Here is a 72,089-nt window from a genome sequence, read left to right on the forward strand (position 1 = left end):
AGATTCCTGACCCCTTCGCATAATGATAAGAAAATTCAGATAAATGCTTAGTCCATTTTTCAAAATGTTTTTTTTAGATTCTTTACAGACAGTGTACCCCCTTGGTCTGCCCAGATTGAACTGCCTGCCCACCCTCCAGTGATATGCCACTGGATAAAAATAAAAAACTTGAAATTACAGGGAGCTAGTTCTTCTACTTTCTAATAATTCAGGATTATTAGGTCTCCACTAGCTGATTGTGTGGACTAGCAATAATAATTATATATATATATTAATTTTTATATATGTATTAATTTTTATATATTCAATCAACAGAATTTTATTAAATATGACCACAACTTCTCTTCAACTAGTCTTACTAAGACTTCAGATAATGAGGGTCTACTAGCATTTTTATTCATTGAAAAAAAATCTTGTATATTTTCTTCATTCAAATTTTAAGGTGTATCATGTATTGTGACAAAACAGTAAATGTTGTTTTATCCCCAGTTGAAACCGAATCATTACTCCTTGGCTGCAAGCCTTTTTCTGGTGATGCACACAGATGGCCAAAGCACTGTTTCTGGGCTTAGCAAGATGAGACTGTCTTGTGAGATGGAATCGGAAGCCTGCCAGTCAGCCTTCAGACAAAACAAAATTGGCTGAGGTAATGAGTTAATTAACGTGGCTATCCAGGAATTTTCAATGTTTTTATTTACTTCCTCTAGCTTCCTCTCAAAGAAGGTTTCAAGAGAAAGCTACTCATCATCAACCTGTAGAAGCATATGATCACGCATGGCTCACTTGCTTGCACGTATTTTGCAGAATGGTAGAAACGTTTTCCTCAAGCTAGTAACTGGTGGGTAGAGTAATGAAGAGAAAGATGACCTCCTGAAGTACATGCAAAAATAAAATGCCTGTTGTCAAGCAGCCTTTATTAAGGATGTGAAAAATATATTCATTGCACTTCAGATGAAATAAGGGTTTTTGCTACTGACCAATATGAGGGTACTTCAAACAGTTCACGGAAAGGTTCGTATTATCTTTTACATCTATTTTTCCACTTGAACTACCCTTATGTTCATTATTATTCATGTCCAGTATTCCCCAGTGGTTGTGAGTCTCGACTTTAGACAGCTGAGTGTGTTTCTGGACTTGCCCCTGGCTGAAGGAAAGCCTCGGTGTCTTGATCAAAGTTGCACCCCCCTTTTTTGCAGGCTGTACCTCACCTAGTGACTGGCTGAGTTGGGGAAGAAAGGCCCAGCCAGCTCCCTTGACCTAGGTCAGGTGACTCCGAAGGGCCACGCCACTTCTAGAGCACCACATAGGATGGAGTGAGTCCCTCTCCCACTGCGCAGTCCTACCTCCTCGTCCCTCACAGGTGTTGATCCCAAGAGCACTCTCCAGTAAATGTTCTCCATCTCCAAGTCTGCTTCCCAAATGGGAACCAACCACAACAATATTTTCAGGTAGGTATCAGCCACCAAATTCACATATAAAATCCTAACCCCAAGGTAATGGCTTTAGGGAGGTGAGGTCTTTTGTAGATGACAAGGTAACAGGGCTCTTCTCTCAGGACTGGGGTTAATACTCTTATGAATGAAATCCCAAGGAGCTAGCTCAACCCTTCCACCACGTGAGGACACAGCTAGAAGATGCCATCTTTGAACTGGGAAGCAGGCCCTCAGCAGACACCAAATCTGCAGGTGCCTTGTTCTCGGACTTCTCAGCCTCCAGAACTGTGAGAAATAAATTTCTGTTGTTTATAAGCCACCCAGTCTATGGTCTCTTGTTATAGCTGCCTGAACGGATGAAGACTCCAACTCTACCGCTCATCTAGATTCATCTAACCCCCTACTTCTTTTCCCTACTCCCATTCCTCCCTATATTATTTTGAAGCAAATCCCAGATGTTATAAATTTTAATCTGTAAATATAGCAGGATATATCTCTAAAAGGTAAGGACTCTTTTTAAAAACCATAACTGCAATACCCTTACTACACATTTAGAAGTTAACAGTAATTCCCAATACCATAAAAAATGTCAGTGTTTAGTTTGAATCAGGATCTATATAAGGTCCCATACATTGAATTGATTGATATGACCTTTTTTCTCTTTTGATCTTTAGTTCTTTCTCATCAGACAGTTTCTAAACATTATACTTTTCAACTTTTATGATTACTGTGCTTGGAGGTTCAGTCCTAAGAGCTTACAGTAACACGTGTGATACTAACAGTAGCTGCCTTCTGAGGCATTTTTATGAGCCAGGCAATGGGGTAAGTGCTTTGTGTATATTATCTCATTTAATCCTCATAACAACCCAGTAAGCTAGGCATTATCAGCCCCTTTTTAGAAACAGAAAGGTGAGAGAGAGAGATGAAGTCACTGGCCTGGGGATAGATAGTTAATAAGAAACAGCTGAAATTGAAAACCACATTATTCTGACTCCAAAGTCCATGTTTTTAACCTCTAGGCCATACTGCCTGAGTAAACTCATCAAGAGAAATTAATGCCACGCTGAGTGAGTGGTATATTACTCTTGGTAATTTTTAGGGTGTTTGACCTGTATAAATTAACCTAAGAAGTTTAACAAAGAAAATTGGATGTCATCATAAAATGGCCATCTAGTCAATCTAAATCAACAGACCTTCTGTGTACGTGGAACTGGGTGGGAGCTGGACAAAATCAGCAGATAAAGGATATTGATCTCTGCCTTCCAAATGCTCACAATCCAGAGGTTGGGTGGAGGCAGACAGACAGATCCACAGCAGACCAGGAAAAGGTACACTGGGGGGGGGGGGTCCTACAGTAGAGCTACAGAAAAAAAGTGATGGAGGCAGAAAGGTGACTCTAATTCGAGTGGTTAGGAAACACCTTTTGGAGAATGTGGGAGCTGCAAGGCCCTTGAATGACATTAGGAGACAAAGTTTAGGTGGATGGGGACTGAAGATGATGATACTGAAATATAATACCACATTGTAATGAAGTTCACTTGGGGCTTCTGTTTCGCCTGTTGATTGTGTGGAAATGCGCAAAGCAGTCGCTGCAGCTTTCTCCAGGATGTCACGACTTGGGACGTAGGCAGATGAGAACTAAGCCCTGACCCTGCCTTCACTGCCTGTCCATGCAGGATCCAGGTTGGGAAGGTGATACGCAGGGCACGTTGTCTATCTGTATTAACTGCCATTATCTCTTTGCTGATCAACTTTAAAAAGCCCAGGATTGTCTTTGGATCACTAGTGGCTGTGGTCCCCATGCTCCCTGCTGCCGTTTATCTCACCAGCCTGCCTTCTGATGTAACGCATCTTTCATCTTTGTTTAGGTCAGGCAGCTTGCCAGCTCTACCTTGGCAGGAGAGCCTCAGTTCCCAACATAAACAATTTTGTGCCTCTCTGATTACAACCCGATGACAACCCTGGATTGTTCTTGGTGAGCAGTGAGAGCTATCACCACAGGAAGCTGTCAAACCCTGGGCTTGACCAGGCAGATGCATCTGAAATTTCTTGTAGGTCTGCTACATTAAGAAACGAAGCTCTCCTTCTGGAAGGACTACTTCATTTTACATCTTTATCGGAGAAATCTGCTTCTCTGGCTTTAGGAGGCTAAGCAAAAAGGATATGCTGAGCAGCAAAGTTTGCATTTCTATTTTGTCACCTGCCACTGGTAGAAGCTTAGTCTCAGGCTGCCTGACCTTGTTCCCCAAGCCTAGTGTCCCCCTTCACACCTCCTCACTCACCCAGCAGTTGTCCTGTTCTCAGGAAAGTCAAATTGGTTTTAACACCAGTCCAAGCAAAACCTAACTAGAGAAGTAAATCCACTACCCACTGCTCCCCTCCAAGTCATAAGCTGCTATGAATTCAAAAGCCAAAAGCAAAATATTTTAATTACCCATGCTAGCAGTTCTTGTCATTCAGGAAGTAAGCTGAGTTAATGTAGCTTACAGACCTTTGCTTCGAAGATATAAGGATTTAAAAAATATATTCTTATATCCTTAGATCAAACTAAATGTCAATCAATAAATGAATGGATTTAAGAAATGTGGTATATATACAAAATGGAATACTATTCAGCTATAAAAAAAGAATGAAATCCTGTCATTCATGGCAACATGGATGGAACTGGAGAAAATTATGTTAAGTGAAATAAGCCAGGTGCAAAGACAAACACCACATGATCTCACTCATTTGTGGAATCTGAAAATAGTGGTTCTCATAGAAGTAGGGAGTAAAATCCAGAGGCTGGAAGGGGAGGGGGTGGGGAAGACGTTGGCCAATGGGTACAAAGTTACAGTTAGATAGGAAGGATAATGTTCTGGTGTTTTAGGATGACTATAGCTAACAGTGGTGTCTTGCATATCTCAAAATAGCTAGAATAGAGGATTTGAATTTACCACCACAAAGAAATGATAAATATTTAGTTGATGGATATGCTAACTAGCTGGAGGGGATCACTATACAATAATGCATGTATTTAAACAACACACTGAACCCCATAAACATTAATAATTAGGGGCTGTCCAGTTAGCTCAGTTGGTTAGAGTGTGGTGCTGATAACACCAAGGTCCATTGATCCTTGTACCAGTCAACTGCCAAAAAAATAAAAACAAAACAAAACAATTTTTTTAAAAAGGAAGAAGATATAAGGATAACTTCAAAATCAATGTTGCTATATTTTTCCAATAAATTTTAATTTTTTTTACATTTATAGTTTTTTTATTATTATATTTATAGTGTGTGGTACTAATGCTATCTATCAAATATTTCTGATTTTTCTCCCAAATGCATGATAGAATTTCCTGGGCTCTAGAAGTTAGGTGTGGCCATGTGATTTACTTTCTTTAGGATGGTGTGAGTGAAGGAAGTGGTGACACCTGCACACAAGCTTTTAAAGCCCATGTGTGATGCCAGCTGCTTTGCTTTCCCTCTGCCGTGGTGACTGGTTACCTTCCAGGTGGGGGTTACTCCGTCGATATGGTTTCCATAATGATGACACTGGGCAGAGCCCCCAGCCAACTATATGATGGACGTGCAGTGTGAGCTAGAAATAAATCTTGGATGTTGTAAGTTACTGAAACTTTGAGGTTGTTTGTTACCGCAGCATTACCTAGCCTCACTTGACTGATACACAGGGTTTCTTAAAAACTTCTGAGGATTAAAAGGAGCCTCTGGATAACTTTTGAGAAAACAACTTCAGAAAAGATTTTGGCTGTATGAGTGTGATAAAACACCTTCTACAAATTGGAGGGATTAAGGACAATTGTGCCATACTTTCTAAAAAGGCTCATTTTCCAATCCTCTGGTCACTTACATTATATGGCACAATATAGCCCCCAACAACGTTACTTTTTTCTTTCCAAGAACATTAACTGAAAGTTTTACAAAGTGGCAAGCCCACATGGAGATTCAATATTTAAAAGCCACATTTTTAAAACTTTAGTTTTAAGACCTCCTATGCTGGTATTCTACAAGACTGGCACTTTTTGGATATATTTGCTGCAAGAACCTGACAATCAAGATTGAACTGGCAAATCTATTACTCAAACTTGTACTAAGCTGCACTGTGCCAAATTTATATTTTACCACCCTCTGCTGGAGAAATTATGTACACTTCTGATAAATAGGTGATTCCTGCCAATGTGATCTTTTCAACATTTGCCTTTTTTTTTTTTTTTTTTTTTGGTGGCTGATGAGTACAGGGATCAAACCCTGGACCTTGGTGTTATCAGCACCACACTCTAACCTGACAGCCCCCAACTTCTGCCTTTTAAGTTTAGGCTCTGAAGAACATACTATTTAGAATCTGTACTAAAAGAAGTTTCTCCTTTACACAGACAACCTTCTGACAAACTGTTTGCACCAATCATATTTGTCTCCTGCAGATCCCATAGCAAAAGAAATACAGATGCAGGCATAGTCATTTAAAGTATCTATAATTTCCACATTCAAAAGGTAAAAATATACTTAGTGAAAATGAGAAACTTGTAATACTATGCTCTCTCTCCTAAGACCCCTCTGCTGTACACGCTGAAGAGCAAGCACACATACACGCTTATCAGCCTCCAGTCTCTCTGCAACGTCTTCTGATTTATTTGCCAAATCTCAGTCCACATGATGCCAAAAAAGTTTTCAAAGTAAAGAGACCCAGGGAGAATGAGGGAAGTGAGGAAGGGCCAGGTCAAGGGGGCTTGCAGGGCATGGTAGGGAGGTCTGCACTTTGGCTTAAGAATGATTGAAGCTGGTACAAAGGGGGCGTAGGGGGGTAAGGTAGGACACCATCAGCTCTGTGTTTCAAAACAAAATCACTTTTGCTGTGTTTTGGAGAAAGAATGACTGATTGGATTTAACAAGACTGGGTTCCCTTTGACTCTAGGATTTAACCTATTGCCCAAGCATGACATTTAGGGCTCTCTAACTAGTTTCTGTCTATTTTTCTAATTTCTGTGTGCTGTGTCTATGATGACTGTTGCCCGAGGACACAAACCATGCTCACTTGAAATGCTCTTTTTGTTTATCCCCTCTCCTTTCTCCATCTATGGAAATGCCATTCATCGTTAAAAGACCAATGCAAAAGCACCTCCTTTGGAAAGCTTTCTATGACTCCCCACTCAAAGTGAATTCTGCTTCGGCCTCCTCTACATTTTTGTAACACAGGATCTGCATTTCTACAAAAGACATTTCACTCTTCTCTCTGCTGTGAGATTGTAAAAAATGTAACAGGGACAATTTCCTTTTCAGCTTTATAACCTCCCCCACCCCCCCAAATTTCCTAGATTATTGCCTTAAACTCAATTATTGCAGTTTGAAGTGAGATTTCATTGTACATTTCATTATATCCTATAAATTTTTCTAAATCTCCCATAGATACAAACCAATAAGGATACATTCACATGCGTAAACACACTTAGATGCGCTCTCCTCATAGCAGAATGGGCAAGAGGTTAATGTTGTGCTTAGGTCGAGAGAGAACACAGCAGAAAGAAGATAAAGGGAGAGCAGGTGGGCAAGAAGGTGAGAGGCTGAGTAGTGAGTGAGGTGAGGATGAGCGCAATGAGCGCATACGTAACCATGCTGACCTGATGCTGAAGGCTGGCTTCAGGCCACTTCCGTCGTTCTCACACATTCACACTAAGTGTTGGGAAAACATATGCAATAGACACAAACAGATAAATTAGTAGATGTAGATGTGTGTGTGTGTGTTTATGTATGTGTGTCTCTCCAAGTGTGAGACAAGACATAATGTGTCCTTACTATTTTCTCCTCTGCCATTTTCTAGTTTGGGGAAAAGCTCTATTAAAACTAAGTTGACAAATGTTGTTTGCCTGGCCAGTGCTAAAAGTCTTGACTTGTAGGGAGGCCAAGGCAGCAATCAGTGCATAAATATCAGCTGGGGATCTCATGAAAACACAGATCTGCTTGACTAGGCCTTGGGTGGGGCCTGAGACTCTTCTTCAGGTGATGCCAATTCTGCTGCTCTGTGGCCCACACTTTTTTTTAAAAATTTGGATTCTAACATGTTGTTTGCCTAAAAGGGGTGGATGATTTTTTAAAAAATTTATTTGTTTGTTATTATTTTTTTACGTTCCATGATGTTTTTGCAGAGTAGGTGGTGGGGAGGGGGAGAGAGGAAGAGGGAAGAAAATAGGGTGGGAGGAGGAAGGAGGGACAGGGTTGAGGCCTGTAGCACCCCCTCATTCCTGCAGAGGAGACCAGGGGGCTTCCAGTGGTGTCTTGGTCATTGCTGGGCTGGTTGTGGGTGTTGGGGGAGCATGGCCAAGGCCCTTGGCCCCCCGCTGCCCTGGCTCAGGAGACTCTGGGGAGCTTCCTGCAGTGGCTCGGTGGTTGTTGCTGTGTGGCCCACACTTTGAATAGCAAGGGACTGGAGGGTCTCTCATAATCCTTTCCAGTTCTTTTACAATTGTTCTGTTGGAAAACCTCTCTACTTTTTAGAGATATTCACCTATACATCACTTATAGCTTAATCTATGTAGTTTCTGGAGAAAACATTGCAAGGCAAGGATTAAAAAAGTTAAGTAACAGTCTTAAATATAATCCAGAGTTTTTCTTAAGGTGATAAAAACTTTCAAAGTAAGTGGTAAGTGCCAGGCCTGAATTTTTAAGGGTGTGCTTAAAAATCAAATGGGCAGCCATTGCTGAGTGAAGGTTTGGTCCTTGTCTCTCTTGCAGGAAAGAAGATATTTACTAGATCAGTAGATATTAAAGATTTGTTTATGAGTCACAATAAATATATTTTCAGTTGTGATTCTTTACATAAATATAACAATACCTTAACAAGTTTGAAAAAACTGAACTAGATGACCTTTCCAGCTTTCTTTTTTTTTCTTTTTCTTAAATTACTGTTCATCTGTAAAATTTCATAAGGTTGTGTTGCCATTAGGTCGCTTTTCTTATTGTATGAGATGGAATGTGGGAAGTTGGGATTCCAGGTAGGCTGGATGGCAGAAAAGACCTGCCACGTCTTCCAGGAACAGTTTATATTATAGGTACTTGTATTAGTCAGTTTCCTGTCACTTAGAATACCTGAAACTGGGTAATTTATAAAGAAATGGAATTTATTTCTTACTGAGAAGTTCAAGGTCATGGGAGAGTATCTGATAAGGGCCTTCTTTTTGATGGAGATTCTGCAGAGTCCTGAGGTGGTGCAGGGCACCACATGGTGACAAGGAGTAAGGGCATGCTAATATGCTCACTTTCTTTTTTTTTTTTTTTTTTGTCTTTTCTGTGACCTGCACTCTGGCAGTGAGTGCACCGGCCATTCCCATATAGGATCCGAACCCGCAGCGGGAGCGTCGCTGCGCTCCCAGCGCCGCACTCTCCCGAGTGTGCCACAGGCTCGGCCCCTAATATGCTCACTTTCTATCTTTACAAAGCCACCCGTACCATTCTTGTGATAACCCTTTTATCCATTAACCCATTAATCTATCAATGAATTAATCTATTCACCAGGGCTTTGCCTTCATAATCCAATCATCTCCCAAAGGCCCCACCTCTCAATACTGCCACACTGGGAAATAAGTTTTAAGATGAGTTTTGGGGGAACATTCAAACTATACCAGTACCAGGTATTTGATTTTTTCACCAATCTACAGCATGACTACATGTTTGATTTTTGGAATTTTATGGAGGCAAGCTGGAGTACATTTTTACCCCTAAACCACTTAACTCTGACTTAAGCAGGAAGTAGAGCAGAGCGGTTAAGAGCATGACCAGACTGTCTGTTCTGCATCGTGGCCCTCCCACTTATTAGCTATGTAACTTTGGTCTAGTTTCTTAATCTCATGTGCCTCAGTTTTCTCGTCTATAAAATGGGAATAATAGTAGTTCCCACCTAACAGAATTGAAATGAACATTAAATGAATTAATGAAGTAGACAAGTACTATGGGAATGTTATTAGTTACTCTTAACTAGAATTCAATTAAGTACAATCTGAAGTTTGAGCGTAACTCCAATTTTCATGATAAAGAAGAAAAGTACCGTATGGATAAGTATTTTTAAAACAGTGGCTTGAAAATAGTGCCTTGAGCTATAATATTAAATCCAATAAAAGTGCTTTTGGTAATCCCCAGATGCAATTTTCCCCCAGTCCTGATTCAAATGGGCCTGTAATAACTTAGTTATCCAACTTATTAATATCCTAAAACTGTACTGGAAGAAAAAAGACTCCTCCGCCAGACATTTAAGTTTTTGTACTAGAAACTAAAGATCCAATAAAATGTCACATTTCTCTGGAAATGAAAGAATCAGGGCTTTGTGGTTCAAATGGAAGGATGCAGGCTTTCTCTGTGTATCGCTGAAGAAAACATGACATGTTTTGGGAATTTGTTTCTTTTTGCTCGTTGGTCTTTTCTCCCCCCTCTATTGTTAACCCAATTTTTTGGCAGGGGAAATTGTTTATGGATGTTTAGAAATAAGATAGATTGAGCTGCTAAAGGAAAGAAATGTGATATCCATTTTTCAGAAGTTCTCCCTATTAAATTGTGAAAATAATAGGATAGCTATCTTTTTAAAGTTCTGAACTGGATAACTTTTTCCTAAAAAACTAGTAAATGAACCTAAACAGCTACAATACAAACTTTTATACCTGTGATCTAGAACTGAATATTTTATCTGTCATGGGAATTCTTAGCACAAGAAAGGCAACAAGTACCAGCCACCTGCGCCTTCTTGCTCAGCACAAGTTGTTGCTGTTGATTTTTTACCTGCTTATAAAAACAGCAAAATGCAACATCTTCTATTTAGTGTTCAAGAACAACCGATTAACATAGAAAAGATGGAAATTTGCTAATTGAATCTCAACAAAAATCTTTGTACAGTAAGTGGGTGAGATTGAAAAAATGTGTCACAATTCAAAAGTCAGTCAGCCATGCATGCTTTCATTTGGGTGTTTGCACCTTTCTGAAGTATTGAAGAAAAACTCTCCCTCCACTCACCACATTGCTGACACCAAATGTGTATGTGTATTGTGGGAGTGATGTCCACACCAATCAATTCTCTAACTTCTCTAGATACCAACGGATGTTCTACAATTCAGTTCTGACACTAACTACCCAGAGTTAGTGCAGACCCCATGAGTTAAGGGCTCAGTCCCACAACTGTCCTCACTTCAGATGCCAGTCTGAATCTAGTCGCAAAATCTGGACCTCCTGTGCTTTTGACCAACTGGTTAACCACAGGGGGTTCCCATGATCCCCTCCTCAGGATTGATAATTTGTTAGAAAGGCTCACAGAACTCAGAAAAACATTTTACTTTCATTTACTGGTTTATTATAAAGGATATGATAAAGGATACAAATGAACAGCCAGACACAGAAGTGCACCGAGCAAGGTCTGGAAGGGTCTCGAGCACAGGAGCTTCTGTGCCTGTGGTGCTGGGAATCGCCACCCTCTCGGCCTGTGGATATATCCACCCACCCAGATGCTCTCCAAACCCAGCAGTTTAGGGATTTTCATGGAGGCTCCACCACATAGGTAATGTAAAGTAACAAATGTGATAATTTGTAAACAAACATGTATTAAAGGTGTGTGCGCAAAATTGTTTTAACTTAATAACGGCCTACAATAAAAAAAATGTTTGAGTATGTACTGAAAACTGTGTTTGAAGTTATTTGTGGAAATAATTTAAGGCCTAGGATAACTAGCTTCTATACTTGTTTCTGCTAGGGCTTGGGGCTGTACTAATCCAGGAATCCTTTAATCCACTTTCAGAATTTGAACTTTTCTGGGTCAGCCAGATCAGCCAAAGCTGACGCAGGCTTTAGGTTTATTTTTGGCCTCCCCTTATTCTGCTGGTGTGGCCTTTTGGTGTCTCAACCCTGTGTGCCTGGTGGTCTCCCAGTGCCCCAAGCCCAGGACTCCAACTTCACCCCCTGCCCCAGAGCTGCACTGTTCAGCCTTGTCTTAGGGCCTTCTGATGTCCCCCTTGGTAAAAGCGCCTCCAAATGCCTGGCTCTCGTTTCCAAATTTCCGTTTCTATCTTCCGCACCCCCCATCTTGACCCAGTTATTTCTCATTGTCTTATTAGGTTTTTGATACTTGTAGAATAAGGGTTTTTTAAATTCTGATTTTTTAACTGTATTCGGCTAGAGGGTTGGCCCAATTTATCTGGTATACCATTACCAAAAGCATAATCAAAAAACATTTAGAGACCACCATCCTGATGATGCCAAGGATCTCTTAACCAATCTCCAATCTTTTTCCACCCCCAATATCTCCTCCACTTTGCTGCTGGATCAATATTTTTAAAGCGACATTCCCATCAAGTCATTTCCCTGCTCAAAAAAAAAAAAAAAAATCCTCAATAACTCTCACTGTGTGATCGCTCTGTACTATGTCAATTTAGCTAAGCTGGAATTTCCCAGAATTTTATTTCCTGTATGTTTCCAGATCAGTGTTGACCAAAAGAGCCATGTTGGATGATATTTGGGAGACAGGAATGAAGCAGCTAGCAATGTTTAAAAAATGTTTTGATGGCTGGTGGTGGGTGCCAGGCACATTGTCACTCTACACCTATCTACCTGGCATGGGAAAGCAGCCAAAACCACAGTAATGCCATATATTGGGTCAAACACTGTTGTCCCTCCAAGATTCATAGACACCAGTAACCTCAGAATGTGACCTTATTTGGAAACAGGGTCTTTGCAAATGTAATTAGCTACATGAAGATGAGGTCATACTGGATTAGGGTGTGGCCTAAGTCTAATGACTTGTGTCCTTATAAGAAGGCCATGTGAAGACACAGTGACACAGACACACAGGGAAGAATGCCACATGAAGGCAGAGGCAGAGATCAGAGTGATGCAGCTTGGCCGAGGAATTGCAGGGATTGATTGCCAGCAGCCAATGGAAGCTAGAAAGGATCCTCCCCTAGAGCTTTCAGAAGGTGCATGGCTCTGCCAGCACCTTGATTTTGGACTTCCAGCCTCCAGAAGTATGAGAAAATAAATTTCTGTTGTTTGAGCCACCAAGTTTGTGGTACTTTGTTATGGAAGCCTTAGGAAACTAATACACTGCAGCTCGTGTCAGAGCCCCTCCATCAGTTTCTGCAACTCCTCCACTGAGTGCATGTTCAGTTCTAGTGAAGGGTGCCAACTTCTACACCTGACCTATGGCATTGACGTTGGAAGTAGAGGCAGACATCGGTTCTGGTTAGTCTTTGCAGGGTCAGTTGTCTTCATTGGCCTTAATTTGCCCTTGTGGTTTCCAATCTGCCTTTGCCTTTGTCCATATTCAACTTTCCTTCCCAGCTGCTGGTATAGCAACTTTAGGCTGAACATTAGACACAGAGGCTGCCCCCACCCCCCAGCTCCCACAATTGTGTAAGACAACTGCTATGATTAATTCCTCATTCCAGACCACACGTGGTTCTGCTTCTCTACTCAAACCTTCACACTGTTTTCCAAATTAAGTAGAAATGAATTGAATGAAACCAATTCTGTTCCTTCCATCATATGGTATTAGAATAGAATATATTAGGTTATTAAGATTAATAGCTAGCATTTGTTGAAGATCTCCTAAGTGCATGGTGTTTTGCTAAGTAAGCTCTTTATATACAGCATCTTATTAAATCCTCAAAACAATCCTACAGAGAAGGCACTATTATGCCTATTTTACAAACGTACGTAAGAGAGGCTTAAAGAGATGAAGTGATTTAACCAAGTCAGAATTCGAAACTAGATACGAATTGCAGAACAGGAATTTTCAACCATTGTGTTATACTTCTACTCCAGATTACTTAGAACTGAAAGGAATTGTGTCTTTTCCACGAGATCTTAAGGACTCTAACTGCCTCCTCCCCTCCAAAATGCACTTCAAGACTTTGCTCATACTTTTTCCTTTCATCTCCCATTTTTTCCCCAGGACCTTTCCCAATGTCACCCCCTGTCTTGTGATACAACAGAAACAAAATTTTCTTTTAAGTCAGACTGACCTGAGTTTGGATGTCATTTTTATTCATTACCTACTACCAATATTTTTAGAGTTTCTAAGCCTCAATCTCCTCTGTAAAATCCTATATTACACATATAAAATATTTAATATAGTCACTTATATACATGTCTTGTTCCTCCTGCTAGACCACAGATTTTCAACTTTTTAAAAACTATACCCCAAAGTAGGAATATGTTTTGCACTGCAGCTCAATTCACACCCACATACATAGATAACTGAAATAAAAGCTCAATGAATAGTACTTGCCCTTATGACTTGTGATACACATCGACGTTTTCTATTCTATTCCTTAAAATAAAGCACTGGTCATGACTCTCATTAAATTGATTTCATGATGCACAGATGGCTCATCACTGAAAAATACTGAGAAAGATTGGGCAATTTTACATCAGGGAGCATATTTCATTTATTTTTTAATTGGTACTGGCAGGCACAGTGTCTTTAGTGTTTTGGTAAATATTTGCCATAGGACTGGATTTTTCTTGAGAGCAGGAATCTTGCCTTACCTACTTTGCATGCACACCACATTTAGCATAATTTGTCCCACAATAGTTAGAGATCAAATGGCTAAAATTCAGGCCTATTGTCAGGCTTTAGAGATCAGACATTTGGATCAAAATATGACAGGAACCTACTATGTGGCTGTATTAGTCCGTTTCTGTTGCTTATAACAACATACATGGAACTGGGTATTTTATAAAGAAAACAAAATTTATTGCTTACAGTTTCAGAAGCTAGGAAGTCCAAAGCCCAGGGAACAAATCTATTGAGGGTCTTCTTTAGTGGTGGCTTTAGAGCAATGCAGGGGTCTCACATGGTGGAAAATGGCAGAGCAGAGAGAGAGAGAGACTCTCACATGCTCCCCTTTTAAAGCCCTCAGAACCATGACAGTGGCCACCATTAAAACATCAACTTAATCACCTCTTCAAGGCCCCACCTTTCAATTACTATAATAGGATTTCCCACCCTCTTAACACTGACACAGTTGGGACCAAGCCTCCAACATATTAAACTTTGGAGGGACACAATACAATCCACTGCAGTGGTGCTACATAAATGCTGAATCATGGCTTCTTCCCTTAATTATCTTAAAAGCAGTATGGGATTGCTGAGAAGGAACAATAAGTTATGTTGTCCAACTAAGAAATTAAAAATAGGAGTTAGCGCTGGCCAGTTAGCTCAGTTGGTTAGAGCCGGGTGCTGATAATACCAAGGTCCTGAGTTCGGTCCCTGTACTGGCCAGCAGGCAAAAAAAAAAAAAAAAAAAAAAAAAGGAGTAAGACATTTGGAGGCCAAAACATCACACTTATTAATAATAAAGGTTATGTAAGAAAACATATCATAATCTTTGAGCCAGCCAGAACTGTTAATTAAACCCTAAGTTGAAGCAAGTAGGGTGGACCTCCCTATACCAAAGGCCTATGTGGAACATGGGAGGAGTGGAGCTCAGAAAATCCAGCTTAGTTTTCCTAAATGTACCAATTAGATAAGTCACTCCTCACCTGACCAGGGACAGAGGGATAAAAGATGAAAGAGCAGAGAGAGACCAGACATATTATACCGGATGAGCTTCCTCCCTCGTGGAGGGAAATAACAGGGGGAGTAAGTGTCCCGCCTAAGAATCGATATGGTGTGTTAGTCTGTTTTTTGTTGGTTGTAACAGAGTACCTGAAACTGGGTAATTTATAAGAAACAAAATGTATTTCTCACAATTTTGGAGGCTGGAAAGTCCAAGGTCTGGGGAGGCACATTGAAGGTCTTCTTCTTGATGGGACTCTCTACAGAGTCCCAACGCAGTGCAGAATAGCACATGGCGAGGGCTGAGCAAGAGAACATTTCCATATGCTTTCTTCCTGTCCTTATAAAGCTCTGTCTTCATAACGGATTACTCCATTCACAAGGACAGAGTCCTCACAATCCAATCACCTCCCAAAGTCTCTACCTTTTAAATACCATACTCTGATTTCCCACCCCCTTAACACTGTTACAATAGAGATCAAGCTTCAGTGAGCTTTGGGGGGACGTTCAAACCATAGCATATGGGAAACAAGACATATATACATATTTACATTTACATGTATGTAGACATACTGCTATGGTCTGAATTGGTGTCCTCCCCAAATTCATATGTTAGAACCTAATACCCAATGTCTTAGTATTAAGAGTTGGGATCTTTTGGGAAGTGATTAAGTCGTGAAGGTTCCATGACTTAGAAGAGGCTCGAGCGAGCTCCTTTGCCTCTTCCACTGCGTGAGGACACAGCAACAAGGCACCATCTGTGAAGCAGAGAGCTGGCACCAGACACTGAACATGCTGGCACCTTGATCTCGGACTTCCCAGCCTCCAGAACTATGAGCAGTAAATGTCTGTGGTTTATAAATGACCCAGCCTACGGTATTTTGTTACTGCAGCCCAAACAGACGAAGATATTTACATATATGAGGGTATTTCAAAAAGTTCATTAAAAAAATGGAATTAAAAGATAATATGAATCTTTTCATGAACTTTTTGAAGACCCCTTGGATGCACATATGACGTACTAAGTAAAAATAAAAATAATCCAAGTAACATCATTAGGTAGGTACATAATTAATTGCTAAATGTACTTTATACTAGCATTTCTCAAGTCTGCATCAAAACCTGGAGGACATTAATAAATTAAAGTTCATCTATATCCCTTCCCCACCTTCAGCAGCCACCTCCCCTCTCCTCCCTCTGCGTCGATCGCGGCTCTAAAAACGACTTTGTGTGGGGGGGCAATGGCTGAAATCTCACTGGCGCTTCGGCCCAGCACAGGAGGCGAAGCCGACTCCACCGGTTCTGAGAACACCAGCCGCGGTCCGGAGGCAGAGGTGGAAGCTGGAGAGAGACCAAAGGGGTGAGAGGGCGGGTGAGGCAGAGCCCCAGACCCTAGGCAGGCGGTGCATTCTGGGAGTTGTAGTGCCTGCGGGGCGACGCCCTCCCGCCCCTACCGGGCGCCGCACTCCATCTCCCAGCCGCCCCCGCGCCGCGGAGGAGGCGAGCGGAGGGGGCGCTGGGTAATGAGTTGCCGCAGGGGCAGGGCGCCGAGACCGAGAATTAGCTGCGGCCGGCGCCTGGAGACGCTGACGTCTGGCGTCCGTAGGGGCCGAGGGACCCTCGGGCGGGCGGCAACAAGGACCGTGTGGCCGCTACTTGTCCCTGCAATCGCCTTCTGTCCTCGCCATAGGAGCGCGGCGTCCGCCATGGAAGCGCATCCGGCCGCCGCCGTCGTTTCCGGGCGCTGGGGCCCCAGCTCCCCGGAGCGATGAGGGGGTAGTGGCGCTCCGCCGCCCGCCTGCCTCCCTCGCCCCGGCCGCCCCGGAGAGAAGGAGGGTCGGGCGGGCGGGCGGTCGGCGCTGCCGTGTCCGCCCCGCCCCCTGGGGGCGCTGCCGAGGGGCGCCCGCCCGGCCGCTGAAGCCCGGGACGCGCCGCCCGCCCGCGCCCTCCGCCGCCCAAGATGTGGCAGAACGTCGGGCTGACCGTGCTCGTGCTCGTGGCCACGCTGCTGATCGTCCTGCTGCTGATGGTGTGCGGTGAGTCAGGGCATCCGCCGTGGGGCACCTCCACACGCCCGCGCGACTCGGGTTGCTCACTTGCTTGTTTTGTCCGCTTCAAAAAAAGGAAGAGGGATGGATGGACAGGGCTCTTGTCTGTTGTCCCCTTACCTCGCGGGAGTGAGCTCAGAGGAGATGTGCCCCTGACCGATGGCAGGCCCGCGGGCACCCTGGACAGGCATAGGACAGGATCCAGGCCTGGGCATCTTGACTCGGGGCTAAACCAGACGTTGCTTCGCCGGCAGCGTCTCCTCTTGCCATTCGTGCCAGTCTGTCCAGATTTGAACCCTGGCCTGTATTCGAAGGTGAAGTGATGGGTTACTCCCGTTTTTTCTTTTTCACAGGTTCTGACCCTAATGATAATGAGAGGTTTCACTACCTTCATTTAATCAGGGATTAGGGCACAGTTGGGTTTTCAGCACACGTGAAATTGTTTATTTCGAGTTCAGGCTTAAACTAAATTCCAAGCAGAGCTGCTGAGATCAGGCAGAACTACAGACACCGGCTATCTTAACTTCCAGGGCCAGGTAACCTAGCTCTTAGTTCTGCAATAATGGTGCTGTTTTGTGTACGGTGGGTATTTTCCGTCTTGGAATGAGAGGACGTTAAACTTCCTTAAGGCAGTTTTAGATCTTTTTGATTCTTTACACACAGTAACCGGTAACCACAGATCTGTTAGCAACGTGGCTGAGCAACTGTAAAAATGTAAAAAGTATTTAGAGGAGATGTCAGTGAGTTAATTCGTATTTACAAGACTGAGGTATGGGTTCAAGTTGATGCAATAATTGGTCAGAATTCATAATAAATACTACAGGGCTCATTCATTACACAGTTAATGTACTAATTAATGCTTGGTATTAGAGCTGTGCTTGCAGAAGATATAGGGTGTGCTTGTGCATCTGCGTTTATATGTACTTGTACTTATATACTTGTATGTATATTTAATGTTTGGTTTTGCTTTACTGTGACACCACAGTTAAATGTTCAAACTTACAGCCTTTCTTTTCTGATGAGATATGATAGTTGAACAATCTTTCTCAATTTTCTGCTTGTCATGTCAACATTTCGGGCTAATAGTAGATGTTTAAGGTCCTTCAAGTAAGGAAAACCAGGTCTTTGTGATTTGTTTGGACGTGGGGAAGGAGGAATGCTTATGTCATCCTTTCTAATTGGGACATGCAAGCTACCTGGACATGAGGATGTGACATGTAGACCATACCACACCTTGGATAGAATGTTTGCCAGACTTATATTTGGGGCTTCAGAAGGTTTATTTTCTCCCGAGGCCTCTCTTTGATTTCTAGATCGAGGTGTTCTCTCTGTGTCTTCATGTGGTCTTCTGTGTCTGTGTCCTAATGTCTTCTTCTAAGAACACTAGTCTACTGGATTAGGGCCCTTGCCCTTATGACCTCATTTAACATTAATTACCTCTTTAAAGGCCTTATCTTCAAATATAGTCACATTGGGGGTTAGGACTTCAACCTATGAATTTTAGGGGAGGGACACAATTCAGTCCATAACAAGCACTATGTCATCAGCACTGGCTGAAAGGTAGGGAGTTGCTGGATAGTTTAGTCATGTGCCCTTAAAACAATTGTTCTTACTTTTCTATTTCAGAGATTTCATGGACTCCCCTTCCTTAAACCCCAACGTGGAGTTCAGATTAAGAGCCTCTGCGTTTTAGGCTTAGGTCTCCTGTTTTCTGATTTTATTCAGTTCAGCAAACTGAATGTTGAATGCCTACTGAGCACCAGGAACACAGAATTTATGACGGGGGTCTGCCCCAAGGAATTCAAAGCTTAGTTTGTTTTAAAAGTTGGACAAGCTTTTTCACATAGTAAATTCAGGTTCCTAGGGAGGTTTTCCTTCTTCTGTCTCTACTGGTTGTCTCTGCTTTCTCACCTCTCATTCATTCTCAATTGTTGCCTACCCCCATCATTCACTGAAGCTGCCCTTCTCAAGGTCCGTAACAAATGGCCTCCATATTACCAAGCTGGTGAGTGCTTATCAGTCCTAACTGAACTTAACCCATCACACTCATCCTGTACAGTTAAGGATGCTCTTTGAGAAGCATTTCTTTTGACTTTTGTACACTGTCCTTCCATGGTGTTCTTCCTACCACGGTAGCTAATTGTTTAGCTTTTCCTGGCTGCTTCTTGTCTAGAATTTGAATTCTTTTTGACCATAGCCTACAATAGGAAGTACATTATTCACAGTAGATTCATAAATGAATAAATTACATGTGTCTGTTTATATGTACACCTACCTATCATCTCTCTCAGAAATAAAGTTTATGAGCTAGTACTTCTGTATGAGATGCATGCTATTTCCTATTCTTCTATTATATTTCTATAATATAATACAAATATATTTTTGTTTTCTTTATCTTCTGCCTGTCCTCTCCCTATGGTATCCATCCAATCCTAGAGATTTAAACACCAGCTATAGCTAATGATTCTAAAATTTATATCTCCAACTCTCACTTCTTTCCTGAGCCCCAGGCTCATGCATCAGACTTTTTTTTATTGATATCCCCACTTGGAGATCTAATAAGCATCTCAAATTTAATACACCGAACACTCAGCTCTTGATTTCTGCCACTGGTTCCAACCCCGCTCCCCCACCACCACCCCCAGTCTTTCCCAGCTGAAATGTTATCTGCTTCCATTCAGTGGTTCAAGCCAAGGAATTAGATATCATCCTTGATTTTGTCCTTTCCTTTAAGCAGATCAAGTATGCAAGTCTTCTCAGTTTGATCTCTTTAAAAAAAATCTGGAATATGTTCTCTTCTCCATGACTATCACCACCACAATCATCATATTTGGTTTGCCTTTGTTTCCTAACTCGTCTTTTTTTCAACCCATCTTTTCTTTATAATCCACTTTTCACGTACTAGCCAGACTGTTTTATTGAGAAAATATTTTATCAAAAGTTTTTTTTCTCCTTTCTGTAATCTTTTTTTATTTTAACTTCTCAATATACATTGTAGTTGATTTTCGTGACCCTTTACCCGTTCCTTTTACCCCCTTTGTTTCTCCCCTCCCCCACTATTTATCAAACGTTCTTAACAGAAGAAATATAGTTTCAAAAGTCAATAGTACTTCTAAAAAAAAGTAGTTCCTTTTAACCCTCAGTTTCACTATTCTAGTTATTTACTTCTATATTTCTAAATAACATTTTCATTGCTATTTCTTGATTTTGCTGTTTTAGACATTATTTATTAACCATGGTAGATTCCCCATTTCTTTCCCTGCTTGCCATTAATAGCACAGTTTTTGTCTAACTTAAGAGTAAAGATTTATATTTTGACTGTGTAAATATTCCCTGCTGGTCAAATAGAGTAATATGATCATACCTCCTTTCTTATATGGTTCTCTATTTTTCTTGAAGTTACTAATTGCATTTTAAATTTACCTGGTATTACTTTTTTATATGCACACATTGTTATTTGTTCTCCCACAAATGTTCCATGAACTCTTACACACACCCATCAGTGATATTTCCCATATGTTCAAAGGAATTGGTCTTCCCCTCCTTCCCCCACCCAATCCCCCACCTTCCTTCTCAACAGCTGTCATTCTTGTACAGAAGTCTGTACTTTCTCTGCTACCCTGTTCTGTCCCCTGTTTTCTGGCTCTCATGTCATTGTCTTTCTTGGTTTACACACTTGTTTTGTTGGTGCGCATTTTCTAGGAGCTTTCTGAGAAAGAATGCATGTAAAATAGTTTGAACAAATGCGTGGCTGTAAATGTCTTTTTATTTATTTTGTTTTCTACCCTTATACTTGATTGGTAATTTGAATAGATTCAGCTTGCAAATAATTTTCATCCAAAATTTTAAAATTATTACTTCATGGATTTCTAGCTTCCAGGTCTGATGTTGAAAAACTTAATGCCTTCTGTTTCCTTGTCCTGATAGGTGACTTCATTTCCCTTTATAGAAGCTTTTGGGGTAGGCTTTTTATCATTTCATTCTGAAATGTTATAATGATATACCTTGGTGTGTGTCTTTCATTTTTCTGGGCCCTTTCAATTCAGATATTTTCTTTATTCTGGGGAGAATTTTTTACTAGATTTTTGATAATTTTCTCTCTCCCATTTTTTTGTTTTTTTCTTTCCAATACTAATGTTAGTTGGATGTTGGAACTCCTGGGCTGATTCTTTAATTGAATCTTTTTATCTCCTGTTTTCTCTCTCACTTGTCTTCCTGCTTTCTTCTGGGAGGTGTTTTGGCTGTTGTCTTCTGTTTCTTCTGTTCAGTTTTTATTTTAGCTATCCAATTTTTAATTTCACAGCTTTCTTTTTCTTTGATTATTTCTCTTCTATAGCACCTGTTCTTGTTACATGTGTGCAATATCTTATCTCCCTAAGCATATTAGTTACAGGTTTTTTTTGTTTGTTTTTGGCAGCTGGCCAGTAGAGGGATTGAACCCTTAGTTATAGGTTTTTTTTTTTAAATAAAGTGTTTTTCTTCTCCCTGCATTGTCTTTGTTTCTTCCATTTTAAAAAATTTCTGCTTGTTTGCTTTGGACTCTTCTTGATTGAAGGTTTTCTGTAAATGTCTAGTGATCTTGTTCTCCATTCATATTTAAGGGTGAGGTGGTAAACATGATAAATTGTTTCAGCTCTGAGCTTGCTGCAGGCTGTTTTGGTGGTGACTTGACCTCTTCTCTAGCAGTATCCCCAGTTAGTATCTGAAGACCTATTATTCCATTTCTCCAGAGAGGAATTCTCCCATTTCCCAGTGTGATAGGAGAATACTTCCAAAAATTCATGGAAAAATGGAATTGAAAGATAATATGAATCTTTCCACGAACTTTTTTGGACCCTTTATATTATAAATTTGGCTGTCATCATAAGTAGACTTTCAACCAATCCTTTTTTCTTTCCTTCCTTACCCTCTTTTCACCCATAGTCCTGATCTTTTCCATGGTTTATCATTGCACTTTGGCTCCAATTGGTACCCTTCTCTTCTGCCATCCAGATTTTTATTTCCTTTGCTTTGCTAGACCACTTACCACTTGTCCTCAGAGTAATCTTTAAAAATGTTCTCCCTTGCTTAATAACTTCCAGTGGCTTCCCGTTTCCCTTGAAATACTGTTACCGAGCAATGGGCTTGCTGCCTGATGTGCACAGAAGGCCAAACACTATGGCACTGGCTTTTGTGAAAAGAAAAAGCTTTAATTGCATGACCAATCAGGCAAAGAAACAAGAGACTGTGCTCAAATCTGTCTCCTGGACAGAGAAGTGTGACTTATTTTTATAGGAAGCTGGAAGTATAACGAAGTATAGGTAAAGTTACAGAACATGCAAGTTAGCAGGAGCTGATTAGTGGCAGATAAGCACATTCCAGTCTTGCTCCTTTTTTTTTTCTGCTTGTCTTGCAATAAATGGTGATGGACGCCTCACTTTTTAATTGTGTCTGGCTTTATGGTTCCTCTATTCACATCTGTCTCACTTCAAGGGCTCTGACGTTTCTGCAAAACAACTTAGGCCATAGTGATTAACAATCATCTTATTACAGGAAACTTGAGAGGCATTTTGTTATCTTAGAAGGAACTTCAGGCAGTTATTTAGCTCAGCCAATTATCTGGGATGGTCAACAGCTATTTTCAGCCCACCGTTTGTCATTTAGCTTAGCTAATTATCTGGGATGGTCAGCAGCTGATTTCAGTACAATCCAGATTTCTTACTGTGGCCTAAAGATCTGCTGATGTAGCCCCCACCTACTTTTTCCATCTCGTTTCTCCACTCTCCCCACTACAACATTCCAGGAACAGGCCAACCTTGTACCTTTTGCAGGGCCCTTGTCCTCTGTCTTCCTCTGGCTCTTCATATGGCTAATTCCTCATTCAGATTTCATGTCAAATGTCATCTCAGAGACACCTTTCCTGATCACCCACGGTAGTCCATCCAGTCACTCTTTATCTCATTTGCCCTTAGTTTTCAGAGTATTTAGCACTATCTGAAATGAGCTAATTCATGAGTCTGTTTCCCCCAATTTTTAGAGTATAAGCTTTATGAAATCAGTGACCTCATCTGGCTTGTTCACTTCTCCATCCCTAGATCTTAGACTAGTGCCTGGCACATAGTAGGCCCTCATGTGTTTGAAGAATAAATGAGGAAAGATTCCTCAGAATAAATTATTAAATTCCCATTACATGCAAGTCTTAAGTGTGGTAGAGACCAGGATTGCCTCAAGATGGATAATCCTTATGTTAGTTCAATAAGTATGTTTTATTGACTCATTTATTTGCTGTGGGTGATGGTCATGGGTATCCAAAAATTAGTAAGCATAATCTCTGCCCTTTAGGACCTTATACTCCAGTAGGGAAGATACTTATGCAACAGGTAATTGTAGTAAAACGTAGGCTTCTATTCCTTTTTCTGGTTGTCTCATGGAGCTCAGAACCTTCCCCTAAAGCTCACTCTTCTTTTCAGTTAATGCACAAAACCTTTAGGATTATTTTACCTTCCTCATTCATTCTCATTCATTGAGACACTTGTCATACACCCAATTCATCTCCCAAATATTTGAGCATTTCTTGTAAGCATGGTTCTGAGATACAGCAGTAACTAAAATCTGGTTCTACCACTAAACCACAAGTTCAGTGGTTTACAGGGGATAACAGCTTTGTCATTCAACAACAAATTGTTAAGAGTCTGGAAGGGTCTATTAATGTTGATACATTGTGCTTTTACATGAAATTCACCCATTTGGCGGTGTATGCTCATTCCTGGTTATTTCCCATCCTTTCAAACAGAAACAAACTTTTCCTTTGTCTAAGGCTCCAAGGACATTCATCTTTGTGGCATAATAAAAAATACATTTGGTCTCTGTCCCTGGTTTCTGGCACAACACCCTCGAACCCCAAAACCCTTTGAATTTCTTGAGTGGTAGAAGTGTCTTTTGTTATTCAAGCCCCTTTGGACCACATCTGAGTTTATGCTAATGAGGTGACTCGGGGTGGAGCCCCTAGAACATTTTAGGATGGGGGCTAGTCATCAGAAAGACCAAACATATGAGAGGGTGGGAAGTTTCAGCCCCACCCCCTGATGTCCAGGGAGGGCAGGGAGGCTGGAGATTAGGTTATAAAAACTTTTGAATGTTAAGTATAATAAGCATTTTCAACTTAACATATGTAAAACTACATTCCAGATCTTGTTCTTCTTGCAGCCTTCCTCATCTCAGTAAATGGCAACTTTTTCATTTCAGTTGTCAGTGAGGCCTCCCTAACTTCTCTGTAAGATACCATATTTCCAGGAACACACATGGCCTCTTTACCCTGACTCTCCTTTATTTTTTCCTATACTACTTCATTATAATTGGACAGATGTGGTGTGAAAAGTGTTACAAACTGAGAGGGCTTCCTCATCCACTGCCCAAAAGATAAAGAAGTCTCACACCAAAGTTGGCAGTGTTAAAGATTAGGGTTTATTTGGATCACCATTGAAAGGAACCCATGTAGCTAAAGGAGCTTTAAGATCTCAGACTCCCCAATAGCTTAGAATGACAAGATTTATAAGGCAGAATCATGAGTGGGGGGGGGTCCCAGAAGTTGTGTAGGAAGCTGATTGGTTTGGCATGAAGTCAGCACAACTATTCCTGGCATCTTGACTGATATTTTCCCTGGTGCCTTAGGGTCCAGGGTGTGTGTGCTTCAAAGCAGGCTTGTAGTTGCAGGCAGTCTGCAGAAATAACTTGTGATTGGCATTACAGATGTTATCCTAAGCTATAAGGCATTCATTTAGGGAACAAACATTCTGACCTTCAAATCAAGTCTTAGCTTAAGGAGCAAACATCCTAACCTCCAGTTCAAGTCTTAGCCTAAGGAAGTTTATGTTTAATCAACTCTACTCGTATTGCTACTCCTGGGAATCCAGCCCATCCTGCCTGGTCAAGCAGCTATTTCCCCCTTCCCCCCAGCCAAGGTCTGCTCTGAGGGGTGTCAGGGGAACAGCTAGGGAGAAATTGGGGGTCTGTTCCCTGGTTTCATAAGGATAGTATTTGGAACGTAGTAGGCATTTGAGTATTTGAATGAATGCATTTTTAGCCCTTGAATAATTGGCTAGGATGAGGTTATAGATGGGAACAAGAGGCATCTAGATTGTGGCACTTTATAAGGATCACCTGCAGAGTTTACATTTTCTTATAGGCAATGGGGATCTAAGCGTTTATAGAAGGAACTTAAAAATTTTATGGGCTTCTCTAGCTACAATGTGTGGAGAGTGGGAGGCTAGAAGGAAAGAAACCAGTTAGGGGGTTAGCATAAAGTACTGATAAAAGTTTGCACTAAGATGGAAACAGTGTTACTGGACACAGGTCGGACTGCCTGCCCCCTTTCAAAAACAAGCCACTCAAAAGTCAAATGGCGAAAACGGAAGTCAGCTTTTATTCAGGAATACCAGTGACCCAAGGAGAGATGTTAGGCTGACCCGTCTCTCCAGTAAACCTGAAGGAGAACGGCCAGACTAAAGCCGTCTCAAAGGCTGAGATTTACTGAGGGGTTTTTAAAGAGGGGGCTGAGAGAATGGAATGTGGGAAATGAAAAGCAGGAAGGAGAGAGACATGAGCCATGGGGCTCTGTAAGGAGCCAGGTACTAGGTCTCACCAAGACTTCTGTCTGGTTTCTGTTCCTGTTGATGTTATCTCTTGGTCCTGCTGGAGGGGTGGGATCAGCATAGCTTTATTGATGTCTTCCTTGGTTTCCCAGGGTTTGCAAGTTTTTAGTTTCAGGCTTGCTGGAAAACATCTTTACATTTATGCAAATAATGTCATCTTGTCCCATAACCAAGGTTTAAAATATCAAATAACCATAGGAAAAGAGGGACTCACAGAAATGGATGCCAAGAAAAAAACTGTGTCCTTTTAAAATTTGCCTGCAGCCCATACAGTTTTAGGTCCCAACATGGCTTCAGTTCTGCTCACCCTAACAATATAGTAGAGGCTGGGAGTGGTGGTGGCCTTCTGATTGTTGGGTGACTCAGCGACAGTGATACCACTTTTGTCTGTTCTGCCTGCTGCTGTGTCTAAAGAGCATAGGAGATTAAGTCCTTTTTTTTTTTTTTTTTTTTTTAAAGATGACCGGCAAGGGGATCTCAACCCTTGACTTGGTGTTGTCAGCACCACACTCTCTGAAGTGAGCAACCAGCCATCCCTATATAGGGATATGAACCCGTAGCCTTGGTGTTATCAGCACCGCACTCCTCCCGAGTGAGTCACGGGCTGGCCCTGAGATATGAAGTCTTTAGACAGAATCAGAACGCAGTCAATGTAGGTCCTAGGAGGATATCAGAGTGTGGGCCTACATGAGGAGAGGGGAGTAGTTATTTATCTGGCATCAGACCCATCTCCAGAGGTTGGCTTGATTATGCTCCCTAGTTCAACCTGGCTTGACAGACTCTGGGAAGACTGTAATTTGCAGGCCTGGTCTAGTACCGAGTCCCTGCTTCCTGCTGTTCCCAGCAAGTCAAGGAGTTAGTGAATGGAGTTGGACTCAGGCCAGTCTGTAACTGTGTGATCAACTCACAGAGCTGGCAGTGCCACTTACTAGCTGTGAGACTTGAGGAATACACCCGACTTCTAATTCTAGTGAGTCAGCAAATTCACAAATCATGGAATCAAGAAATACTAAGGACAAGCTATGTTTCTACCTATCTCACATTGCATACAGATAAATAAATATGAATTAACTCATATTTGAAAAGTAGATTTTCAATGATTAAATCTGTTTTTAAGAATTTAAGCTACCCTTAATTTAATATGGTTTTACTTAGGATAGTGTATATTTTTCAAAGATAACAGAGGAATAAGATAAAATGTATTGATCGTGGAAAAGTGTGGACAAATTTCACAGATCATGTAGTTCATTGGTTTTCATACCATCTGCAAAGGTATGTTAAAAGATAAACTCACACACAATAATGTTTTAAAGAATTTATTTGAGCAAACTGATTCATGAGTTGGGCAGAGCCAGATCACAAGTGGTTGGGCCTCCACCAAGGGGATGTGAAGAAGAAACTTCTATGACATGTTCACTGGAGCAAAGCAAAGAAAATATTTGTTTGGTTAACATGGAAAGTCCCTAGTGGGAAGTTAGTTGATAGTTTCAGATGGGTTTAGCTTTGTTTTAATGTTTACAGTGAGATGGGTTTCGATTTCTTGTGCAGAAACCCAAGGCGTTGGAGTGGTCTCAACCTAATAGCCTCCCAATTAATTATTTTAACAGGTGCCTCAGGGTTTGAGAAATAATTGATTCTGATTTCTGATGTTATTCAGCTTTATTGAAGTATAAATGACATACAGTAAAATTTTACGTACACAATTTGAGTTTTGGCAAATATACACAGTGGTGTGACTACCACCACAATCAGGATACAGAACAGTTTTATCTGTCCAGAAAGTTCCCTCATGTCCCTCATGTCTTGGTGGGAATCCAAACTCTATCACCATCTTAAAAAAAAAAAAACAAAAAACTTGTTTTTTCTTTTTGTTATCAAGTTGTAACAATTCTTTATGTATTTTGGGTACAAGTCCTTTATCAGATATATGTTTTGTAAATATTTTCTTCTAATCTGTGGCCTGCCTTTTCACTTTGAATTGTCATTTGTTTTATATTTTGATTAAATTTGATAAGTTCCATTTATCAATTTTTTAAAGTATGACATAATTTTATTTAAAAAATTTTTTAAATTATTTGTTTTTAATAAACATAAAAGTTGTATGTGTTTATGGTGTACAACATGTTGTTTTGAAATACCATATACAGTGGAATGGCTAAATCGAGCTAATTAACATATGCCTTACCTCACATACCTGTAAGAAATTGTTGCCTACCCCAAGGTCACAAAGATTTTTCTCCTGTATTCTAGTAGTTTTACATTTTAGGTTTCACCTTTAGGTCTGTGATCCACTTTGAGGTAGTTTTGTGTATGGTTTGAGTTAAGGATCAAGGTTGGTTTTTTTGTTGGTTTTTCAGTTTGTTTGTTTTTTAAACGTAAGGATATCTGACAGTCCTAATATCGTTGATTGAAAAGGCTGTTCAAGGGCGGAGCCCGTGGCGCACTTGGGAGAGTGCAGCGCTGGGAGCGCGGCGACGCTCCCGCCGTGGGTTCGGATCCTATATAGGAATGGCTGGTGCACTCACTGGCTGAGTGCCGGTCACAAAAAAGGCCAAAAAAAAAAAAAGAAAGAAAAGGCTGTTCTTTCCTCATTAAATTACCTTGATACCTGTCTTGAAAATCAGTTTATCCTATATGTATGGGTTTATTCTGGACTCTATTCTGTTCCATTGACCTTTGAGGGTGCTTCAGAAAGTTCATGGAAGGATTTGCACAACCTACACAATTAACATAAGGATAGACAGATATGAGGGTATTCAAAAGGTTCATGGAAGGATTCATTTTATCTTTCAATTCTATTTTTTCATGAACTTTTTGAAGTACCCTCATATGTCTATCCTTATGCCAATTGTGTAGGTTGTACAAAAGTTGTTCTTTTTTCAAAATTGTTTTTGGCTCTTTTAGATCCCTTGTATTTCCTTATAAGTTTCAGAATCAGCTTGTCAAGGTAGTTCTATTGAATCAATAGGTCAAGTTGGAGAGAAACGACATCTTATCAGTGTATTAATACAGTACGGGGTGGAAGTGAGCATGAGGTTCCAAAGTGGTCACCCAAGAGAGCTCATATTGAAGACATAATATTGTAGAAAGATTTAAAAATTATATACAAATGATGCTTACAATTCTCAGTAACAGTGGTAGTAGTTTCATCTGTGTATTTTGCCCTAAAAAGGAAGAAGTTGGAGTCCAAGAGACAGTAACAATACTAATATTTGAGTGTTTCTTATGTCAGGCATTATTTTTAACTTGTTTGCTTTCTTTTTTTTTTTTTTTTTTAAAGATGACCGGTAAGGGGATCTTAACCCTTGACTTGGTGTTGTCAGCACCACGCTCAGCCAGTGAGCGAACCGGCCATCCGTATATGGGATCCGAACCCGGGGCCTTGGTGTTATCAGCACCGCACTCTCCCGAGTGAGCCACGGGCCGGCCCCGAGCTTGTTTGCTTTCTTACTCTCTCAATTTTCTATCTGTTCTTGCAATTATGGGTAGTTTACTGTCTAAGAGGGAAGTTCAACATAGTTCAGTCCTTCTATGTCTCCTAAAGGCAGTAGGTTATAAAGTAACTAACCGTCATCTAACCAAATTATTATTGATTATAGTGGTTTGGAAATTTTGTCGAATTGCTCTAAAAATTATTCAGAACCTTAACAAAAGGCAAAAATGTGTTTATGCCATTAAAGAGGATGAAAAACAATCCTCGCCACCATCTCCTCCTCCTCTCCCCCACTTCGACCTTTTAGACAAACAATTCATTTGTTCCCTTGATGCAGTCCTGTCTTAAAGAGGGACATAACATGGGAGTTGATACTCATCATGTCTTTCCCATTGTAAGAACTGGGACTCAGTTGAGACATGAAAACCTCCCATTCTCCTTGTTTGAAAGATTTTAAAAGAGCATTATAAAAAATGGCTTACATAGTACTTTTACTAAGGAATACTTAGAATGAATTGCAAATGGGCACACTATGACCCCTTGGGATTGGAAAACACTTGGAAAAACTGCTTTAACTCCTGCTCAATATACTATATGGCTACAAGAATATCAGGAAGCCTTACGTGCTATGTCACTCGAAAATTTACGAAATGAGGTTCAAATTAGCATGGACATGTTACTTGATCAAACAACTAGAGCAGCTATAAAGGCTTGGGACAAAATGCCTGAAACAAAATCTAAACTTCAACCTCTTGCTTCCCCTGATGCGTTTTGGAAACAAAGATTAGATAAGACTCGGCCACTGTTGACCTTATCTGTTGAACAAAAATTTATTACAGATTGGGGGCTGATGATACCATAATTGCTAAAAAGGATTGGACTCCATTATGGAAAGTAACTTCTTCACCAGTTACACTTACTGGATTAGGCAGGTTCAAAATCCCTTATCAAAGTAAAAATCCTTGTTGTATACTGGCCCCCGAGGGACAAATTGCCTCCATTATGCCTTATGTTCCAGATCTCCCTCAAACTCTATGGGGCCAAGACGACCTTGCTCAATGGGATGTTTATATTGGGACATCTCCTTTAAAATCTGTCATGATGGCCACGACCACACTCGCATCATTCAAATTACAACAGAGCCCTGGTCCTCCAGTTTGGGTGGAACAGTGGCCTCTTAAAGGGGAGAAATTAAATCAAGCTGCTTTACTTGTTAAATAACAGTTACAAATGGGACATTTAGAGCCAAATCACATAGTCCCTGGAATACTCCTACTAAATCTTTTGCTAGTGTTAGACAGGGACCCACTGAGCCATATATCGATTTTATTAATCATCTTCAAGGTGCTATAACTAGACAAATTGACAGGCTCATGACAATCCAGAACTGCTACCACAAGTTTATTTACATTTAATCAAATGAGTTAATAATGCTGGTTTACAAGTAGCTCCAGATAAAATTCAAAAAAAGGAGCCTTGGAAATACCTTGTTTTTTTAAATCACTCAGAGAAATATATGGCCACAAAGTATATCTTTCCATATTCAGGAGCCTTTTACTCTAAATGACTTACAAAGATTACTTGGCCACATTAACTGGCTCCGCCCTTCTATGGGCATTCCCACTTACCAATTACAACATTTGTTTAATACACTTTTGAAGGGAGACCCTGATCTGTCCTCCCCTCATTACTTATCTGAAGAAGCAAAATTAGAATTAAAACAGATTGAATCCTTTTTACATTCCAGACAATTAACACGTATTATTAAATCTCAAGTCATTTATTTCATTATTTTCAACACCCCACATAGTCCCACAGTTGCTTTGCCAATTTCTTCCTCACATAGGAGTCATTGAATGGATTTTCTTACCCCATCAACAAAAAAAGAAACTATATACTAAATTAGAACAATGTATTCATTTAAATACTCACTAGGGGAAAACACTGTTGTCAAGTACTTGCTGGGTATGATCCTGATATAATTAATCCTGCTCTTTCTGGCCCTTTATCAATTGCAAATGATATGGCTTATCACTTTGTTATGTATAGTAATGTTTTATGGAAAGCTATTTATTCTCATCAGTTTTTTCATCAGGGTGCACGAGCTTTGTCTAACATGCATCAGATCTCTTACAGGCAAGCTCAAGATATTGTTCATGCTTGTCCTGATTGTCAGAGGTTTTCTAAATCTAATTTCCCTGGAGGAGTTAATCCTTGAGAAATAAAAGGTAATGAAATTTGGCAAATGGAAGTCACTCGTTATTCCCCTTTTGGACATCTTAAATATTTACATGTTACTGTTGGTACTTACTCTAGTCTTATTCATGTCACTGCCCAAACAGGAGAAACTGCTAAATATGTTAAAAAACATTGTCTTTCTGCCTTTGCCACCATGGGGATTCCAAATAAAATTAAGGCAGATAATGGACCCGCATACACCTCCAAAGTCTTTCAAGTATTCTGTGACAACTAGAACATTAAACATGTCACAGGAATCCCATTTAACCCCACTGTCCAGACAATTGTGGAAAGAACTAATGGCCTTCCTAAATCTCAACTAGGTAAACAAAGGGGGAATGTAGGTATAAGACTAGCCCCTCATGAACAGGTCTTTAAAGCTCTGTTTACACTACATTTTTAAGACTGTAACTCCCCAAAATTAACAGCCAGAGAACAACACTTTATACCTCCTAAAAAGAGACCTAGACCCTTGGTTTTATTCTGCCACCTGCCAACGGGACCACAGTTGAGACCTGTTGAATTATTAACATGGGGGAGAGGGTCTGCGTCTGTTCTTTGACCCACAGGCCCACTATGAATTCCTGCTAAGGCTGTTGAACCTTATGTGGAACCCTACACCAGATGAGGAATTGAATCTGATCCCAAAATCTCAACGCCTGGCCATCACACCTCAATCCATATCACCGGGGATGGTACACATCAGACTGCCAGTGATGATGGTGCCAACAACCACCTCCACTCCAACCTACATGAGCCCACCAGTAATGAAAATAACGATAACAAGCTCCAAATTGGCCTGGGGTAAATTAAGAAAACTTCAACAGTCAAATAGCTTTCAATAGCTCAGCCCTTAAGCTCAGTAATTTGAGAAACAAAAACTAAACTAAAATCTACCTGTTTAACTAGATGTTCTCAAATTTTCTGGCATCCAGCTGGTCATCTTAAACAGACTTCTAAATTTTCTTCTAGGCTCATCTATGTATTTCTTCACAAAATCCTCCGGTAAAGTTCTGTACCTTTTTTTTTTTTTTTTTTTTTTTTAAAGAAAACTTTCTCTGCATCTTCTTAAAAAGGCTTGCATACTTTGCTTTACAATGTAAAGTCATTACCTTCCTTTCTTTAAAACAGGATGAGGCCTCACCGATAAGTCTTTTTAAAAAAAAACACAATCTAAACCTGACTGTCCTTTTTACTAGTGAGGTTTTTTTTCACATCTTGAGCAAAACCTATAAAATCCTTGTTTGTTCTTGTTATTTATGTCTGTATATATGCATGTGTAAGTTGTATGTTATATGTTCATGTCTGTATGTGTAATTGTGTTTTCTGCACAGTACCAAATTGGCTTATAATTAACACACGCTCATTAAATAACTAAGTATACTTTTTAAGTTCACGTGACTTAAATTTTCTAAAGTTTTAATAAATATATTTTCAAAATTTGATTCAAATCTTTTACCTAAATTTGCTCTAGGTCAGTATGTCTCCTTGTTATCTCAGTTCTGCCTCCTGTCCATGCTGGGAAAAACAATATCTTTAAGGCATTGTCTTTGTGAATACTGCCCTCTGCCTCTCTGGATTCCACTTGGCTCTAAATGCTACATGGAAACCTAGGACCCAAAATGGCTAGTGAAAGGAGACCTATGCCCAATGTCTCATAGGCCCTAGTTAACATTAACTGATAAGGGTATAGATCTAATACACCAAGTTTTTGGCTGGGAAACCGTAAATATGTATTTGGTAAAAACAGCTAAAACTCAAACTGGGCTTTGTATAATTTGCTCTGATAAATGGATGCCTATTTACTAACCTGAATGCATAAAAATGTTCTTATCAGCACACATCACTGCCTGGGTTTACTAATCAAACAAGATTACATTTGTCTTTTCTAGAGGTCTTTTAAGTTGTGCATTATAATTTCTTGTGCTCTCTGCCTTTGTAACCCTTGGTCACTTTAGTTTTATTTTTTGCAGTAATTCGTGATCTTACTCAATTAAATGTTTTAAGCCTTTTGTTATTTGACAAAACTTTCCAAAACTAAATTCTGAAAGCCCAACCTTTTGGTTTAAACTAACTTTGAGGAGTTCCAAGGGCCCTGTGGCTTCTCAAAGGATATATAAAAAATATATCAGAACTCATTGGCTTATTTAATAAATTAGACTATATGGGAAAGCATTTTCAGTACTGAAGGTGTTATGGATATGTGTTCCAAAATCTTGTAAGGTTCTTGAAAATATGGGTCTTGATATAAATGCTATCAGTCATAATCTTGGTTCAATTATAATTTTAAATGTTATGTTAGGCACAGCTTCCTGACAAACCTTGAGTTTATACGTTTAAACTAAATTTCCAAAATTCTAATAAAGAAACTGATGGGTTTGTGAAATTGTTCACAAAGGTCAACATGACAAAAATTAATTAGTGAACTAATTAAAAAGAATTATGGGTTTATACAATTTCCTTATTTTGAAACACTGCTGGTTCTCTTACTGTTTTGTTTTCCAAATCTAAAAACAACCCTCTCTCTCAAGCTATGTATAACTGACAACAGTTTGGTAAAATATCATTTAAAACTGAAGTAAAAGCATTTGTTTTCTCCCTATTTGATCCACTCCAAATTTAATAACTTTAAGTGTCCTTATGATTATTATAGCAATGTGGCTATTTTTATAAGTTCAATGAAAACTAACTCTCTATGACAGGATATAATTTAAAACTTTGGTTATAAAATAGCATATCTCTTCTAAGCTGCTGACCCCTCTTTCATGTTGCCTGAATTTGGCCTAACTGCTGCTTCATCCTGCTGTTCATCTCCCCCCATCCACCCCCTGCCCCCCCAGGTGGGACAGAACACCACCTGGGGATGAGCCTTCCCAGCACCCTGGGATTTATACAAAGAAAAGTAAGACCTTTTCAATCAAGATATTGATCATCAATGCTTTTATGAGGAATACCTTGATCATTAATGGGGAAATAATATCTTCTATACAAAAGCAGTTCTCTAAATTTTCCTGGCCTTAAAGAGGATGTTTGTAACTTCGATGAGACATCCTGTTCCTAAACAAAAGACTTGTAATTGATCAAAAATTATACAAAAGAATAGATGCTTTGGAAGCAGTAATGTCCTGGACAGGTGAACATTAACAAACTGTCTCGACTCAGAATCAACTATTATACAGAGCAGAATCCCATTCTGGAGTTTCAACAATTGGTAATTACACCTAATTCATGGCACCTGGAATGATGCCTATGCAACAGCTGAGAGATGATGACATCATCAGTCCTTACCTGAAGTAAATTAAAAGGACTTGCCATGCTGAAGGATAGTAACTTTGCTTTAAATGCTTTTGTCTTAACTGTGAAAACCTGATCTTTAGCTTTTGCTTTTTCTATTAAATAAATGAAATGGGGAGATGTGGAGTATACATAAAGCAAATGTATTTCACAGGGCCTGGTTTTCCAAAGCCTTGCAGTTTCAAATCTTAATCTTGCAAAGGACAGGAAATTTTCCCCAGGCTATAGTCTCTGTTGTAAGATAACGAATTGTAACACAGCAAAGTTGCTGGCTCAAAAGCAGGTTACTGATTGATATGTAAAGATACTGGGAAATTGCTGTAAGAAGACAATGTTTGTTAAAATCAAGCTTTTGTTGGTGAATCAACTTCTTGTAAATTGCATTATGGAATGTCACCTTGCTTTTCTTACTGAGTGTTACCAGCTTCTATTGTTAAACTTGTTAAACTATACTTAGCAAAAACCCCACCTATGTTCTCTTCCTGAAACTTCCTCCTCTGGGGAATAAATGTGGGAAGAGAACCCCAATTCATGGTTAATTTCCCAAATGGAAGGAGTGCCTCTCTTGAGGGTTCTGGGAGATTAGCCCCTTTTCGGGGCTTCTCCCTGCTCAGAAGAGATGGGCTTTGAGTAATCTTTGGTGGCTCTGTCACCCAGGGGAAAAGTAGTGACAAAACCGTGGGAGGCAAAGCAACACCTTCTGCTCGATGTTGCTGCAAACTTAAAACTGCTCTTAAAAATAAAATCTTTTTGTAAAAGTATGTAATTTAAAGAATTCGGGGAAGTATTTATGGGCAAGCAATATTTCTGAACATTTTTGGATTTAAAAAATAAGATATAAATGAAGGCAACATTTTCCTGGGTTGTGTGAGTGTGTGCCTGCCTAGATCTGGGGAAAGTTAGGTGAAAGGTGCTAACCACTGGATTTTAAACAGCATGTCCCTTCTCTCCTGTTTTCCATCCTAGAGCACTCACTCTAATGACAGGAAACAATGTCTCCTGCACCCTAGAGGCTCCCTCACCCCCGAGACTGCTCTGCTGCTCAAGTCTGCTACTTCCCTCAGTCAGTGCACAGAGGAGTGACCCGTGCTGCAGCCTGAAGGCTTTGGCAGAAATATGACTGGTGAGCTGGCAAAGTCCTGGATGCTAAATATTTGGATTCACTAGTTTCCAATATGTGAAAATGGAATATAAAAGGAAGTTAAAACAAGATCAGCATTTTACAACCTTAGCTTCAATGCAGGTTTCAAGGTCTATAGAAAAAGACAGTCACTTTATTGTATTTGGAGAATGAAATAGTTTTTCAAAGGAAAAAAGATAAAACAGTGTGTGTCACACGATTCCAAGATTGTTAAAGCAAAATAAGCCTGGAAGGGAATCTATCAACATGTCACCAACCTTCAGGGTTCTCATACATTGCTAGCTGCAGTGTTATTTGGTTCAGAATTCATTGAAAACAATTTGGCAATGCCTATCAAAATTACAAGTTTGGGATCTGGCCAGGTAGCTCAGCTGGTTAGGGAGTGGCCTTGTAACACCCAGGTCAAGGGTTCAGATCCCCGTACCAGCCAGAAGCCAAAATTAAAAAACAAAACAAAACAAAACAAAACTATGAGTTCATGTACCCTTTGATGCAGCAATTCCATTGCTAAGGGTATTTTATGATATAGTCACATTTACAAGATAATATACGTGCAAGCATACTAATGCAGCATAGTGTGAAAAAGTTTGAAAATAAATTAAAACTTCCACCGGGGGGAACTTGTTAAATAATTATGATATTTGACTAAATATTATGTAACTATAAGATAGAAAGAGGAAACTCTTCATGAACTCATGGAATAAACTCCAAGATATATTTTAGTTGAAAAGCTTAGATACATAAGTATTAAATGGTTTGTGTTTTGTATGCTATTTGCTTTAAATAAAAGGGGAGAAAAAGAATATGCATACTTTTATGTATTTTATCATCTGTATAAATTTGGTTGTCTCCAGAGGGAGAAAATGGGTAGGAACCAGGAGTTTTTAATATTGCATACTCTTTTTGTACCTCTTAAATTCAACCCATGTAAGTGAATTTTTATAATTTAAACATTTTAAAATTAATAATTAAAAATAGTACCAACCTGCTAGAGTGCAAACTTCATGGAGGTAAAGGACTGTATCTGTCTCATATGCAGTTCTATTCACAGCCCCCAAGCACAGTGCCTGGTATAGAGGAGCCACTTAATTAACAGCTGAATGAGTAAGTGAATTGCTAATATTTTAGTGGGGAGATTCCAGGGAATTTTTTATAATTTAAAAATATTCTGGGCCGAGCCTGTGGCGCACTCGGGAAGGTGTGGCGCTGGGAGCGCGACGACGCTCCCAGCGGCCGCGGGTTCGGATCCTACATGGGAGTGGCCGGTGCACTCGCTGGCTGAGTGCCGGTCACGAAAAAGAAAAAAAAAAAAAAAAAAAAAATTCTCTCATACACAGGCATTGATTTTTACAATCAGAAATAGTTTTGAATTGGAAGGGAAAGACTCAGATGCAGTAGAGCCCCTAGACCCAGGCAAGTGCTCTTGGAGTATTGTTGTCAGAGTTTTCTAAGATCTCCTCCTGTTTGCAGGAACCAGCCAGCACTGGCAGAGCTATTGCAGCAGGGTGCCACGGACATGGACCAAGGTGCTTTCCAACCTTCGGTCACCCTCCCCCTCAAGAGGTGGACCAGATGCCCCAAGAAGCTGCAGCACTTGTGTCTGTGAAGTCGTCCTGGCCTGGCCCCCGTGGCTGTGCCCTGGTTCCTGAGGGCCACAGGAGAACAGATAGCTTCCATTGACCGGGACAGTTTCTTTTGTGGAATCATGCAACATTGGGCCACCAGGTGGTGCTGACACCTGATTTGGAGTGATGCTCTCTGAAGTGGGGCACAGGGCAAAGGGTAAATTCAGGGATTGGCCCCTGAGCCTTGAGCTTGAGTTCGCATGCAGCCATATAGTGGTTCTCACCTGTCTGAGTTCTGACATTTTTTTCATGAAATTGTTTACATAGACAGAAACCCCACAAAAAATATTTGCTGGGGCTCACACATGTCAGGAGTAGCCCTGATCTGATGTAAACACCTGTATTATTTGAAAGATTTCAATAAGAACAAGTAAAAGTACATAACATTGTGACAAATCAAAGCAAATGTTTTATTCTAGAAGATAATGTTGGTAATTGGGAGAAAAGAGCTGATTGTGATTGGAGCCCTTCCCACAAAATCCAGAGTCAGGGAGCCCATTGAGCTATACAGTGAGCTATTTTTACAGCTTTTAAAAAATGTATCAAGATGTAACCAACCTTTAACTCCCTTGGCCATATTTGGCAACAGCTTAGAAGAGGCCACGTCCCAGCACAGGGGCAAGGCAGCTTTGTACTCTCTGCCGGTTATGTTACGCTTCACAGAGTTCAGCACTGCGTTTACATGATGCAGTGTAACGTTCTTATATATCCATCTCTCCCCATCACACTCCAACGCATGTTTTCCAAAGAAGTCATCTGAGCTCTAGAGAGAGTAGAAGGTCAGAGAGAGATTAGCCCAGGAAGAGCCAGCCTTCCAGAGATATAGTGAACTTCTTCCTGCTAAAATCAGAGACTGAAATCCTCTCACTGTTCTATCTTCACCTCTAGTGTGCATCTCTCTGCTGAGTCAGGAAATTCTGTATCATCCAAAGAAAATGCTGTGTCTCGTTCACTAAAAAGCCCCACATCCTATCCCTGCTCTACACTGATTCTTCACCCTCCCCCACAAGACAGCTCCAGGAGTCTGTCTACAGCAGACTGGATGCAGTGGAGAGGCCCTTGCAGGGCACACTGGGTCCTTCCTGTGACATGATTTCTGACAGGCAGAGGCTATGTCGTCTGCTTTTCATGTTCATGAGTGTACGCTGAGTGTGGAATGGGACATGTAGGTGGGCGTGGGAGAAGATGTGTGTGTTGGCACAGGCAGAGCAGAAAGGGGCAACACGGAGTGGACGCTTCAGCCACTTATGGTTGGATCCAGCTGGGCACCAGGACACATGCCAGTAACACGGCTGTGTGACAGGTGTAAGGACGCCTGCCTAATGTCTCCCATCACCACCCACAGCCTACTGACCACACCATCGATCCTGTCAGTCCCAGTCGATCCTCAGAATCTGTGGACCTGGTCCTCCCCCAAACTGAGCGGGAGCTCACAGAACTAGACAGAATGGCCTGGATTTATTTTGGAAGAGAGTCACAGATGCACGGTGGGTGAGGATGAGAAAATCCAGTAGTCTGTGAGGGGGGGTTGAGGGAGGGGGCTCACAGCCAGGCTGCTAGTCTCATGTCACAAGGGATGCCCACGACTGAACTAGCAGGACTTGAAGACAGACAGTGGGGGGGCTGAAGGGTGGGGTGCAGGGGTGGGCTACGGGGACGGCAGGCTAGCAAATGTGCGAGGAAACACAAAGCGCTGGCATTGGGTTGGCCATTTAGCTCACTTAGGAGAGCACGGTGCTGGTAACACCAAGGTCAAGGGTTCAGGCCTTCCTACTGGCCAACTGCAAGAAAAAAAAACACTAGTATTGGATCATTTGCTGATGATGCCATTCATTCATTTGCGAAAAGATATGTTTTTAAGCACCTGTTAGGGGCCACTCCAGCAGAAGACTCAGCTCAGGTATCTGTACTAGGTCCCTGCATCTGGGTGGCGAAGACAAACACATAAGATTGCAATTCAGTTGATGGAGTTTGGATGTGTTGGCCCCCAAATCTCATGTCAAAATCTGATCCCCAACTTGGCAATGTTGGGAGTGGTTTGGGTTATGGGGAGAGATCCCTCATGAGTAGATTAACGCCTCAGGGGGTGGGTAGCAAGTGAGTTGTTGCTCTGTTACTTCCCATGAGAGCTGGTTGTTTAAAAGACTCTGGCATGTCCTCTCTTGCTTCCTCTCACCATGTGATCTGCTTGTACCTACTGGCTGCCTGCCACTTTCCACCAAGAGAAGAAGCAGCCTGAGGCGTGCGTCAGATGCAGCTGTCCCAGAATCGTAAGCCAAATAAACTTGGTTCTTTGTACATTACCTAGTTTCAGGTATTCTGTTTATCACAGAAATAGAAACAGAAAGTGATAAAACAACAAAAAAAAGTGGGCCCTCACAGGTATAGAATCTTGATCTTGGATACCCAACCCTCCAGAATTGTGAAAATTAACATTTACTATTTAAGCCACCCACTCTATGATATTCTGTTATAGTGCTCTGACAGACTAAGATATGGGATTTGGGAGAGAATTAAATGAGGTAAAAAATGGAATGTTTTTAGAACAGTACTTAGCATATAGTAAGCGATTCATATTCTTATATACTTTCAAGTTATTTTGTCTAAAGCTATGTTTTAGGTTAAGTGTTACACTATTAGTGCAGGGTAATAGAGGTTAAGAAACTCAGAATATGGTAGCATAGAAACAGAAAATCGAATGAAAAAGCAATACAAATGTCCAGTAAAGATTTGACATTTCACCTTTTGTGTAACGAAAGGAATATCAATTAAAACAGTTATGAGATTAGTTTTTACTTGTCTCACTGGGGAACATTTGAATAGATAATATTCAGTGTTAGTAGGATGTGGGGAAACACGTACTCTCAAGCATTGTTGATGAAGAGTACAAATTTGTTCACCATTTTAGAAGAAAACTATGGCAATGTTTATCTACATATTACACCAATAATCTCAATCCAAGGAGATCAGCAATACTTGCGGGAGCTGTAAAAATATATTCATTTCTTCATTGGTCAAATATGCATCTATCATGTATTTGGTGCCAGCTGAAGTCATTGATTGATGGCCCTTAAGGGAGATAATCAATCAAATGTTATCATTTGAGGTAACTAAGTATTGTTAAGAAAAAGAAAGCCAGCTTTTAAGGTAAAGGATTATGGGATGGGGAGAGGTGAATTTTATGGGTGAAAGACGGTGGGCTTCCTGAGGCAGTGATGGTGGGGAAGAGATCTGAAGGAAGTGCTGGCTCCTCCTGGGACAGTCCTCACCCAGGCAACAAGAGCATAAAGGGTCCTAGGGCAGGAAAGCACGAGGCTCCTCAGCATGAGGGGCAGTGTAACGAACAACTCGTAGGAATGAAAGAGTCCTTTCTTGCTATCATCTGCACACTGGAGTTTTTACAGGACTGCAAAAAAGTGAGAAGACCTACATGTATGTACCTGATGCATTACGTCGGGATGAAATTGCATAAGGGTATAAATTAGTATTCCCATTTTTATAATAAGCAAAGGTGGAAATGTTTCTTTTTGTATGAATGTTTGGAAAAATTTGGAGATACACAACCAAGTATCCTGCTTGTTGCTTTGTGTGCCAAGGGGGTAGGAGAGCTAAACAGTGGTCCAAAAGGGGAAAGGAGAACAAGAAGCTAGCAGGGCTCCGAGGTTGTCCCTGATGTCAAATGAAATATTCTGGATCTCAGGGCCGGCCCGTGGCTCACTCGGGAGAGTGTGGTGCTGATAACACCAAGGCCATGGGTTCGCATCCTATATAGGGATGGCTGGTTCGCTCACCGGCTGAGCGTGGTGCTGACAACACCAAGCCAAGGGTTAAGATCCCTTTACCGGTCATCTTTAAAAAAATATATATATATATATTCTGGATCTCTCCAGAGTACAACTCTAAGGTGCTAATCACATCATTTGGAAGCAATCTTCTGTTTATAAAGTGGTTTCCCAGGTTAATAGGTTTGTAGGGAGAGAATGTCCACATCACATTAATGATTACCTTTAATTCATAGGTGGTTTTGTGTTGTGGTTTTGACCTTGCCTGTTGTGAGCTCTGGAGGCATGAATCCATCAATGAATGATGGAAGATGAGAGAAGATGCTGTGTGTAAAGCACCTAGCAGGGAACCTGGAAAACTCTAGGTGCTCCCTGATGTTAGTTCTATCTACTCCTTATCTCTGACACATCAAATCTTTGGAGATTGTTGGGTTTCTGGTTGTCCAATTTCTGCCCCTGCCATTTCTTCTTTCCTGCTTTTTTGGATTATGTGACATTTAGAATTCCATTTAAATTTTTGATTGACTTTTTAGCTGTACCTCTTGGCATTATTTTTATTTTTTCTAGTGGTTGCTAAAGAGATTGAAATATACATCCCTTTAGCTCAGTTGGTTATAGCACAGCTTGTGATACCAAGATCAAGAGTTCAGATCCCTCTACCAGCCAGCCACTAAAACAGAAAACAAAACAAAAAATACATTTCAAAAAACAACAACAAAACTAAAAACAATATATACATCTTTAACCTTTCCTAGTCTACTTAGGGTTCATAATATGCCACTTCACATAAAATATAAGAACCCTGCAACTCTGTGGGGCCATCTCCCACCCTTTCTTTATTCTATAGTTGTAGTATGTATACATCTTTCCATATCCAACAAACCAAAATACAAAGTTTTGAGCCTTTAGGGCTGGCCCATGGCTCACTTGGGAGAGTGTGGTGCTGATAACACCAAGGCCATGGGTTCGGATTCTGTATAGGGATGGCCGGTTAGCTCACGTGGGAGAGCGTGGTGCTGACAAAGTTATGAGCCTCTGTGTCAAGCGGTCATAATAAAGAAACTAAGAGGAACAAGTAGTCTTTCATACTCACACAAATACAATTTCCAGTGCTCTTCTACAAAAGGGTTCTAATGCACTTTGAGAAAAAGGATATAGTTGTGGAAGCCAGAGAATTATACAAGGCAAGACACATATATTACAGAACTTACAGGTAGTGGAAAGAATCCCCAAGAGTCAATGGGAATATCTGGCTGATTCAGACCCTAACCTTCACTTTTCCTGGGTTGAGTTTTATTTCTCTAATCAATAATCTCCAAAGCCATGTGGAATCTTTTTTCTCTTATGCTTTGACATGATCAGATCTAATAAAATCTGCAAGGAAAAAACATCAGTAAAGCTGTACTGATTCCACCACCAAGCAGGACCTGAGGTAACAGCAAGGATGGGAGCAGAAACCAGACGGAGCCTTGGGGAGACCTTGCACCTGGCTCCTTGCACACAGGCCCCCAGGCTCACATCCCCCTCCCTTCTGCTTTTCATTTCCCACATTCTGTTCTCTCAGCTCCCTCTTTTTAAACCCCTCAGGAAATCTGAGTCTTTGAGTTGGCTTTACTCTGTCCCTTCTCCTTCAGGTTTACGGGACAGATGGGTTAGCCCAACATCTGTCCTCAGGTCACTGGTATTCCTGAATGCAAGCTGGCTTCCATTTTCACCAACATTTGACTTTTGAGTTTGTTTTTGTTTTTTATTTATATTTTTTAATTTTGTCATTACCCAATGTAAACATTTTTTGTGGCTTGAGTTTGTTTTTGAAAGGGGGCAGGCAGCCGGATCTGTGCCCCGTAACATAAAGACTTGCCCCTGCAGAAGATTCAAGCAGAATCTTGTAAAGAAATGGGAGAGTGACAGTCCCCCTTTGGTGTCTTCATCCGTTAACTTCCTCCAGCAGAGGTAACCACTTGCAACAGTTTTTCCTCTTTTCTCTAACCTTTTCCTTTGTATGCATTTGCATGTCTGTGTGTATCTAGAGGTATCCTTTAATGTAAATGAGTTTTATTTTTCTTTAACAACATCTGGGATCTTCCCGTGTCCACAGTGCTTATTACAGATGAACCATAATTTCTTCCCCTATGAATGGAAAACTAATAACATAAAGTAACCAAGCACTTATGGCCTGTCTCTTTTTTTTCTTGCAATTAGCTCTTTCTTTCATCCTAAAGCAGAATTTACCAAGACTGGATTGTTCATCTAATAATGGGTGATAGAAGCTGGCTTGGACTGTTGTGAAAGAAGTAAAGTTTTACTGTATAAAAAATTATTTTGTAATTTTCTTTCATTAGATACTTACTCTAGGTATTGATAATTCAATAACTTAGTGAAGTCTTTAACCTGTAATATGAAGGAAATCCATATTAAATAGAAGCTTACCTTAGAGCTCCTGTGGCTCATAAACGCATTGACCAGCAGTTTTGGGGCTGGAGGTCCTTGGTCTCTCGCCAGTTCTGACACAGGCTGAGTTGAACTTGAGACAGTGGAAGACCTAAGAGTTGTGAGAAACCATGTTTGATATCTTCCTGATCTTGACTTTGTGACCTTTCTTTTATTTATTACTTTTTATTTTAAAATTAAAAAAAAATTTGTTGGTGGCTGGCCTCCGTGAGGAATTTTGTTTATTTCTGAGCAGTAGAGATCACTGAGCAGTGTGCACACTCACTGCATCTGCTGTAGGATGATGTCAGTTGAACTTGCCCAGGATTTTAGGCAAAATGCCCAGAAATGTGCTTTAGGGTTTTTTTTTTTTTCTTAGTATACTCATTGTTTCAAATCATACTTATTCTTTATGCCCCTTACCTAATGTCCCTCCCCCTCCTCTCCTTCCCCCCTTCTAGGAACCACAGATTTGTTCTCTCCATCTGATAGATTAACTGATCCTCTGTTGGTTTGTTGCCAAGATGATCTGTCCAGTACTGAGAGAGGTGTGATCAAATCCTCCCCTATTATCATAAATCAGATGCTTCTTCTGTTATGCTGGAGTGTGCTGTGTGGAGAGAGAAGAACTCTTCTTTTTTTATTTTTTATTTTGGTCTCTGCTGGTGCCTCTCCTTGTGACAATGAAATTTAGAGTCTGGCGTGCCATCTGTATGGTGGCCGTGACTGCTGCCATAGAGACTAGCCACTTTTGCAGCAGTAACAGCAATTGTGGTGGCTATGGTGGGCTACATGCATAGAAATGGTGTTTTTGGTGTGCCTTTTACCTGTTGTGGCTGGGTTTGGCTTCCCCCAGCTTGATGCCACAGGACCCCTAGGTCTTTTTGTTTTTGGCCACTGGCGGGTACAGGGATCGAATCCTGATTTTATCGGCACCACACTCCAACCAGCTGAACTAACTGGCCAGCCCAGATCTGTCTTTTCATTCCCATTCCATTTCTTGAGCTGTCTTTTCATTTAAGGATATTTTGAAAAGCTCATTCATCAAGTAGTTCTTTTTCTACTCTCTTAACTAGCACCAGTCTTAGATCCCTTCCTATAAATTTGCTACCAGGATTTCTATGAGAGGCATTATCAAAAAAAATTTTTTTTTTCCTTGAGTGCCCAGGATTAAAATTTTCAATCATCTGTCTTCTGTGGATACCTTAATTACAGCACCTGGCATTTAGCTGGTTTTCCATTAAATAATAATTGAATGAATGAACTGTTAAACCTGAAGCGTTCAGATTTTCTGACTATACAATTGTGTCTTATTTTATTTTTACTAGTGGTTGTTTTATTTAAGAACTATTTCCATCTCCCCTCTAGCCACAGTTACATGAGTTGGCCACTAAAAAAAAAAAAAAATCATATAGGGTATAACTTTCCTTTCTGGTTAAAAAAAAAAAATTCAAAAATATTATTTTTACTTAATAAACTTTGATTGTAGTTTCTATGTCTAAGACCTGATGCTTAACCTAGTCTTGTGAAAAGGAGCTCCCTCTAACATTGCCACATACCTGTAGTCTTTTTCAGTTTAATAAGTGTATGATGTTTTTATGTGTTATGCTGTCCTTAATTCATGCCTATATTTAGGTATGAATGTGTGTTTATGTGTGTATGTGAATATATTTTCTAGGGCAAGTATCTAGCAACAGAGTTAACTACAGGCTATGACTTTGTGTTGGAATGCTCTGTGTTAATAGCTGTTCTCAAAGATTTTACCGAGTTACGACATCATCAGCATCGTAGGGTCTCCCTGTAAATACAGATAACAATTAAAATATTAACCTCAGAATATATCATACATTTCTATGAAGCAATTAGGAAAATAAACCCAATAGAAAAACAGGGAAAAAAAACATGAGTAATGTTCACCCAGAATCAGATTTAATTACATTAGTCTGAAATGCTGAATCTGCATTTTTTCAACCTCCCTAGGTGATCCAGAGTCCATTCAGGGTTGAGAACCACAAGACAGAGACACATTTGCAGTGGGTCTTGAAATATCAGTAGATTCACATAAGAAGGAAAGAGGGGTGAAGAATTCTGGATGGACATGGGACAGGAACAGGAGATGTGTAACTAAGCGGGCAGGGGTGGGAACTCCTCCTGCAGACAGACACCTAGAATCTTGTCATTTCAAAACTGGAAGGAGCCATAAAGACAATTGAATTTGTCTGCACACATCTCTCCTCCTGGCTGCTTATCAGTCCTGCTACTAAAAATGTTTTTCATGTATATGTATATGCAGTATTTATCACATACATAATTTGATACATAGATATATATAAAGTTGGTACTTCATAGTGTGTTTGCAACTTTTATCTGAGTTATGCTGAATTCCATAAGAATTCTATTAATACAAATTATTAACCCCATTTTATAGCTAAGGAAACTGAAGCCAGTGAACATCAGTGACTTACTTTGGCAGCTCAGTGAGAACAAAGTAAAGACATTTTCAGAACAAATAAAAAATACAAGAGTTCACCTGTAGACCCTCAACTGAAGGAATTTCTGAAGAAAGTGGTATATATTCAGGGGCACCTTAACAGAAGAAGGTGTGTTGTAATTGCTAGGATCACTGCAAAAAGAACAGAAATTGGATACATAACTTCTAACCTAGTAAAGAAAGGTGAATTAAAATATATAGATGCAAAATGAAGCATAAAAGAAGGAAGAAAACAGCATAAAATAGGAAAACATAAAACAAAGTTTATGGTACAATAAAATCCAGAATGGGGTGTCATAACACCAAGGTCAAGGGTTCAAATCCCTCCACTAGCCATTTGCCAAAAACCAACCAACCGAAGAAACAAAATTCACCCATTTACACTAAATGTGAGTGGACTGTAACTCAAGGATAATATTAAAATTTATATTTTCCTTTTTTTTTTTTTTTTGTGGTGGTTGGCTAGTATGGGGATCCGAACTCTTAACCTTGGTGTTACAAGGCTGTACTCTAAATCAACTGAGCTAACCAGCCTGCACTAAAATTTATATTTTTTTATTTCTAGTTATTTCTATTTCTATTTTCACATTTAATTATATTTTAAAATTTATATTTTTAAGAGACACATCTAAAACATACTTATACACTGAAAGTAAAAAAGTGGAAAAATATAGAACCATGAGAAAGTTAACTTCCTCAAAATCTGTATAGTTATATCATTATTATTATTATTTCTTGTCAGCTGCACAGTTTGGTGATCTGAACCCCGGACCTTGGTGTTTAACACTGGCCTCTAATCAACTGAGCTAACCAGCCAGCCCTGTACAGCTATATTAATATCCAACAAAATTGACCTTAAGTCAAAAAGCATTATAAAAGGTAAAGAAATCAATTATGATAATATGTGCAAATCACTAGAAGATAAAGCAACTGTAGGTCTATGAACAAAAGCAAGACAGGATTTATAAAAGCGGATCTAGAGTTTATGGAATAATGACACTCCCTCCTGCCCCTTTTGTAAGTTAATTGGCTTATCAGTGCCCTCCAGGAACACACCTATGGTTAAACAAAGTTGGGTTTATTAACTCCCAGCAAGAAACTCCCTGCAAGAAAGGAGAATGCTCACCATTGGGGAACCACAGGGTGTCCCAGTATGGGAAGGTAAAAAGGACTTAATAAGGGATTTCAGCTGTGTTAGGTGATTTGGGGAAGCTTTAAGTCTGTGAGGCTTTGCTCTGGATTGGATGCTGTAAGGAATCAGGGGTAATTTAATGATTGGGGATTTGGGGAGGGGGATTGGATTTGGCCTGTATGGGGATCCAAACCCTTGACCTTGGTGTTATCAGCACCACACTCTACCCTAGAGAGCTAACCAGATAGCCCTGACTGGGAATCTTAATAAATCTTATCTAGAAGGCAGGAAGAATAGATGCGGCTAAAGCTACAACTAGTCGAAAAGCACATGGCTCCAGGGGGACCTGTTGTCTGAACCTCATCGAATCTTCCTACCCATGTGGAAGGCTGCATAGACGCGGGCCAGAAGGGGGTCCTCTAAAGTACAGGAAGGCCCCTCTCTCCCTGTTTAAAGGTAGTACTGGTATTATCAACTTATATTTCAATCCAAGGTGCCAGTTCCGTCACAGCATAATTAACACTGGATAATATCAACACTTAAAGGGCTGGCTGGTTAGCTCAGTTGGCTAGAGTGTGGTGCCAATAACACCAAGGTCCAGGGTTCAATTCCTGTACTGGCCAGCTGCCAAAAAAAATTAAATCAACATTCAATAATAATAATTATTCACCTATTAAGTGAAAGAAATCTCAATGTTATTTCAAGTTGAATTTCTGTAGTTACTATTAAGCATTTAGGTGTTTACTGGCCATTGGATTTCCTCTTTGCTGACCTAAGACCATTTTGATTTTATTTTTTTCTGCTGAATTGTAAGAACTTCTTGTATGTTAGGGAAATCAGCAGTTTGCCATATGAGTTGCAAAGATCCGCCCCCCACCCCTGCAGTTTTCCTTTTTACCATATCATAATAGGGTTGGTCATCCAGAAGATTTTATTTTTAATTTTAATATGGTCAATCTTCGTAGTCTTTTCATTTTTCTAATTTTATTATTTTCATTTTTTACTTTTTTGTTATTTTATTATATTTCTTTTTGGTAGTCTTCTCATTATGACTTGTGGGGTTTGCATCATGGTGAGAAAGATGGTCTCCACTCCAAGATTATAAAATTGTACACCTATGCTTTATTTTCTTCTAGCCTATTATAGTTTCATTATCTTCACATTAAAATATCTGGTCCATCTGGAATTTTTTTTTTTTTTTTTCAAAAGATGACCAGTAAGGGGATCTAACCCCTTGGGAGAGCGTCAGCACCACGCTCTCCCAAGTGAGCCACAGCCCAGTCCTTGGAATTTATTTTAACATTAAGATTTGATTTAGGGCTCATGCTTTCCTTTTATTTCAAGTGGCCCTTTTATTCCATTGACTGAAATCATCATCCTTTGGCCTGACCTGCCTGTGGTGTAAACACACCTTATCTCCTTAACAACACCCTAAACCCCTCAAGGACAAGGACTGTGCTTTCCTTCTATTGGGACCCTCCTGGCAACTGGCAGATCTTGGGTGCTCGGCAAACACTTGGGGGTGAACTGGAGGGCTTGCTGTGCCATTTAGAGAGGAAGGATGTGTTTATCGTGAACAGTCAATGAAATAATACTGGAAAGTTGATACTTGCGATGTTATATTGAGACAGTGGTATCCATAATATGTTGAAGAGGAGAATGGTGGTTATCATTTTGGTCAAGAAAGGCCATAATTCCTTGCCAACTTCACTGCACGGGTCCCTCCTTCCCCTCCCCACTCCCCTTCCCCCAAATCAAACAGTGGCTACAAGTCAATCACATTGTGTGTGCCTCAGCTGACCTGGGATCCCAGCTGACCTCAGGTTCTTTTTTTGTTCATTTTTTAACTCATGTGGCTTAGCATCAAGATCATGATATGCTGGGGAAGGAGGGAGTAAACCGTAATAGTAAATAGTAAATTTCTTTTCCTTAATTTTCTTTGCTGTTATTGTAACTATAATAAGTAAAACCTTTTTAAAAGCCTAAATTATTTTCATATTTACAGATATGTGGGCTGGCCAGTTAGCTCAGTCAGTTAGAGCGCATCCTCGTAACATGAAGGTGAAGGGTTCAGATCCCAATACCAGCCAGCCCATTACAAAAAAATACACAAATATGTAATCACAGATGTGTTAATCTTCCCAGATTTGTTTCCTGCTGTCTCTGTGAGCTGGTCTCTCCTGCATGTGTGACTTCCACAGGTACTGTTATTTCACAAAGTGGCTGCTCCCACCTCTTCCCACCAAACTCCCCCAGGTCAGTTTCTGAAAGCAGATTGGATCCAGTCATGTGAGCCCAGGTGGTATTTGTTGACTTCTAGTAATGATCTCTGACACTTACGGCCTAGACCACATACAAAACCTTAACCTCCTACGATGCTAAAGCTTATTATCCCCACAATCATACTCATCCCCACAATCATACTCATCCCCACCACATGGTCGTCCAACAATAACATAATCTGAATCGACTCAACAACCCACAGCCTGCTGATTAGCCTCATCACTCTTCTTTCCTTGAACCACAACAATGAGAATAGCACAACCACATCATTAAGCTTCTTCTCAGACCCCCTCTCAGCCCCCTTCTAGTACTAACAACCTGACTCCTCCCCTTAATAATTATCCCGAGCCAACACCACCTCTCCAAAGAAACACTTATTCGAACAAAACTCTATATCCTCACATTAACCTCACTGCAAATTCTCCTAATCATAACATTTCCTGCCACAGAACTGATCATGTTCTACATTCTATTTGAAGCAACACTAATCCCAACCCTGATTGTCATCAACCAATGAGGCAACCAACCAGAACGATTAAATGCAGGACTCTACTTCCAATTCTACACCCTCTTTGGCTCCATGCCACTGCTAATTGCACTAACCTCAACTCCACTGGCTCATTAAACCTACTGTTGCTTCAACATTGAACCCAAACACCCCTACCCTCGTGATCCAACACCCTCCTATGAACAGCATGCATAACAGCATTCATAGTAAAAATACCAGTCTACGGACTTCCCTTCTGATTACCAAAAGCACACGTAGAAGCCCCTATCACTGGATTCATAGTTCTCGCAGCCATCCTCCTAAAACTAGGGGGACAGGAATGATGCGATTCACCATCATTCTAAACCCCCAGCAAGCTCCCTAACCCACCCCTTCCTTGTTCTCTCCCTATGAGGAATGATCATAACAAGCTCTATCTGTCTACATCAGACAGACCTAAAATCCCTCATTGCCTACTCGTCCACCAGCTACATAGCCCTAGTAATCATAGCCATCCTAATCCAGATACCCTGAGGATTCACAGGAGCCACAGCCCTAATAATTGCTCATGGGCTTACATCATCCCTCCTATTCTGTCTTGCAAACTCCAACTATGAACGTGCCCACAGTCGAACTGTAATCCTAGCCCGCGGACTGCAAACACTCCTCCCCCTAATAGCAACATGATGACTACGAGCCTCCCTGACAAATCTAGCCCTCCCACCATCAACCTAGTTGGAGAATTACTTGTAATAATAACATCATTCTCCTGATCAAATATTATAATTATCCTCATAGGACTCAACATGCTAATCACGGCCTTATACACCCTATTTATACTAATCTCAACACAACGAGGTGCTCTCACACACCACATCAGCAGCATCAAACCATCCCTCACGCGAGAGAGCTCCCTGACACCCGTACATATTATCCCACTTCTGCTCCTATCCCTCAACCCCAGAAAAGTTCTAGGGCCCCTTTACTGTAAATATAGTTTAAACAAAACATTAGGCTGTGAACCTGACAACAGAGACACAAAACCCCTTGTTTACCAAGAAAGACCTCAAGAACTGCTAATTCTTATGACCATACCTAAAACTATGGCTTTCTTACCTTTAAAGGATAGAAGTGATCCATTGGCCTTAGGAATCAAAAATTTGGTGCAACTCCAAGTAAAAGTAATAAACCTACCCCTATCCCTAACTATAATTTCACTTGTTATTCTCATCACCCCCATCATCCCCGCCCTTACCAACATGCACAAACATTACCCCCTATGACCACTGTCTTCTCCTCCCACTTGTTGAAAAAATTATGGCTGAGCTCTGTCCATCCTACTTCCAGATCTGGTAAAACAATTGAACCAGCATGTTTTGAGCAAATACCTTGGCCCAGCACTGTCTTGGGTACTTGAAACATTCAGGAAAGAGCGAGGACTTTGTAATCATGTTGGAATGACGAGGACTGAAGCCATATTGGGACCTAAAACCTCACAGACTCTAAAAGATTTTTAAGAGACTCAGTTTTTATTCTTAGCATGCATTTCTCTCAGTTCCCTCTTTTCCCATGGTTGTTTGATATTTTGAGCCTTGGTTATGGGGTGACATTATTTACATAAATGTAAAGTTGTTTTCCAGCCAGCCTGAAGCTGCAAACTTGCTGGGAGGCACATACTATCCAGACCCTGAGAAATCAAGGGAGACATCAGTAAAGCTATGTGGATTCCACCCCTCCAGCAGGACCTGAGGGTCTGGGAGCAGAGGCCAGATGGACCCTTGGTGAGAACTTGCACTTGGCTCCCTGCACGGAGCTCCTGTAGCTCATGCCCCCTCCCTCCTGCTTTTCCTTTCCCACATTCCATTCCCTCACCCCCTCTTTAGAAACCCCTCGGTAAACCTGAGTGTCTGAGATGGCTTTAGCCTGGCCCTTCTCCTTCAGGCTTACTAGAGAGATGGGTCAGCCCAACATCTCTCCTCAGGTCACTGATGTTCCTGAATAAAATCTTACTTCCATGTTCACCGACATTTGAATTTTGGGGTGCTTTATTTTTATTTAGGGGGAAGCAGCCAGACTTGGGTTTGGTAATAATATTTGGCAAGCCTCAGCCAGGAGCTGAGTGCCCCCAGCCCCCTCCGCCTCATCTCTGTCTCAATCGCACAGATCTAGTTTCAAAAGATGGGCCTGCCCCCGGTGCCCAGGAAGTGAGTTAAATCTGTCAGTTTCCTCATCTGTAAAACCTGATCGTGCAACTTTGAAAGATCCTTATGCAAATGGGTATGATTAGTCACCTGTACTAGATTAATCCACCGAAGTAGGATCTGGAAAGAAGAAAGTCTGCGAGAAAGACCACGCAAGAAGATGTCACTGGTTACTGACAAGACTGCCACTCTGCAGCCGGCTGTTTTTCACTCAGACTCTATACATCTTTGCTTATGTGTAAAATTTGGTAATGAAAATTATGGTGCAGACAGGGAAAACAGGCCAAAAGCAAAAGCAACAGTTTCAAGATTATATGGCAGAAACCAGACCTGTCATTAGTCGTATTCCATGCTACCTTCCACACCATGGATTTTTATCTCTAGTTTTGTTCATTAGCTACATGTCACACTGGTCATAGGTTTCAGGGACGTTTGCGCTCATATGCCTGATGACATACGTAGGAAGGAGATGCTAGAATGATGATCACCACTGTGCAGAAGGGGAGACTGGGGAGGTCCTGAGAATCACAGTGGCTTGTCCAGGGTCACATAAGTGATAAGAAGGAGGCGCTGGGGCTGAACCTACATGAATCTCCTCCAACCTGTGAAGCTGGCTGCACCCAGGCCTTGCACAGGGGTGCGATCAGGCAGTGTTGGTGGAAGTGTGGGCAACAGAGGGAGTTCATGGGGAAGGAGGGTCAGCAGTCAGGTACCCAGAGGGGCAATTACAGTCTTGTACACAGAGGAGGGGTTCAGGAAATGAAGTACCAGGAATTGACCTCACTTCCTTGAGAACAGACCCCAACAGAACTCGGAACTCAGTAACCTGGCACCCACATTCTATACACAGCCCCTTCCCCAGCTCACTTGGCCACAGGCAGAGTGAGATGTTGTGCTGTATCCCGAGGTCCCGGGGCAGTAGCCCCAGGCAGCCCTGTGCTGAGAGGCTTGTCCGCTGCTTCCGGCGCTGGGTCAGCCCTCGCCCTGGACTCCGGTGGCCGTTTGGCAGGAGGTCCCCAAAGGTAATGTCAGGTGTCCCAGGGGAGGGCGGGCCAGGCCAGGCCAGCACTGTGAGCCTCCCTGGGTGACCGCACACCTTCCTCCTGCGTGTGGGGGGAATGGGGACATGGGACAACCTCCCTGGGCAGAGGCAGAGGGTGGGGTGTTTATAAACCTGCTGGTCCTGGTGTGTTCACACTTCAGGTCATGGCTAGAGGGTGAAAGGGGACTGCCGGGGTGGCAACCACCACCCTGTACATTAACCCTGGACCCTCAGGCTCACTTCTCATGTCCTCCCTGGGGTTAAGACTGGCCTCCAGCCCCTTCCGTCCTGGGTGTTCACGGTGCTGTCGCTGTGCATCTCCTCCCTGTCCTATCCTAGAGTGAAGAGAAGTCTTCCCTAAGCCCAGATGCCACCCATATGTTGTGGCCTGTCCCGGCAGGCACCCTGCAAAAGTGGGTGGAGTACCTGGTGCCCACTGTCATGCGTGGCAATGACTCCTATGTGCACACGTTTCTGCTAAACTACAGAAACTTCGCCACTCCCCAGCAGGCGCTGGATCTGCTTTTCCTCAGGTGAGCACTCTGTCCCTCGATCACACAGTGTCACTCAGCCGCCTCCCAGCTGTGAGTCTTGGGACTGTCACCACACCCCTCTGAGCCTCAGCTTCCACCTGTGTTCGGTGGGTGGTAACAGGAACAAGCTCCAGTGGGTCCCCCATGGAAAGTGCTGCTCCTGAGTCCAGCCCTGTGGAAAGTTCTGCTGGAGGGGCCACGGTCGTCCTCATTCAGGATTCCTGCCCCCCCACGAGGAAGTCTCTGTCACACCCTCACTGACCTCGTTGACTTGGGCTTCACTGTTTTCACATTTGAGATCCTATCTGTAGGCTTCTGGGAGTATTCAAAGCAGGGAGACCGGGGGCTGGCAGAGGGGCTTCAGGTGCACCCAGATATCTTGGGAGGAGTCGGTTGGGGTTCATTCCTTCAACAAACATATTTGAAGTCACACTATGCGCAGTGACTTTCTGGGCACTGACTATATTCCAATGAACCGAGGAGACTACATTCCCTGCCCTCCTGGGTTTCCATTCTAGTCAGAGGTCAGTCAACCACAACATACGTGAGGAGCAGGTAGTGCCACCATATGGTAGACGTGACACCGCCCTGGTCTCCTCTAGGTACAGAAGCATCCTTTTGGATTATCATGGGGATGGCGGACCCCTGGAGCAGCTAAAAGGGTAAGTAGGGTTTGGGTCCAGATGGAGGGGCTCCCATCTCCACAGAACTGTGTGTGGTGTATGGGAGCCTGTAGATGGGGGAGCTGGCAGATCTCTGGCTCCCACACATCTTATGATTCCTGCTACAGGGCTGAGGGCTCAGGATTTCCCTGCAGGGAAATTGAAGGCTCCCCCCATGGAGGCTTTTCCCAGCCCCTCCTTGGTTGCCAGGCCCATCTCTGCCAGGGCTGTCATACTGGACATTGGAGGGGCTGGTCTATGGACAGGCAGGGGCAGAGGGTACAAGACTGCAGCTCACTCAGGGGAGCCCTGGGAGGGCAGCATAGAGGGATAGGCCAGGCCTCTGATGCTGCTGCCCACCTGTCTCCTCCCAGCGCCATGTCCTCCATCCTAAAGCTCTGGCTGGAATTCTATTCCATTGACTTCCACGAGCCTCCTGAGTTTCCTTCTTTGAAGTTTCTGTTGGCATATGTACACATCAATCTGCCAGGCTCAGAGGTGGAGCGCAAGGCTGATCTTCTTCTGGCCCAGCTGGAGAAGCTGGAGCACCTGGAGCCCAGTGAGGCGGAGACTGAGGGTGAGGAGGAAGAGGGTGGGTGCCTGTGAGGGTTTGGAGAGGGGGCTGGGCTGGGCCACACAGAGCAGAGTTTCCAGAAGCAGGCTGGGGACAGGGGCACTGAGTACTCAGAACAATCATGCAGTGTTCTGCAGTATGGTAAGACTTCCTGAGGCTGGGTCTCTGGACTTGGGCTTCTCAGAAAGACAGTGTCATTGGAACAGACATAGAAACTCATGTTGATATTCTCAATTGTTGTCCCTCCAGTTCCAGCTTCTGCCCAGGCTGAACAACTGTCCCAAGGGCTAAAGACATCTTCAGCTCCAGCTCCAGCTCCACCTCCACTTCCAGAGCCAGAGCCTGAGCAAGATCCAGAGCCCAAGCCAGAGAAAGAGCAAGAGCTAGATCCAGATACAGAGCAAGAGCCAGAGTCTAACTCAGAGCAAGAGCCAGAGCCCAAGCCAGAGAAAGAGCAGGAGAAAGATCCAGAGGCCAATCCAGGGCTAGATCTGGAGCACGAGCAAGATCCTGAGCTAGAGCCAGAGCCCAAGCCAGAGCCAGAGCATGAGCATGATCCCGAGCCGGAGCGAGAGCCAGAGGAAGAGCAAGAGCTAAAGCAAGAGCAGGAGCAAGATCCGGAGCCTGAGCAAGAGCAAGAGCTAGACAGAGCCAGAGCAAGAGCCATGGCCAGGGACAGGGCCAGAGCCAAGGGAAGATCCAGAACCAGAGCCAGAGGACGAGCCAGAGCAAGCTCACCTAACCACTGCTGAAACATCAAAAGTAGAAGAAACGCCAGCATCCAGGCGAGCCCTGGCTCCAGAGCTCCCACAAACACCCTCACCAGTCCCCACTCCAGAGCTGTCCTTCCCCTTCCCTGCCACTGTGCTTGTCCTCCTTTTTGTCATTGTCCTGCCTCTCCTCAAATTTTATCATCTTTTCTCTTCACTTATATCCCTTGTATAAAATAAAGTATTTTAATATTTTCAAAATTACAATTCAGTGGCATGAAGTACATTTCTCATGTGGTGCAACCCTCACCTCTGTCTAGTGACAGGACAGCTTCATCAACTCTGTAGCCATTAAGCTGTCACTCCCCATCCTGCCTCTCCTAGTCCCTGACAACCACTCCATTTTCTGTGTGTGTGAATTTACCTATCGTGGATTGTTCCTATCAGTACAGTTATATGTTATGTGGCCTTTTGTGTCTGGCCACATAATATGAGAAGGAACTGATTAATTTTTATTTTATGTTTTTAGTAAGAGGAAAATTACAGAAAAATCAAAGACTATACATAGAAACACAGAGCCGTGATAGTTATTATTGTCATAATCTTGAAATAGGAACTACTTTTGAATGACTGGAGAGCCAGACGCCACAGAGGTAAAGACTGACTTTTCCTGGTCAAAACAAAAGAATAATGTCAAAAGCTTAAAAGACAAACCCCAGATTGGAAAATTCTTCATGGACAGATAAAGGGTAATATGCATCCTAGTGGTACAAAGAGTTTTCATTTATCCATGTTTTTAAGGGGACAAAGGATATATTCCTGCAGTTCCAAAGGGAAGCAATTCATATGGCCAGTAAATGTCAGACATCCACGACATCCCTTATGATGACACACAACAATTTACATATTATTGAGATGTCATTGCCCCATCAGATGGGCTGGTCTGTATGTCTGGTGATGACCAGCTCTGGTGAGAATGTGGGAGAAGAGGTGCCAGCGGATGTCCTGGGAGACATGTGCATAGATACCCCATCTCAGGAACCACTCAGCAACTTCTATCAAAGTGAACACGCGTGTCCATCTGCCAAGTAGTGGTAATCTGGGGAGGTTATTCCACAACCACAATGGCCCAGGTTTTCAAGATTTCTGTTGAAGTGTTTTCATCACAGCACTGGTGGAGGTAGCAAGTGGCTGGCCATGTCTCTAACATCTTCTAGAGGGGCTGGGTGTTAAATTGAGTGGCTGCTGAGCTGCACACAGAAATTGTCATGTAAACATGTCATGAAGGCCAGTCTGTATTGAGGGTCTCAGGTTGAAAAACATCTATGTGTTGTCAACATGCATACACACCTGTATGTAAATGACTGTTCAGGTGAGAGAATGAGACAGACAGACACAGGACAAAAGAAGTCAAATGGGAGAGACAGGCTGGGAGATGTGACCAAGCCATGAAGGAGGAGTAGCTCTGCTGGGTGGGACTTTCAAAACCTTTTATTCTCTTTTACGTGATATGTGAATATTTTTAATATGCACATTAGTTTATGTTTATATAAACATTAACATCACATTAAATACTATCCACTAAACACTCACCTACTAAGTAAAGTACATTACCCGGTTTCAATTTTTGTAGGCACTTATTACAAAGACAATAATGATTATAAGAAAATCAGTAGTTCAATATGAATGAAGAATAACATTAAAAACACAGTCCTTCCACCCAGATGCCCAGTGGGTGTCCACTGTGGTGTTCCTCTTTCCTGTTCTTGCCCTGTGTGCAGGCACGTGTGTGTGTGTGGAGGTGTGAGTGTGCACAGGTGTGTGTGCAGGCGTGTGTCTGCAGGTGTGAGTGTGTGGAGGCATGTGGAGGTTTGTGTCTTTGGGTGTGTGTGTGTGTGCAGGGTTGTGTGTTTGTAGGTGTTAAGTGCAGTGGTGTGGGTGTGCACATAGGTGTGGGTGTGCAGAGATGTCTATCCATGTGTGTGTGTGTGTATGTGTGTGTGTGTGTGTGTGTGTGCACCTGTCTGGGGAGAAGGTGCTGTAGGCCTGCAGAGGACCTGCTGCCACAGTGTCAGGTGAACTCAGGCATGCTGAGGGCACATGCCTGTGCCATCAGCAGTTTCACCACCATGGTGTCCTGTATCCAAGGCCAGGACCCTTTGCACCACTTGCCAGGCCAACTTCTTCAGTCAAAGTACTGCTTCCTCTGCACAGTCCTTGGTAGCTCCCAGCCTGCTCTGCACCATGTGATCACATTCAGACCAGCCTGGGAGGAGGTGGCCATCACTGGGTGTCCCCAGCATTATAAACAAGGAGCCCGAAGATCACACTGAGGAAGGACTTCTCCACAGTGACAGGGCTGCAGTGACACAGCATCATCCCAGTCCAGCTGCTGCTGCCTCCAGGTGTGGCTGCCCCATGCCGCCACCTGCATTGAAGTAAAAAATGTCCAGCACAGTGGGGGGCTGCCACTTGTGCTGCCCTGGACGCTTGTCCCCATGTGAAGCACAGGGGAGGGTCGAGAAGGGTCTGAGGGCTGCAGCTCCAGGGAGCTGGAAGGTGAAGAGGAGCAGCCACATCCAGATGTTCAGTCCGGGAAGAGAGAAGTCTGTCAAAATGCAGAGCTCTGGCCAGTAATTACCTCGTGTCTTTGTGAAGTGTATTGCTGCACATCCCTGGTCAGCAAGAACTGCTTCTCCCCGGCCTGGACATCTGGGAAGGGAAGGGCTTGGAGGCCTGGAGAGAGGGGCCTGTTGGGCCGGAGCTGGACTCATGCAGAAGACAACATTCTACCTCCTGAGCACAAGGGGCCGGGGTGGGTGCCTAAGAACAATGCTTCCCTGAAATCCTCTCTGTTTTATCATTTACCTTTCTCTTCCTGAAGAATATACTTTCCATTTTAAGATAAGACAGGGTTTGCCAAGATTGCAAACCACACTGAGGAGTCGATTCTGGCTTTGGTAACCCAAGTACACCACGTGATCTAGGACCTACTTGTCTAAGCTCTTTGTTCTGTTGTCTGGCAGCTGTGGTAAGACTGGAATAAGAAACATCTGCAGTGAGCAAATAGCCTGTGGAGAGGAGGGATGGGGGCCTTTCACCTTGGCTGACACTTTAAAATTGCAGATGGGGGTTCCTGGAAGACGTAATTATTAAAAAGATTAAAATTCAGTGCCTGCCCCCTAATGATGGGCATCCTATCCTAGCACTGAACTGCTGTTCACTCCACTATGAGCCAGTTCACCACTTTCCAGTGGTCCGTGACCACAGCCTGTCGTAGCCGGTCCTACATGGTCCATGGTGTCCGTCTGGCTATGGAAGCAAAGTACTTGCCATGAGGACAAACACATGAAGCCCTGGAGTACGGGATGCCCTCAACCTGAGAGAGCCTCAAGGACACCCTCCGTGCACACACCAGGGAGACAGCCATTTTCTACTCAGAATCATTCTAGAACCTTCCCCAATATTGTTGACATTCTCCTTGATGCCTAAAACAGGAAGCAAAGAACTCGCTGGATGCGTCCAGAAGACACTGCACTTCCAAACGAGCCCCTGACTTGACTCACGGCAATAAAAGAGGCTTCAGTCTCCTCATCCACACCAACTCTTAAAGGCACCAGAACCATCTCTAGGAGCCACAATCAATGTTCTCAACTTTCACAAGACGGACAACGTGATTCTTGTGTCCATGACTGTTCTCAGGAGAGGGCTGGAAAATCTCAGTAACTGTCAGGATTTTCTCAGTAAAACCAGCGAACGTCCGTGGATCTAGTGACAACCAGCAAAGAGGAGGAGGTGATGAGCTTCCTCACGCTGGATGAGGAGTGACAGGAGGTCAGCACGTTTACCAGCCGTGGTCAGCTCTGATGACTTTCCAGGGAGATGTTGTGAGTGGCTGTGTCATTACACTCTTTAATGAGTTTGAAATGGAGCCTAACTTTAAACAAGAATGGAACCAAGAAGGGAAAGTCAAGCCCAATAACGAGCTCACCTTCAGCAGAGGAAAGTGGGGTACAGCTGTGCAGAAGGACTGAGGGTTCTCAACCCAGCCCGGGACAGGACAACCCACCTCTTACTCCTAGTCAGGTGCTGGGGAGGGTGCAATGTTGGACTTGTGTTGACAGATGCTCCATGAGGCCTACTCAACACTTGGGAAAATCACAGCAGAATTCCAAACTAACTGGGAAACAGACTCAGCTGATAAAATAAATAGAGCCCAATGTGAACATTCAGAGACAACCCCTTCATACCAGACCTCCACCCTTGAAGTCCTCTGATTGCTGAGAGATCTTCTCTACAACACCTGGACTCTGCTTCCACTTGAGGCCACACACCCCAGCCCCTATCTGTCCCCCACCCCTTTCATCCAGCTCCTGACTCTACCAAAGTTGGGCTTCTCCTTCTGAAAATAGGTTGGAGACTCGATTTGTCCACAGTAGTCACTCTGTACACTTCAGGAGCAACCTACTTACCGGCTGCACCTCTGGTCTGAGCAGCTCTCACCTAACATCACAAAAAGAAAACCAACCCCTGCATCAGGGGAATCAATGTTTGAAATGTAACAGACATAGGCAGGAAAGAATTTTCTGGTTCCTTCTTCCCTAAGCGATTTATTAGCGAGGGACCAGATTTCCATTCTGCCTCCTTGTCTCACTGAAAGCGACCCATAAACTCCAAGCAAACCTAAGGAGGTGGAAGCGCTCAAGGGGCAGCCCAGGACCCGGCGAACGTTCAGACTCCGCGCCCGCGGGGCGAGCACCTCGGACCTGCCAAGCCCGCTGAGCCCGAAGGACCATACTCCCTCCCGCCCCCTCGCTCGGTGCAGAGGTGGCCCGGGGCGTCCTCCGGTGTCACTCACCGCCGGCATGCCGAGGCTCCCGGCCCGACGCTGCGCAGGCCCCGGCCAGGGCGCTTCGCCCTTTGCGGTTGCGCCGGGGCAACCCGGGCCGGCGGGGGGCGCTGCAGCGAGGGACCGCGTCCCAGCGGCGGTGGGATTGCATCTTCTCCCGGAACTCGGATGGATGAACCTGCCCCTGCCACCCACCAGGACCCTGTGCTTGAGACCCGAGCAGCGCGTGCAAGTCACTAGCGCACGCGGGTCAGGCCGCCTGGGCGCGCGCACGCGCACCTTACGAGAGAGCGAGGACACAATGGACTCGGACAAAGTCCCTTAAACTTTCTTGACGTGAGAAATTCCAAACTGACAGGGGCCCCTTTGCAGAAGCCAATCGAGTTTTCTCTTCACTTTAAACAGCCCGAGGAGCTGTTTTTGGTCCATCGATAAGTATAGACCCAAGCTGAACTTTCTCATGGGAACCGCACTTGTACCAAAATTATGAATCCATTCCTGACATTACAAAAGAAGCTGTTCCTGGTCGTTCATTCTTAAGTATCTTCGTCAGGGGGATTTTTAAAAAACAAAGGAAATAGTTTGCTTGTTTTCTGCCCACTTTAACCTGACAAGTAAGGCTGAGTCTTGTAGGTGGCCTTTTATGTGAACACGGTGGCAAAAATAACTTGGACTGGATTTTTCTAAAACAAAACGACCTCTCAAATCCAAACACTCCTTACATAAAAATCGCCTTGTGTTATAACTGGATGCTAAGTATTTCATGCCATGTTGACACAAGGTACTTGTCTACATCAAGGCAAAACATACTCTAACCGAATCCCTGTTAGTAAGCCCAGGACTTGAAGGGCACCTCCAGCCGGTTCACAACGACGCTTATGTCAAAGCTCATCATATCCACTTCCTGGCAAGTGTGACGTAAATATACTTTGATTCATTTGCCTATTTTAATCTAAACCTAGCAAACTCAAAGGCTTGTTCCTTTCCTCTTGAATTAATGGACCCTTCCAATATTGAAATAGTAATCAAGGCAGGAAAATCTGTGAATATAAAGTATTTTGAATTGATGCAAATTTAGTGCAGGAAAGTATTGAGGGATAAGAAAAGCAGTAATCAAAATGCAGTGTAAATGCAGGTTATTTTAGAGAATGCAAAAAGATTAATGCTTTCTTAGTATTTGATAGAAAACGTTATAATCGATTATTTTCAGACTTTGGGGGAAAAGTACAACCTTCCAAACTATTGTTCTAAAACATCTAAATCTCCAGGAGAAATAAAAAATAACGTAATAGACAACATACTATTTCTTTGTCATATTTTCACTTTCAGTGGCTTCTTTTACTAGCATGTTGTATCCATACATAATTTTAGGGCAACCTGTAATATAGATTCTAATTCTTCTCAAGCTAAATATGGTGAAGGCTCTATGTTGTTTCTTTGGACATCAGAATTCATCTAGAAATCGACTGATTTGTCTTTAACATTAAAAAATCAAACTTATTTATATTTTTGAGGGGTTAGGATTCTTTGTGAACATTCCCAAAGCACAGAAACAAGAAATAGTCTAACAAAAGTTAGTAATTAGACCAGAAATTAATTTCTACACATTCTCAGAGGTAATTTTAAATGACTATTTTTGAAGTTACTTTTAAAGCGTTTTACAATATAAATGTTCTTAAATTATCACATTTCACGAAATATCATGTTTAAAAAGAAGCGTCATTAATTTAACTTAATTTTGGAAGACAAAACAAACACAAAGATCAACTGAACAACAGGAGTTGCGGGGACCTGCCCCCTCGACTAACAGTATGAAACTAGCGGGTGAAGACACATCTCTGTTCCCACCGGACCTTGGCGATGACTTGAGAGTGATTTAAATCAGAGACACTGACTGACAGGACCCCTCGGGAGAAGAGAACTTCTGTGCGAGAGGAGGCTGGACGACGAACACACCACCTTCTTCTGCCAGGACTTCTCGCCTGTGTCTGGGAGAAGGGCCCAGCTAACGCTAGAGGAAGGAGAGGACGCGACCGCCCTAAGCCGGCGTGGCTCCCCGCCCCTCGGACAGCGCTGGCTGGTCCCCGCCACTGGCAGGCTGCTCCGAAACCTACTTCGCTGTGGGATCGGCGTTTCTAAGCAAGCCCGAGTGCCCTCGACTGGGGCGGTAAGAGGACCCAGAGCACGGACGGCCCCTCGCTTCCTGCGTTGTTCTGCGCAGACTGGAGGCTTAAGACACAGCTGCGTTTTCTCCTCTTGCCAACGGAAGAGACTAACCTGCGAGAGGCGTTGACAAGGGCGCCGTCCCGGCCGGTCCCGCGCAGCATCCGTCCTTGCTCCCGAGCGCGCTCCGCGGGGCCGGGGGCGCGCCGGTCTCTGGGTTCGGAGGAACGTGGATTCGGAACGTCCTGCGAGTGACCCGCCCGAGAGGCCGGCGGGTCTTCTCTGGCTACGGCCGGGCGTGGAGGTGTGGCCTGCAGAACGAAGGCGCAGGGAATAAATCCCAGCACTTCCTCTTCCCTCGCCGCCCAGGACCCGGCCGTGGGGTGGCCTCAGAGCGACTTCAGTCACTTAAATCGGTCTCTTTTATAGGCCGCGTTCGGTTGTCGGAGTCGCCGTAGATGGCCCTGGGGAGCCCTCAGCGTCCCGCTCCCCCTCCAGGGTTCTCCAGTTCCCCAAAGCCTCCCAAGACCGTCATGGGATAAATACGAGTTTGTGACATTCCACGACAATATCAAATTTTAAAGAGTTGTGTTTAAGTAGGTGACAACCGAGAACACACCGAATCCCACCCCTTACTCAGCAGATCTCGGAGCTGAGCTTCGGAGGCGCCGAGACCGCGGAGAGCTCCAGGCGCGCGGCTTCCGCGCCCGATCCGAGCCGCAGAGCGCACGTCCCTCCTCGCCTACCCCGGGCTCAGCACCGCCCCCTCCTCCGGGTACACGTTCCAGGACGTTCTTCCCGCGGGGCCGGATCCCTCCGCAGCCCCGGGAGCGTACGGAAGCTCTTGGCGCCCCCTCGGACGTCCCTAGCAGGCGAGCGTAGATAGACTCCCGGACACGCGCGACAGCCACAGCGAGCGCCGGCAGCCGAGGCCCAAGGGGGCGACCCCAGACCGGGAGGTGCGCGCGGGCTATTCAGGCTGGGGCGCGCGGCGGGGGCCGAGGGTCCCACGTGCGGTCCCCACGCTCTCCTGGAACTGAGTCTTGGCTCTCAGGGGACTTTGCTGGAAAGCCCCGGCCAGGTGCGGTTAGAAAAAAGTTGATTCTCGACCTAAACGAGGCGTTCCAACGTGCCTTCCCCTCCCTCCACCCCCAACATCTTGGCCTCAGTTTCCCTTCACTTTAAGGACAGCTGAACCCCCCCCTTCGTTCTCGGCTCTGTCGGGGGGGGGCGGTGACTGGGCCCTGGAGCGTGGGCGCCAGCGAGCGAGGCGACGGAAGGCGGAGCCGCGGGACAGGTATCTTATTAAACCTGCTGGCAGCTGTCACACACCACCGCTGCCATCCTGGGTGAGACCTGTCAGCACGAGGGGCCGAGGCCATAACCGTCGTCCTCAGCTTCTGTACTTGTCAACGGTGTCTCTCTCTCTCTCACTCACGCGCGCGCACACACACACACACTCACGCGCGCGCGCGCACACACACGTGCACACACACACTCACGTGCACACACACACTCACGTGCACACACACACCCTACTATATTTTTAAAGAGTCACCTCGCGCACCCCTCGTTTTTTCTTCTTTCAGGAGTCTGGGCAAAGAGCTTGAGCGAGGTGGAGCAGATGCCGGCGGACGCGGTGCAGGGCCGTGTGTGCTCCTACGGGATGAAACTCAACTGGGACATCAACGACCCGCAGATGCCTCAGGTGAGTGAAATCGAGTGTGTGGGGGCAACGCGTGGCGCTGTCCATCTGAAGAAGGGGCAAAGGCATCCCAGTTCTTGCAGAAACTTTGTGGACAGACCACAAACACACTGCTGGGGGGCCCTCAAAAGCAGAGGGAACTTCTCTGGACTTTGCGAAATGCAGAGTTGAGTTTAGAGATGTTTAGCAATTGAGTTTAGTTGAGTTTAGATCTCCTAGCAATTTTCTTGCTCTTGTCTGAAAACACCGAGGGCAGCAGGAAATGTCAATCGGGCTCCACTTTCTCAGTAGTAAGGTGAGGGCAGGACACCTGGTCCCTTCACTTTCCTTTAACTGAGGTGGAAATCGGGTGCCTCTCTCCTTATACCTCTACTTGAAACCCATGGGAAAGTTAGGGGAAATCTCGGCAAATATAAATACCACTGCTTCTCACTCAGCAAAACTGTGAGATCGGATTATGAATGGAGGTGACCCGAGTCTCAAACAAATAGCTCGACTTGAGCAATTTATTCTGACATCCTCCATTGCCCGGAGGAGGCCCCACAGTCATGCAAAGGAGGCCAAAGCGCCCAATGATTATTTCTTTCCTAATGTCAAGGAGATCATCATTCTTTTAGGGTGAATTTGTTTTTGTTTTGTTGGAGCAAAGCAGTTTGGGGCCAAGTCCAGGGAATGAACTTGGTCATACTGGTTTGGGTCAAAACTGAGGAATGACTTTGAACTCCTGGGTGTAGGTGGGCGGTAGAATGGGAGTTGCTTCCTAATATTTACAAAGGTGGACTTCCTGCAATGTTGGCACAGGAATAAGAGACTTAGCCTTTATTCAGCATCTACTATGTGCCAGATAGTTGTTCAGATTAACAGTTCATTAGCAAGGTGTGTAGACTCTCGAATCAGCACATTTTGGAGCAGGTTTGTCTCACTTGTTTGTTTTAAAGGCTGCCTGCCTTAGAGTTGTGCTGTGTCATTTTTGTGAAAGTGGACCCCAGTACAGCGAGTGAGTCTCATTCTCACTGACTTCAGTCATGTACATCTTCCTGAGAAACCGTCTGATCTTGCATTTTAGAAGAGTCACATCTAAATAACACAATAATGGCTCATCTCTTAGCATTTTCCAGACTTCTTATATAAATAGGAATTATTTTTCTTTTAGGAGACTGGTTCTTAAGAAATGCATGTGATATCTCAAAAGGGACAGACACACTAGGATATAGAAAGAGAACTGGAGAAAGTTAGCATGGTCCTGCTCTGGCTGCTCAGTGTAGAGAACAAAACTGGCTATATGACCTTGGGAGAGTCCTTGAATTTGCCTTAGTCTCAGGCTACTCACTTGTCATCAAGTGGTGGAACTAGATAATTATCTCACACTCTTGTCCAGGACTACTGTCAGACAGTTTTGTGTGTGTGTGTGCGTGTGTGTGTGTGTGTGTGCGCGTGTGTGTACACATGCATGTGCCAACACATTTGAACAAATGAAATCCAATCCTGGACATCCTCTGCTATTGTTTTTATTTAAAAACACAGCCTCTATGGCTTTGCCTATGGTGTAAGTACCTCAGTAGCTGGTGTGAGGCAAGGGAACCTAGTCTATACCCTTATATGGGAGTCATAAAGAAGTACTGTCTTTTGGAAAATCGTCAATTTGTTACTAAGATCCTTAAGTTGAAATGTTCACTTTTGAAAGAAACATATTTGCATTTAATATAACTTTAGAGGTGGTAGTACATCATTATATATTTCACTTTTGAGTTACCTTAAGTCTTGATCTTAAGTCAATGTATTAATTTATGTCAATTGTAATATTTCAGGGGAAAGATAAATAATGCCTATTAGTAATAACAATGATTTCAACAATATCCTTGTGGTTTTGAAAACAACCTTATTACTGTTAGAATATGCAATATTAACGATATACACAAGTCTGAATTGTCTAACTTATAATACTTTGGCTTTGCAAATGTTCAATTTAATTTTCCTGGGTGGTAGAAATGGGGAGGAGGTACAGATGGTTTACTGCTGTGATAATACTCCTCTGACTATCACACCGGTAAAGCTAGTTGGGGCCAGTCTGCCACAAATCTGTTTATATCCCAGCTATGACACTGTGGAAGGTTATCTAGCTAAACTCCACTTTCTTATCTGTTAAATAAGAGGAAGGATGCCCATCTTGCAAGGTTTTTGTGAGGACTGCAGATATTGCATAACATGGCTCTGCAGGCCATCCTGTCTCTGTCCCCAGTACTACTTAATTCAGCATTGCAGTGTGAACACAGCTCTAGACAGTACAGAGAAGAATGTACATGGCTGTGTTCCAACATAACTTTTTATGGATACTGAAATTTGGATTCCATATAAATCTCATGTATCACAAAATGTAATTCATCTTTTGATTTCCCCCCCACCCATTTAAAAAGGTAAAAACTATTCTTAGCTTGAAGTTACAGAAAAACAAACAGCAGATCAGATTTGGCCCATGGTCCCTGGTTTCTAGACCACTGCCCTGATGAATACCTGGTAAATAGTAAGTGCTCAGTATAGGGTAATTTTACGTTACACTTATATACAGGAAAGACATTGATTGCAGTATAAATAATGCATAAAATGGACAGAGACCACCAAATATGAACACTAAAGCAATGTTCAGTATCGTAGATATAACATTATTTCATCCATGTGGCTTTCTTGAGGAGAATGACAGTCCCATATTGCTCTGGGGAGCAGTCCAGTACCGGGCAGGCTCAAGGTTTACTGTTATGGCTAAGTCCTTCATCTACTGTGAACCTTTTCAACTCGGAGAGCTAAGTTGGGAGTAGGAAGGGAAGCTGTTCTAGCCTCTCTGAGGGTGCTTTGGGTATCACTGCTGATGTGACTGACAGGTTTAGGATAGAGAATCAAGAGCTTTTGAAGAAAAAGCACTGACTTAAATATACTTACAAGTTAAATTGCATTTCAGTGATAGAGCTTTCCAGTCACTTTTTGTCCTGACACTTCAATACTTAACTTGAAAATGTTTTGAACATTTAAACACACCAAGAAGTGGTGTAACAGAGTGCTCAGTAGCACAGGCTCTGGAGTCAGACTACCTAGAGCCAGGCCTTGCTGGCTGTGTGACCTTAGACAAGTTAATTAATCTCTCTGACTTCCATATCCTATAAAATGTGGATAATAATAATGGTTCAAATTTCTGCACGTGTTGTGAAGGCTAGATGAATTATTGCAGCATCTAGAAGGTAAGAGCTACATAAACAGTTATTAGCCAGAGAGGCAAACGTAGGCTGTGACATTTCGTGACACAGTAAGTTATGGGTTGTACAACATTTCTGGGTGTAAAAAGAACTCGTTTCTGTACTAGCTGGTCGTAGAAAACGTCAAGGGCGAGGGGTGCGTTCGGGCTGCCCAGAGCTGACCCCTCGTCCTGCGCTCGTCTCCAGGAGCCGGCCCACTTCGACCCCTTCTGTGAGTGGCCCGACGGCTACGTGCGCTTCATCTACAGCCGCGACGAGGAGAAGGCGCGGCGCCACCTGAGTGGCTGGGCCATGCGCAACACCAACAACCACCACGGCCACATCCTCAAGAAGTCGTGCCTGGGCGTGGTGCTGTGCGCGCGGGCCTGCGCCCTGCCCGGCGGCGCCCGCCTGCAGCTGCGGCCAGCCATCTGCGACAAGGCGCGCCTCAAGCAGCAGCGTGAGGGCGCGGCCCGGGAGGGCTCTGTCCCCAGCTCCTGTCCCCTTTCTTCCTTCAGAAGGGTCTGGGGGAGGCATTGCTATGATTTCTTCTTCTGGGCTTTGCAGAGAAAGCGTGCCCCCACTGTCACTCTGCTTTGGAGTTGATGCCCTGTCGAGGGCACAGCGGATACCCTGTAACCAATTTCTGGCGGCTTGAGGGCAACGCGATATTTTTTCAGGTAGGTGGGTGAGAACACATGTTTCGTTTTGTTTTGTTTTCCCTGGCCAGTACAGGGATCAAACCTGGACCTCGGTGTTATCGGCACCTTGCTCTAACCAACTGAGCTAAACGGCCAGCCTGAGAACACAATGTGATGGATATTTTTCATCAGACCATTTAGAGACCAAGTCGCTTGCGATGTGCCTTGGCAGCTCTAAAGCAAACAAACTACAGCTCCAGTGGCCAGAAATAGGTGCTGGAGCTCCCCAGGGACCTACCAGAAGCCCAGGAATTCACTCACCTACTGTGTTCTTTAAGGGCCAGAGATAGTGAACCAAGGTATAGTCATAGTTCATTTAATACAGTGAAAGGATTGTGGGTGATCTTTTAAGATGTCTATTATTCATGCTGTTTTATTTGTTCAAGAATTTTTTCTCTGTCATTTTAGAAAACAAGAACAAAAACTTGGGATCTTGGGAAAGGCATCATAAATTTTTGGCCAACATTGCCAGCTTCCTTTAGAGGAATAAATAACATGTGATTTATTTCTTCACTAATGCAGGCCAAGGGAGTTCATGATCACCCAAGACCAGAGAGTAAATCAGAGACGGAAGCTAGAAGAAGTGCCATCAAGAGACAGATGGCCTCTTTTTACCAGCCCCAGAAAAAGAGAAATCAGGAATCCGAGGTAACGGAGAGCTGGCATTCCACAGGGGTCTGTATTCATTTCAGGACAAGATAGACTGATTATGTGTAATATAAATATTATATGTTTACAACAGTTTGATTTTATATGAAAATTATATATCTCTAACAATATATTAAGTCAATGTTTGGGTAAGGTTTCTAATCCCTTCCTAAAAACAAACAACAAAGGACCTCTACTAGTAATAATCAAGTCAGGATGTGTGCTGACATCCTTCTACAAGGACAGTTATCCAACAGCAATAAAGAAACCTGTGCATACCAACAGGGAGTTAACAGTGCACCCCTGAGCCAGTCCTTGACATATTTACACAGGAACAGATAACATCTCTTTGGGTTACTTGGTCTGGTTTGGCCTTTCAACAAAAGCATGCCAAGCAGGCAGAGTGGTAATGTGAGGATAACAGAAACTGACCTTGTTCATGCACTTCCTACGTATCAAGCACATATCTAGGAATTTCACACATTTAATGGTCACAGAAACCCTATGAAGATGTTACTATTATTAAACCCCATTTCTAAAATGAGGACTCTGAAGCTCAGAGAGGTTAAGTAACTTATAAGTAAGGGTCAGAGGCAGGATTTGAACCCAGGTTTATGTGACTCCTGAATCTACACTACTGTGAAAACAGTATGAGTGAGAACAGGACCACTTCCCACTCAGACCCATCCTGCCTGGCTACAGTGGACCCCTCACTCAGTAGTGTGGTTGTCGTGCCCGAGTGAGCTCAAGCTTAGCAACCCCAGGACCACGTGCCTGAATCATGTCCCTGAGCAGTGCGGTATTCACAGCACAGAGCCCACCAACTGGAAGTTTCTTATTATTTACTTGGTTGGCTATTACTACAAGTGAGGGTGTCCATGCAATTTACATACCATATGTCTGTTTTGTTTTTTGTTTGTTTGTTTGTTTGTTTTTTTAGGCAGGAGAGAATCAAGACAACAGTGAACATTTCAACAACATACCTCCCCTAGAAAATTTGGAACTGTTTGATATAATTACTGACACCGGTTTCCCTATTCCAGGGCAGCCTTACCCCTCCTTCCCAAACTCTGATGCTTACAAAGCTACCTGTGACCCAGCCACCTTTCAAGGGGACATAATGACCCCCTTTCAAAAATGTTCAAACCCAAGAATCTGTTTGCCCAGGCCAGCTTGCAGCTATGAATTGGCAGGCCCTGGCTTTACAAGTTTGAGCTCCTGTCCCACCCTTTATAAAGATTCCACCAGTGTCCCTAATGATGCAGACTGGATTCATCTGAACCCACTACAACATAATGTCAATTCATACAGCAGCTATGAGAGAGGCTTTGATTTCACTAGTAAACAACATGGCTGGAAACCAGCACTTGGGAAACCTGGTATTGGGAAGAGGACTGACCATGGGCAGTTCCAGACCATGGCCCCTCACCCTTGTTATAACTCAGAGCTTTCCTGCAGGTACCTCACGACTACCCCACCAGGTGCCCCTGCCTTACAGACCGTGATCACCACCACCACCAAAGTGTCCTACCAAGCCTACCAGCCACCTGCTCTGAAATACAGTGACAATGTGCAAGCGGTTAAGAGCCTTTCAAGCTGTAACTGTGCTTCTGAAAATGCGCCAATGTCCATGTATCCAGAAGCCTTGGAACCTCCAGCTACAGTCACCAGGGCAGCCTCTCCAGCAGGGTCACTTCCTTTGAAACTTTCAGGAGATTGCCGGGCCATCAGACCCACTTTGGCTTTCCCTCAAAAGTCAGCTTCCTCCAGGACAGATGGAGTAGAGACGTGGGATGTGTGTCTATCTGTGTTGGGCTCTGCAATTAGTTGCTCGGACAGAGTGGATCCGTTCTTTAGCTATGACAATGAGGATTTTTAAAAGGCAGTCCAAGGGACAACATAGTATTGATGCATGTGCAGGCAATGAAACATGAAATGGCAACTACCGTGTTGAATTGGGAGATTCATACTGCAGGCACAGAAATATAGATAGTGGTAAAAATGCTGATTAGCTGAGGAAATGATCAGTCAGAAATGTTTAGATAATATCAGAAAATTTCACACACCTTTTTGAAACCAACTAGAGTACGTAGAAGTAGTCCAGAGGTGTGATTTTCACAATTGCACAAATAAACAAACTGGAGACCATGAAGGTTAAATACAGTTTTAACTTAGCTTATTAGCTGGAGTAGAAGTCAAGAATCCTGATTCTAAGTCTTTCCCTTCAGATCATATTAGGGAATTTCACACATCCTTATTTGGTCCTTAGAGGCTGCCAAAATGACTTCAGGAAGAAATCTTTGCAATCTTATCAAAAATTTCATGAAATTTTTGTTTATCATGTAGAACCTGTTAAAATAGCATCAGGAAGTGATTTTGATCATTTTATCTCCGAAGTATGTATCTACCACTTATTAAAAAAAATTTTATAAATCTCTGGCAACGTTAAAGTGCAATTGTTTTTAAAAAGAATTTTGGTTTTCAGTATTAATTGAATACCTTTTAATAACGTGATGGTTGTTATAACAGAAACAGCCTAACAATTGTGTTTATTTAGTGGTTTATTCTTGTTCTAAATATATTTTTTCTGATTACGTTTCAAAATTAGGATTGACATATAGCTTTACTGTTCCTTTGTTAGTCTTCATTAACGTAATCGATAATGTTGTACAATTAAATGTAATAAAGACATTTTAAAGTAATGTAGCTGATGCTTGAGTTATTTCAAAACAGAAATAGAAAAAATATTTTTCATATTGTGACCTCGAAACCGTTGTTATAAAATATTAAAACTTATTAGTTTGGCAGTTTTGAAGTTAATTTTAGAAATACCCGTTTGCTGTTCTCTCATAACAGAACCCTCCTGAACATTTGGAGAGTGCACACACAGATTCTTGCATTGCTCCCAATACTTAATGAAAATATTCAATTTTCAAATAATGATAAACTACAAAAGAGGGAATTTTTGATAACGCGGGGAGAGACATCTTCAAATTTGCATAAAATACCAATTTGCATAACTAAATTGCAGTAAGTCAGATGCCATTTTAAATCATTGAGTGTTCTAGGTGGGCCTCCTGATTCATAGATCCCTAACACCCT

General features: G+C 42.7%; 1 protein-coding gene and 2 long non-coding RNA genes across 3 annotated transcripts; all 3 read left to right on the top strand.

The window, feature by feature from the left end:
- Positions 1–16,459: 16,459 nt before the first annotated feature.
- LOC134379256 (uncharacterized) lies at positions 16,460–38,983 on the top strand. The gene is made up of 3 exons (XR_010023709.1): positions 16,460–16,997; positions 35,571–35,727; positions 37,216–38,983. It is a non-coding gene; the product is annotated as an uncharacterized LOC134379256 (long non-coding RNA).
- Positions 38,984–49,373: 10,390 nt separating this feature from the next.
- Positions 49,374–53,593, top strand: LOC134379260 (uncharacterized). Its single transcript, XR_010023713.1, has 3 exons — positions 49,374–49,406; positions 51,616–51,756; positions 53,558–53,593. It is a non-coding gene; the product is annotated as an uncharacterized LOC134379260 (long non-coding RNA).
- Positions 53,594–64,333: 10,740 nt separating this feature from the next.
- On the top strand, positions 64,334–70,866 carry LOC134379250 (chorion-specific transcription factor GCMb-like). The gene is made up of 5 exons (XM_063098457.1): positions 64,334–64,417; positions 67,846–68,098; positions 68,206–68,318; positions 68,862–68,987; positions 69,928–70,866. The coding sequence occupies exons 1-5, from the start codon at positions 64,334–64,336 to the stop codon at positions 70,864–70,866; spliced, it is 1,515 nt and encodes a 504-aa protein (XP_062954527.1).
- Positions 70,867–72,089: the final 1,223 nt, after the last annotated feature.

This window comes from Cynocephalus volans, chromosome 5, assembly GCF_027409185.1.
Source record: "Cynocephalus volans isolate mCynVol1 chromosome 5, mCynVol1.pri, whole genome shotgun sequence".
NCBI lineage: Eukaryota > Metazoa > Chordata > Mammalia > Dermoptera > Cynocephalidae > Cynocephalus > Cynocephalus volans.

Coding starts and splice junctions, on each gene's coding strand:
- LOC134379250 (XM_063098457.1), top strand. CDS start 64,334: ATGCCGGCGGACGCGGTGCAGGGCCGTGTGTGCTCCTACGGGATGAAA. Junction 68,099..68,205: donor GGCGCGCCTCAAGCAGCAGC/GTGAGGGCGCGG, acceptor TGGGCTTTGCAG/AGAAAGCGTGCCCCCACTGT. Junction 68,319..68,861: donor GCAACGCGATATTTTTTCAG/GTAGGTGGGTGA, acceptor TCACTAATGCAG/GCCAAGGGAGTTCATGATCA.